This window comes from Petromyzon marinus, chromosome 53 (genome assembly GCF_048934315.1).
Source record: "Petromyzon marinus isolate PM22_M1 ecotype Great Lakes invasive population chromosome 53, UKy_Petmar_22M1.pri1.0, whole genome shotgun sequence".
Classification (NCBI taxonomy): Eukaryota; Metazoa; Chordata; class Hyperoartia; order Petromyzontiformes; family Petromyzontidae; genus Petromyzon; species Petromyzon marinus.
The window spans coordinates 10,722,200-10,777,482 of record NC_133719.1 but is presented as its reverse complement, the minus strand read 5'-3'; the positions used below and the strand labels follow the sequence as shown (position 1 = coordinate 10,777,482).

At 51.8% G+C, this 55,283-nt stretch overlaps 2 protein-coding genes and 1 long non-coding RNA gene across 6 annotated transcripts; all 3 read right to left on the bottom strand.

The window, feature by feature from the left end:
* Positions 1-2,635: 2,635 nt before the first annotated feature.
* Positions 2,636-28,974, bottom strand: LOC116953863 (uncharacterized). Of its 3 annotated transcripts, XM_032974136.2 has the most exons (5): positions 28,567-28,974; positions 21,882-21,965; positions 20,223-20,409; positions 6,986-7,095; positions 2,636-6,362 (listed from the first exon to the last, which is right to left on the bottom strand). In XM_032974136.2, exons 2-5 carry the CDS (start codon positions 21,957-21,959, stop codon positions 5,634-5,636), a joined length of 1,104 nt encoding a protein of 367 aa, XP_032830027.1. In that variant the 5' UTR covers positions 21,960-21,965; positions 28,567-28,974; the 3' UTR covers positions 2,636-5,633. The 3 variants fall into 3 exon arrangements, with proteins under 3 accessions (XP_032830027.1, XP_032830029.1, XP_032830028.1); XM_032974138.2 differs by lacking the exon at positions 20,223-20,409 and having other exon boundaries at positions 28,567-28,971; XM_032974137.2 differs by lacking the exons at positions 20,223-20,409; positions 21,882-21,965 and having other exon boundaries at positions 28,567-28,965.
* Positions 28,975-32,617: 3,643 nt separating this feature from the next.
* On the bottom strand, positions 32,618-41,422 carry BLVRB (biliverdin reductase B). Its single transcript, XM_032974202.2, has 5 exons — positions 41,163-41,422; positions 38,434-38,592; positions 34,978-35,067; positions 34,616-34,747; positions 32,618-32,925 (listed from the first exon to the last, which is right to left on the bottom strand). The coding sequence occupies exons 1-5, from the start codon at positions 41,245-41,247 to the stop codon at positions 32,765-32,767; spliced, it is 627 nt and encodes a 208-aa protein (XP_032830093.1). The 5' UTR covers positions 41,248-41,422; the 3' UTR covers positions 32,618-32,764.
* A 3,913-nt stretch (positions 41,423-45,335) lies between these two features.
* On the bottom strand, positions 45,336-52,945 carry LOC116953881 (uncharacterized). Of its 2 annotated transcripts, XR_004404627.2 has the most exons (4): positions 52,931-52,945; positions 52,465-52,686; positions 49,154-49,215; positions 45,336-47,239 (listed from the first exon to the last, which is right to left on the bottom strand). It is a non-coding gene; the product is annotated as an uncharacterized LOC116953881 (long non-coding RNA). The 2 variants fall into 2 exon arrangements; XR_004404626.2 differs by lacking the exon at positions 52,931-52,945 and having other exon boundaries at positions 52,465-52,831.
* Positions 52,946-55,283: the final 2,338 nt, after the last annotated feature.

Genomic DNA, 55,283 nt, shown 5'->3' with positions numbered 1-55,283 from the left:
GGGTCGACTCAGCCACTGGGGATGACAAAGGCGGCCGTGCGTGATTTTTGGCCACACCCACCGCCTAGCGTGCCGTTTGCCGGCCTTCATAGACGCTCGCCAGCAGCAACTTGCTCCAACAGTCTGTCAAGGCTACACGGGGGTGGGAGGCCTTTGTATTTTGTAAGAAAATAAAAACGAGAGAGCTGCCGTGGATTTCTACCCCCGGTGCATTGTTTAAAACCCCCCAAGCCGAGCCAGGCCTGCGGGCCCTCACACGGGGTGGGGGGGGGGGATGCAGGATTTCCTCTGCCCACCGGCAGGACGTGGAGACATCCGTGGCAACGGCAGCGATTCATGGGGCGCGTCGCCGCCTCTCGATTCCGCCCGCGTCTGTTGCTGCTGCTGGGTGCAGTCCTCGCGGAGTCGTTTCGGTGCCAACAATCGCACTCCACCGCCCCCCCTGGTCATTGAGCCTCGAGATATTGGCGAGGGGTTTTAAACAATGCACCGGGAGGATTTGGGCAATACAATTATTTAGTTTAACACGTAATACAATTATTCTTCGTCTTCTGCCGCTTCGCCGCCGCGTCGCCGTACGGCTGCTGCCGATGGAGATGCGGAGCCAACGACGACTGCAGCGTTGTCACATTGAGGTGGTCGAGTCCAGACAACCGCGGCAGGAGTGGCGGATCATCATCGCCGTGATGTTTCCTTCGTATTGGTGGATAGGGCATTGCGTCGTTGCATTGGTCTGTGCTAAGTCTATGGAGTGCAGTGCTGAGTCTATGGGCAGTGTTGAGTCTATGGGCAGTGTTGAGTCTATGGTGCAGTGCTGAGTCTATGGGCAGTGTTGAGTCTATGGGTAGTGTTGAGTCTATGGGCAGTGCTAAGTCTATGGGCAGTGTTGAGTCTATGGGCAGTGTTGAGTCTATGGTGCAGTGTTGAGTCTATGGGCAGTGTTGAGTCTATGGGCAGTGTTGAGTCTATGGTGCAGTGTTGAGTCTATGGGTAGTGTTGAGTCTATGGGCAGTGCTAAGTCTGTAGGCAGTGCTGAGTCTATGGGTAGTGTTGAGTTCATGGGCAGTGTTGAGTCTATGGGCAGTGCTGAGTCTATGGGTAGTGTTGAGTTCATGGGCAGTGTTGAGTCTATGGGCAGTGTTGAGTCTATGGGCAGTGTTGAGTTCATGGGCAGTGTGGAGTCTATGGACTTCAGTGCGGAGTCTATCTTCTTCTTTCATACGGCTGATGTAGATGCAGGGCAACAGCTACAATTTCACATTCAGGTGCTCAAGCCACAGGACAACTTCATCAGTAGTAGCGGAGTAGTGTATCATCATCGCCATGATGTGACTCCTTTGTATTTGTGGATCGGGGCAACACGTCGTAATACACTGTTACGATCTCCGTTCTGGATGATTACAGTCGCACACGACTGGAGGGAGCCTTCAAATGATCATTTGCGCATCAGGTAATCCGCTTCTACTGCTGCCATGCTTTTTGCGGTGAATGCCAAATGTCATCGACCCTCGACCAGTGCCGGATTAAGCTAGTGCGTGGCCTGTACCTTAAACACCCAGTCGTTCGTAAAAGTTGAAGGCGGTATAGTACTATGGTAATAGTGCAGAATCACTGAACCGGAATTGATAGCTTTAAAGCATTTAGTGCGGGGCCCTTGAAAGTGCGGGGCCCCGTAGCATTTGTAGCTACTTGTGCGACGAGGATAATCCGGCACTGCCCTCGACACAGTGGCAAGAATTCCGGCATTAAAACCACCACCACTCTGCGGCCGAACCCAAACTAAAAAAAACGAGCGGCATCGCGGTGTTGGCTACGAACAGCCTCCGTGGTCGGTTCGCGGGATGCGCGATTGGAATATCGACACCGGCCAGGATGAGTCTCATTCGCACGAGTCATTTGGGGTGGCATCGTGAAGCCTGCCGCCAGGCGGGGATGGCGACGCCACCAAACAGCGGTGCGCGCGGCGTTCCCAAGCGGCGAGTCATTTGCGGTGTCATTTTCGAATCTTGGCAAATTCGTACCATGGTGCCACGGGCACAACCGTGGCCCCACTCTCGCGAATGTTTGTATGCATGTATGTTGAACTTCTTTCTCACCCTACGTAGCCAACAGTGCTAATCTATGTATGGTGAACTTCTTTCGTGCCGTACATAGATTACCGTGCTAATCTATGTATGGTGAACATCTTTCGCACTGTACGTAGCCAACCGTGCAAATCTATGTATAGTGAACTTCTTTCGTGCCGTACGTAGATAACCGTGCTAATCTATGTATGGTGAACTTCTTTCGTGCCGTACATAGATAACCGTGCTAATCTATGTATGGTGAACTTCTTTCGCACTGTACGTAGCCAACCGTGCTAATCGGAGATGCGGAGGGAAGGACAAACGAAACATAACAAGCAGTTCTTAAAGGAATGAGTTTTCAATCTAGAGGATAAAAAAATGACATCGGCAGGGATCTTTAAGGTCCACGGCGAGCGAAGCGGACGGTGCGTAGCCGTGTCTGTGAATTGATTACGCTCGCAGTATTAACCGGAGCGGCCGCTCGATTTGAAACGGCTGGGACGCGACGCGACGTGCGCTTGGGAACATTCCGCAAAAAAAAATGACATCCTTTGACTGGCAATGCCTCGTTCGTTCATTCAAAATGTTTATTAATTAGTTACATTGCTCAATTGCCATCATCATCATCATGTGTGGGTACTCCTCTTCCCACCACTTCCAAGACGGTCTGGCCAACGTGGAAGAGTAGGCCAAAACACTACCCCCCCACACCCCGCCCACCTCCTCCAGCAGTGAGTGGCGTTGACCAAGAAATCGCAGGGCCGCTGCAACTTTACTTTGACCTTGCTGAAGAGAGAACAGAGTTTACCGGGCGACACGAAACTCTGACTCTTTCACAAACATCCCGCAACAAGATCGCTCCCCTTCTTGCGTTTAGCTCGTTGTCCTTCCGCCCGCACCACCGATTCGCACGATTGGCTACGTACAGCGCAAAGGACGTACAACGCACGTACGTACGCGGATTGAGTTTTTGATTTTTTTTTTTAATTCTACATCATCGTCGTCATCCACGCAAACTGCGTCTCTCGCAATCGTCCAGAAGCCACAGACGAGTGGGAGGGCGGCGGCAGCCCGGCGGTGAGGAGCCGGCTTTACCAACAATTCCCCGAGCTCTGCAGTCCTCTATATATGCCGAGATGCTTTTCATTCAACTCACGAGCATTCATTCGTACATTTTACCCGTGGGCCGACAGTTCTCGCGGCCGCTTGCAATCCGAGCGCGGTTTCCCGGGTTGCGCTGCGGGTCCGAGCGTCTCTTTACTTCGACCGTTGCACTCGACCCACGAACGAACGTGCCCCTCCCCGTTCCCCCCCCCCTCGCAGTAGTGCGTGCAAAAGCTTGGGGCCGCGCGTGGAGCATTTTCTTACTTCCACCGTTGCATTCAACTCGTGGACATGCCACCCCCGCCCCCCCCGGACCCGTCCCCACCTCCGCGTGCCCGCAGTGGCGCGTGGGTAAAATCTCGTGGGTGCAAAACCGTGCTCAAAGGCGCGGTCCCAATCCGGGAGGGCCGCGTTCATGCGTTCTAGCGAGTTTCGCATTTTGCCCGTGGAACTACCGGGGAGCAAACAACCCGGACAGAGGATTCACGGCGGAGGGGGGGCTGCTAGAGTCGTACGTTGGGGGGGGGGAGGGTGGGTGGGGAAGCGTCGGGATATTTTTTGTGACCGCCAAAACATAACGGCAGCGTGGAGTTACAACCAAAGCGGCTGACGGAGGAAGAGCCATCGTCGGGTAAGCGGGCCTTACCTAGCAAAATATAAAAAAAAATTAGTTTAAATGCACCGCGCGCGTGCCCGTGGCTTTGGTGGCCCGACGCACCCAAACCTGCACGGGTTGCGCCACGGGTTTGACGATTCTTTGAAAGTCAAAAAAGAAAAAACACATAACTGGGGACTTGCGCCTGCGTCCCCTCTAGAGGGGGCGGCTCTCTCAAGTGCTCCCTCCAGTGGCGGCGAAGGAATTTAGCGGAATAATTCGGAAGACCGGTCGTTTTGGCCGTTTGGCGGTTCACATCGGAGCCGCTGGCTTTCCGTCGGTTGGTTGCAGTGGTCCATTTTCCGGCTGAAATTAAACAAGTTATTTCGCGAAGCCGCTGCTGCCGTTGCCGCTGCGTTGGCGTCAACAGCAAACTAACAAAACACCCCTCACATTCGTCAACAGCACAGCGGCCTGATGATGAACAAAAAAAATAGATTTTCATAGAGGCGACGTTTCAGGAAATGCCCTTTCTTCATCGCACGTAAATGATCTTCACGTAAGTGACCTTTAACGCGCCGGCACCGTGAGCGTAAGAGACACATTATATATTTATTTTACCGTTTAAGGGCCGCAGTGCAATTGACGATCGCGCTGAGCCTCGCGTGTTACCGTCTTCCCCCCCCACCACCCGCTTGGTATGGTCCACGCGGCTGGCTCCACGGGAGGAACTCGCACGGCACGGCTCACCGCCTCACTTCCAGGCACTTTGCTCAGTCACACAATCCGCAACACTGCACCCCGTCTACAAAAATACCGCTCCTTGTCCCCTCTTGCCACCTCTCTTCCACCGACACAACCGAGCCGTGCGCCGTGCCGGGGAACCGTGTCGGGCCTGGCCCGGTACGGTTCATGGAGGGAATGGGGGGGGGGGAGTGGTGGTTGGAGTGGGCGGCACTAGCTTTGATTTTCCACCACTCACGTCGCACGGAGAGCGTACAAGTGGAGACGCGGTGACACCGCGGTTCCCGCGGTGTGCCGACGTCCACGCGACGACGGCGAACGCGTCACCGGCCTCGCCCGTTGCCCTGCCGTGGGCCGCCGGGGATAGATTTGGGCGTCTCGTTGTTTGTTGCGAGGCCACAGCCCTGACCGCGGGTTTTTTTCTGGTACGGAACGGCGTGGGGCGGTCAGTAGTGAAAAAACCCACGACTGTATTCCGTGCCGGCTTACCTCGGCTCGGATGTGCCAGTGGAAAACGCTTGTTTGTTCTCGACTTGTTTTAATGTTACATATATATGTATTTGAAAAGTAAAGATGTGGATTTGTTCTCCACGGCACCCGGGACGTGATCCACGCCATCTCGTCCGCAACTTATGTACAATTTTTTTTCTTTCAATTCATTCGTCCTAAGACGATAATACAAAAAAACTTAATTCACCTCAAATTTAAATTAAACTAGAGAGGAAAAAACTAACTCATAAATAGGCGTCTGCGTACGCGTAAACGCCACCGGTCCTCACGCTGCCGTCGCGACGATATAAATACTTTAAATTAATGGTTGCTCGAATGATGATTTTGTCTTTGTTCATTGTCTCCGCACACACAAGCGCACATTTTCGCCGGCAGCACTCGGTCAACCCCCGGCTGTCCAGAGCCCCAGCAAAGTTGAGCTCACTGGGCCGAGTCGACCCCTCCGGAGTTGTCCGCTCGCGCCGGTGCCCGATCCACCGCGACGCGACGGCGCCACCCGGGGCGGACGCAGTCCCAAAAAATCCACCAAGGTAACCGCGAAGGCGACGCACCGGTTACAATCGCGCAGGGCGGCCGTCCCGCTCTCACGTCGGCCGATCGACGCTGCATCACACCTACGACCGCACCATGACCTCCAAGCTCAGATCGCCGATGTCGGTGGCGTCGACGCGGCACGGCTGCGGCGACAGCGGCGACGGCACCGCCGCCGCCGCCGTCGCGGCGCCGCCCGCGAACGGCCGCGAGCCGCCGCCGTCGTCGAGCGCCGCCACCGAGAACGGCGACGCCGCCGCGGCGGCCGCCACCGCGGCGGCGCCCCTCGCCAGGCCCCACACGTCTACGATGGCGTCGGGCTCCCAGAAGATGTCCTCCAGCGCCAGCTCTGTCAGGAAACCCGTGGCGGTGCCGCCGCCGCCGCCGCCGGCCGCCGCCACCGCCGCCACGCCAAACAGCGCGTCCATGCGCTGCTGCTGGTGCTGCCGCTGCTGCTGCTGGTGCTGCTGCAGCTGGTGCTGCAGGGAAGGGGGCGGCACCAGCACGGCGGCGTCACACGGCTGTCCCGCTGCGTCTTCCACGAACTCGAGGTCTTTGAGGACGGCGGCGATGGCGGCCGAGAGCGATTCCAGTTTCTCGTCGTCACCGTCGGGCGTCCGCGAGACGTGGGAGGGGGGGGCGGCGGCGGCGGCCGCCGCATCGCGCCGGCCCTCGTCGTGGACGTGCCGCAGCGTGTTGGCGATGAGCAACGCGCGGCGCAGGCACGGCTCGGAGCGGCGGCGCAGCGGCGTGTGCAGCTTGCGCAGGGACAGGTCCAGCATGGCCTGGCGGCTCACCGGGTGGGCGGGGGCCTGGGGGCGGGGAGGGAGATGCAAGGGCAATGTGACGACCCTGTCGTTGGTTTGTCGCTGTTGTCGTTGTCGTCATTCCCCCGACCGGTTTGATCCTGATTGGGCTGCTGGCGTGATCCATTGGGAAAACCTTCGCAGAGCAGCGTGTGTGCGGTAGTGTAGCGATTAGCGTGCTGCACTGTGAACCCCAGCGACCCGAGTTTGATTCCCGCTCATGGCAAAACACCAGTCACGATTATTTGAACCGGTCCCGGGCCTCCCCTAGGTCGACTCAGCCTCAAATGAGTACCTGCAGCGGTGTGTAAACATCGCCACTGGGGAGACAAGGGCAGTCGGGCGTGGTGCTGGCCACCCACCCCCTCGTGTGCCGTTGCGGCCTTCATAGGTGCTACTCGCTAACAGTCTGTTAAGGCTATACGGGGGATCTTTGTTGTTTGTTGAGCTTCTTTCGCAGCACACGTAGCCAACCATGCTATAATCGGAGCAGTGCGACCCCCCCCCCCCACCTCTGTGTCGGAGAACGGCCCAGAGAAGCGGATACAGCGGAGCTACCTTTCTCTAGCCCAAGTCCCCTGTGCAAGCGTCGAGTAGCGTTGTGTGGACACGCGCCCGGCCCCACTCACCTGCAGCCCGGCATGCAGTCCGCACCACCGACTCGCCTCCTCCTCGTCGTCCACCTCATCTTCGTCGTCTCTCGGAGCCTTCCTCTTCACCCCGCGGCCGAGCATGGTTGCTGCAACGCGGCGACAAGTTGGCGTTGTGTGAAAACCACGGCGAGAACTCCGGAGGCCAGAGTCTCACCTCGCAAGGAGCGGCAACAGTGGCAGTGCAATGTGTTGTAAGGCAGCAATGAAGCAAATATAGATCAGAGCAGAGACAGCCAGCGAGAGATCAGAGACAGCCAGATAGAGATCAGAGCAGAGACAACCAAATAGAGATCAGAGACAGCCAGATAGAGATCAGATCAGAGACAGCCAGATAGAGATCAGAGTAGAGACAGCCAGATAGAGATCAGATCAGAGACAGCCAGATAGAGATCAGAGACAGCCAGATAGAGATCAGAGCAGAGACAGCCAGACAGAGATCAGAGCAGAGACAGACAGAGATCAGAGCAGAGACAGCCAGATATAGATCAGAGTAGAGACAGACAGATAGAGATCAGAGTAGAGACATACAGAGATCAGAGCAGAGACAGCCAGATAGAGATCAGAGCAGAGACAGACAGAGATCAGAGCAGAGACAGACAGATATAGATCAGGGCAGAGACAGCCAGATAGAGATCAGAGTAGAGACAGACAGATAGAGATCAGAGTAGAGACAGACAGAGATCAGAGCAGAGACAGACAGATAGAGATCAGAGCAGAGACAGACAGAGATCAGAGCAGAGACAGACAGATAGTGATCAGGGCAGAGACAGCCAGATAGAGATCAGAGACGGAGACAGCCAGATAGAGATCAGAGCAGAGACAGACAGAGATCAGAGCAGAGACAGCCAGATAGAGATCAGAGCAGAGACAGACAGAGATCAGAGCAGAGACAGCCAGATAGAGATCAGGGCAGAGACAGCCAGATAGAGATCAGAGACAGAGACATCCAGATAGAGATCAGAGCAGAGACAGACAGAGATCAGACAGAGATCAGACACAGCCAGATAGAGATCAGAGCAGAGACAGCCAGATAGAGATCAGAGCAGAGACAGACAGAGATCAGAGCAGAGACAGACAGAGATCAGAGCAGAGACAGCCAGATAGAGATCAGAGCAGAGACAGACAGAGATCAGAGCAGAGACACACAGATAGAGATCAGAGCAGAGACAGCCAGATAGAGATCAGAGCAGAGACAGCCAGATAGAGATCAGAGACAGCCAGATAGAGATCAGATCAGAGACAGCCAGATAGAGATCAGAGCAGAGACAACCAAATAGAGATCAGAGACAGAGACAGCCAGATAGAGATCAGATCAGAGACAGCCAGCGAGAGATCAGAGCAGACAGCCAGACAGAGATCAGAGACAACCAGACAGAGATCAAAGACAGTCAGAGATCAGAGCGATCTAACCCCAAAAAACCTGTATTATAGATATTGGTCGCGAAAGCCAACGTGTTAAACTGATTAAAAGTTCATATTCTTGGTTCTTTCGGTAAAGTCACTTTACCGAAAGAACCAAGAATATGAATCCCTGCAGTCACGAAAGCTTTAAATCAAAATTTGATTAAAGGTTGGTGCTGCACAATGGACCCCTCTCACGGAATCTCTCGGGCTCCTGCCAAGTTTTCGCTGTAGGGGGCGATGTTGCTGCTGTTGCCGCTGTGCGTGGTGATCCCAATGGAGGAGGCTCGTGGAGAACGCTGCTGCTACTGGGCAAGTTGGAGGCAGTCGCCCCTCTAACGACAACTGGGGGCAGAGGAGCGACGCTCACTACGACGAGCGGAGCGCCGGGCGGCTAAAGTGCAGCGAGTTGGCACAGTAGGAGGGGCACAGCTGGTGCATCTGCCGGTCATCTCAGTCAAACCATGGCACCTGGGTCTGTCCAGTGTCCTTCCTGTCAGCGAGCCTTTGACATTTGACGCGGTCTCAAAGTGCACCTGGCCTGGTACAGGCACCGTGGTGACGTCACCATCACTTATTGGCAATTGGCCGGGTGTTGGTATTGGTGATCCCAATGGAGAGACGACCAAAGATCCGAGTGGGGAGCGTGGTACAGCGTCGCGGTTAACGCTACGCTGTGCTATGAACTCGGCGATCTGAGTTCGATTCCCGCTCACGGCCAACACCAGTGACCATTATCTGAACCGGTCCTGGGCCTCCTTCCCTAGGTAGAATCGGCCTCAAATGAGTACCTGGTGCGGTGTGTAGTAAACATCGCCACTTGGGAGATAAAGGCAGCTGGGCATCGTGCTGGCCACCCACCCCCCCGTGTGCCGTGCCGGCTTTCATAGGTTCTACTCGCGAACAGCACTTGTCCCAACAGTCTGTTAAGGCTACACGGGGGATCTTTATCTATGATCATAATGGAGTGTTTGGCAGTGGAACTTTTCAGCATTGCGATAATGTTTTGAGCTCAATACCACCGGTCACATTGTGTGTGTGCGTGTGGGATGTTTTTTCATCAATGCGAGGAAACCGGAGAAGCGCCGCCTGGGAACTCACGCACACCCGGGAGAGAACGCACCAAACTCCGCACGAGTACCGGAATCGAACCAAGGTCCAACCCTTAGCGCGAGTCACGTGTGCGAGCCAGAGATGCAAGTCACGTGTGCGAGTCACGTGTGCGAGTCACAGGCGCTTCTCACTGCAGTGCCAGCCGGCTGACGCAGCGGCGTCACCAAATAACGCTTCGTGTGGCCCGTGCCAGGAACAAGCTGATGTAGTAAAAAAAAATAAAGATAAGTCCCGTGGATGGCGGCATTGACAAAGAGGCAATAAACTAAATCGCAATTCACCTCAGCTCTTCACTTCATTATTGACATCGTTCGGTTGGACTGCCAAGCGCTGAACACTTCTACAGCAGGGCACGTGGGCGTGTGCCTCCGAGTGTGTGGAGCAAGGAGTTTACTTAACTATGAAACAATTTTTTGTTATTTTACCAGGTAAGGCCCATTGAGCTATGTCGCTATTCTTCATCAGCAACCTGGCCACGAATGATAGCTCAACGAAGTGGCTTATCGTTTGGCAGCCAAGAACTCTGAACGCATGCTGATTCTCAATGTGGAGGGAAAAACCCAGAGGACCTGGAGAAAAATCCACGCGACCACGGTGAGAACACGCAAACTCCAAACATACAGCAGGCGTCAGGGTCGGGATTGAACCCACGACCTCCTGTATACCAGGCGAGGGAGTTAACATCTCACCACCGCGGCGAATGGTTCACTGTCGTTGTACCTGCAGGGACTCGTTACATCTCGTGGAGGATTGCTCCACTGAACAGAATAGTTACACGGTTCAGCCCGTAAGTACGACAAGTCGGATGGTTAAAAATAATGACATCTAAATGGCAGTGCATAAGCGCGGGCTGCGTTCGTAAACAAGGGCGCTTGTAAGCGCGGACAGCGTTCGTAAGCGTCGGCGGGCATTTGTAAGCGCAGGCGGCGTTCGTAAGCACGGGCGGCGTTCTTAAGTGTTGGCAGGCATTCGTAAGCACGGGCTGCATTCGTAAGCGTCGGCGGGCATTCGTAAGCGCGGGCTGCGTTCGTAAGCATCGGCGGGCATTCGTAAGCGGAGACAGCGTTCGTAAGCGCGGGCTGCGTTAGTAAGCATGGCCTGCGTTAGTAAGCGCGGACGTTCGTATCTCGGGGACTGCCTGTACCCCTTTTTGAACGCCACGGGAGGTTTCACGTCCCACTGTGAAGCCGTTGACGGCCCCCAACTGCAAACTCAAAATTGCCAAGACCCTTCTAAATCCTGGGACTCAGCGAAGCTCTCAGCGGTAAACAAGTATAATAATAACAAAGTATACTCTATGGTAAGGGCAGCCATCTTACTGGGAGACGTCATCGCCCTCCTGCTGCTACTCCCTGCCCTGCCCCCTGCTGGCCTCAGTGGGGAGTGAGGGATGTGGGGGGATAAGAAGTGAGGAGCGAGTGAGAAGTGAGGGATGAGAAGTGAGTGAGGGATGAGTGAGCAAGGGATGCGAAGTGAGGGGTGAGGAGTGATTGATGAGGAATGAAGGATGAGAAAGTGAGGGAAGAGGAATGAGTGAGGGATGATAAGTGAATGAATCAGGGATGACAAGTGAGTGAATTGAGGAGTGAGGTATGATGAGGGAGTGAGGAATGACGAATGAATGAGCGAGTGAGGGATGAGGAGCGAGTGAGGGATGAGAAATGAATGAGTGAGAGGGATGAGGAATGAATGAGGAGCGATTGAGGGATGAGGAATGAGGAGCGAGTGAGGGATGATAAATGTATGAGGAGCGAGTGAGGGATGAGGAATGAATGAGGGATGAGGAATGAATGAGCGAGTGAGGGATGATAAATGTATGAGGAGCGAGAGAGGGATCAGGAATGAATGAGTGAGGGATGAGGAATGAATGAGTGAGGGATGAGGAATGAATGAGCGAGTGAGGGATGAGGAATGAATAAGGAGCGAGTGAGGGATGAGGAATGAATGAGTGAGGGATGAGGAATGAATGAGGAGCGAGTGAGGGATGAGGAATGAATGAGCGAGTGAGGGATGAGGAATGAATAAGGAGCGAGTGAGGGATGAGAAATGAATGAGTGAGGGATGAGGAATGAATGAGGAGCGAGTGAGGGATGAGGAATGAATGAGGAACGAGTGAGGGATGAGGAATGAATGAGGAGCGAGTGAGGGATGAGGAATGAATGAGGAGCGAGAGAGGGATCAGGAATGAATGAGCGAGTGAGGGATGAGGAATGAGTGAGGAGCGAGTGAAAAAGTAATGAGCGAGTGAGAAATAAGCTATGAATGAGCGAGAAATGAATGAGCGTGGAGTCACCCTGAGGCCACTCTCCCCCCCACCGCCCCCCCCCGTTGCCATGGAAACCAGACGGCGGCGGCTGCCGTGGATGCCGGCTGCCGCCGCGGCTGTTGCCGTTCCGCTTTATTATTTTATTTTTTATTTCCCCTCTCTCCAAACTAAAAACTCTCCTCCTCTTGGCGCCCCCGCGGGGGCTAAGAGAGCGAGAGAGAGGGAACAAAAACACACAAGCCACAGTCTCACCAATGACGAGCTTCATTCTAACAATAGTTCACGGGGTGGTTAAAGTTGGGCCCCATCATCCCTCTCGAGGGTTGATAAAGTGAAGTACTACTTTGTGCGGAAAGTCAACAGGGGTTGCCCTGTTGATTATAGACTCACCCCCCGAACTCCCGCCCCTACCCTCGCCATACGAATGTGGAATTTCCACCGCTGCCCCAAGGCTGTAAAGACGCCAATGACCGCGATGCTCATGTGAGCAACATCTCTCCCTGACACTCTGTGACTTTGTGACCGTGGGTGTGTCATTGAATATCGCTTTAATATTGTATCGGTTTTCGTTGCTTTCCAGTACCCGGTAAATATGGAACCGTCGGGCTAACGTCGGTAAAACGTCGGGTGAACGTCGGTCAAACGTCGGGTGAACGTCGGTCAAACGTCGGGTGAACGTCGGTCAGACGTCGGGTGAACGTCGGTCGAACGTTGGGTAAAATGTCAGGTCAACGTCGGTCCAACAGCTCCGGTCACACGCCACCGTCGGCCCAACGTTCGCATGCTTAGTGGCGTATTCACAGTCGGAATGGTAAGGTCTTCTTGAAGTGGCTTCAAGTTCCTTCAAAACCCGAGTTGGCTCCAACACTGAACCATCGGTCTACGAGCAGCAGCGGTGGCGACGCGCGAGGGCTACTATCAGCTGCACCGCGAGGGTCGAGGAAGACTTAACAGCGCCGCGAAATCCTGACGTACGTCTCGCAGTCGCCCTGCCGCCGTCACTTACTCCGGGAAGACGTTTCGCAAAAAGGCGCCCCCAACTGAATGGGTCGTGGCTATTAAATTCGCTAAGGTTCGCGACGCTGCTTGTTAATCCTCGCATATCGTGTCGGTGGATGTAAAACGTGTGAAGAAAATGAACACGGGTAAACGCTAATCGCGATGCCACGCTATTTCTGTTCCTCAATGGACGTAATTATTCTCGATGTGATATATCGTACGATATGTCACGGGAATCGCAGTGGCCGTGCCAAACACTGCATGCCCCCAAGCAGGTTCTGTTTGGCCGGATAGAGGGGGCTAAACGGGCGTGGCACGGGCTGGAGAAGAGATGGAGCTGATGCGTTACGGAAGGATGTGGAGCCGAGTGGACTTGCCAAAGATCGGTACCAGAAGTGTCAAGATCCACGTATTGTGGAGGAGGCTCGTGAAGGATGTTACTGGACCGTTGGAGGCAGTCGCCCTCCAGCAACAACTGAGGGCGGAGGAGCGACACTCACAACAAAGAGCGGAGCGCCGTGCGAATAAAACGCTGCAAGTTGGCACAGTAGGGGGCACAGCTGGTCATCTACCGGTCATCTCAGTCAGTCAACCAATGGCACCTGGGCCTGTTCCATGACCTCCTTTCATCGAGCATGCAACACTTCACACAGCCTCAAATTGCACCTAGCCTGGCACAAGCGCCATTCGCCACTGAGTGGCGAATGGCAGCTGCTGTACAGCTAGCCAAATAATCTCAGCGGCATATACCGTATTTATATCCAAAGCAATTGGAAGAACTGTAATACAGAAGCTTATATGAAAGGGCCATTGCCAAAAATATCACCACTTAAATACAGGATGTTTAAAATGTTTTTAACTATCGTTTTTAATGGAAAAAGAACAGATGATACTACACTGTAACGTGAAAACAAATGTAATGTTAAAAGCTTCAAAAAGTCAAAGAGTCTCCACTTGTTCGCCATCACTGTCAACGCGTGCCTGGAATCCTCTCCAGGTGGTCTCCAGAGCCCGGAGGCAGCAGCACATTTCTTGTGGTATTGTTGCAAATTCTCAGAAGTGTTAAAACATTTTTTATATTGTTTTTTTTAAGGCCACAGGCTTATTGATGCACCCGTTGACCGTTTTTGTTAATTGTCCTCATAGCATATTATTGCGAATGGCCAGTGGGCGAGTCTTCTTGTTTGCTGGGTGGGTCACATGCTCGCGACAGAGAACCGACTTCTGGACGGCTATTCCCGAACGACGAGAATTAAAACGCCTCTTTTCCGGAAGGCCGCGTGAATTCCCCCGGATGATCGTTAGGAGGCACAACCACAACTCCACCGCTTTTGAATGACACGGAGAATATGGGAATGTTTCCTCGGCGACGACATTATTCATCCCCCCGGCTTCCGTGAAAACAGGACGGGGCGAGACATTTGAGAGGAAGGCCCCCTCGTTAATATCCGGTTATGTCGGTCAAAGAGAACTTGCCTGAATAAAAGAGGTGGCGAGACAATGGCGACGGCCGTGCAGCAAATCTATGAAAATAAATATATATATTTCACCAGGTAAGGCTCACTGAGCTACGTAGCTCTTTTTCAGAAGAGACCTGGCCACAAATGATAGCCCAACAAAGTGGCTTATCATCATCACGTGGAAATTTATAGCAGAAACCAAATTCTACAAATGCACGTCGATTCTAAATGTGGAGGGGAAAACCGGACGACCCGGAGAAAAATCCATGCGACCACAGACACAGAGAGAGACACCGCAAACTCATAGTATACAGCAGCAGGCATCAGGGTCGAGATCGAACCCACGACTTCCCGCGTACCAGGCGAGGGAGATAACATCGCGCCAGCGCGGCACCACTCATGCCACCGCCTCTAGAATCCACAGACTTCCGGAATCGACAATCCGTTGCCCGAAAACGATTACCGATAATTAAAAACAAAACAAGAATCGTTTAACAATCCACCACCACAACGTGTGCTCAACCGAGCTCATTGTTGTGACCTGGCCACCGTGACCCATTCAGACACCCAGAGCCCGGGTCCCGTGAGATCCCAGCTACACAATGATGCACACATGTTCGGTAGGCAGACGGAGGGGGGGCAGGCGGGAGGAGTGGGGGTTGGGGGTGGGAGAGGGGGGGGTCGTAGGGTGGGGTGCGGGTAGCGAACGGGGCCACAAAGGGGGCGGCTGTGTGGTCGCTATTTCGTGGGGCAGTGGCTGGCTCCAGCGAGGTCCCTTCAAGGTCCTCTCAACGCGCACAATCATTTATTAATAATATTAATTAATACCGGAACGCATCGTTTTTGTAAGCGCAGGGCAATGACGAATGAACGAGGACGTCCATTTCGAAAGGAGCAGAACAAGCGGCTGCAAGTCCAGATTAAACGCCCCCCCCCCCGCATTCGAGTACCCCCCAAACGTCGCACCTCCTCGCTTTGACATTCCTACTCCACCTCCTCCTCGTCGAAGACACTGGCGGGTGGCGTTACCATCGGCCACGTCAGAACACCAGCAGGCCGATGCGCAACATATCTCCTTCACGAATGGGAAATTAAAGACACAGAGGCCGCAGTCACGCCACTGTGGCCATGCAACCCAAACTAAGTACCTACGTTGAACTTCTTCCGCACCGCACGTAGCCAACTGAGCTAATGGGAGGTGCGGAGAGGTGCGGAGAGGGGCAGTAACAACTATGGTCCAAATATGACCACCTTTAAAAGGAGTTACCATGTTCCGTCTGTTGCAGACACACAAGACGGGCAGGGCGGCCAAGTGGTAACGCTCGTGCCGCGCAGCAAGAAGGGCCTGGGTTCGATCCCCAACTCGGTTGCTGCCTTTCCGTGCAGAGTTTGTGTGTTCTTCCCTTCAGCTTTCACAACCAATATAATCCATAATGCAGGTTTTTGGGGTTAGATCGTGTAAATATATAAATGTCGTTAAACCCGCCACCATCCGACACAGCCAATTCGTAAGGTTTGTCACGTAAACAGAACATGCAAATTCATTACAAATCTTACTAATTGGCTGTCCGGTGGTGGCGGGTTATCGACACATTTATATATTTATGCGCTCTAACCCAAAAAACCTGTATTATTGATGTTCTTCCCCTGTTCAGCACGGGTTTTCTCTGCGTTTCTCCTGTCCTCCCATATAAAAAAAAAACATGCAATGTATAACTGGTATTGGTGATAGAAAAAAATGTACCAGAAAATTACTCAATTGGGAATGACACACAAAGCAGCAGCGGCAACATCGCCCACTGCTGAAAAAATCTAACGGGACCCCTTCCTGCGAGCGAGTCTTGAGACTCTGCGAGGCTTTCTTAGGTATAGGAAGCGTCTTAGAAGTAACGCCACTTCAACTTCAGTTGGAAAGGGTTGACAACAAACGGTTCTCAACTTCACTCGGAAACAGGGTCAGCGGCGGCACAGCCACGGGTATGTATGTACATTGAACTTCTTTCACGCCGTACGTAGCCAACTGTGCTAAATCGGAGGTGCCGGGGTTGGACAACAAACTAAACACAACAAGAAGTTCAAAAAAAAAGTTTTTAATCTATATGATGATTTAAAAGTGCATAGCTCCAGTGGCTTCCTAATATTGTAAGGAAGAGCGTTGCAGACGGCCGCAGAAGCGCATCTGAACACGCGCAATGCGGTGACCGTCTTTGTTCGATGGCCAGCCAAAAGCCACTGCGATGATAACCAGAGTTCGCGTGATGATGGTTTATTGCTCCTTGATGAGATCAGCGAGGTATTGCGGTTAATTTGTGGCAAGCACTTCGTGTGCAATGAGTGCGACCCTATAACGTATCGAGAGTCTGTGGGGAGACTGCGTGGAGGGGTAAGAGAGGGGTAAGGGAGGGGACAGACAGGGGTAAGAGAGGGGGACAAGACAACAACCTAAACATCGCGCATCTCAAAGCGGGCGATGCAGCGGCCGTCTTTGCCCGATGGTGAGGAGCGGCCGGCTCTGTGCCCACTAGCGACGCCACCACGACCGCCACCGCCACGACCGCCACCGCGAGTCAAATTTATCTCGCCGACCGCTTCCTCAACTCGACGTCGCCGCACTCGAGTAGCAGCGCTGGCTCAGCGAATGAGCAGCCGAGCGCGACGCCGCAGCCGAGCGCGGTGGTGGCGTTGCTTTGCCAGCCGCCGTCGCCATGGTCTATACACTGCTGGACACGAGGTCTCCACCACGCCTATCGCCATTTCTCGTGAGGAGTTTTATTTCGACGCATCAACCGTTTCTTGTTTAGCTCGGGGCGGTCGCGACGTCATCGTTCACGACATCGACTTTGACGGTATGATAACTACTGCCATGATCAGTTTCCCATTGCTCTGCGATTGTATCAATTGCATTCTCTGGATTGTGCTTGCTCAATCCTGTACCATCCACTGTAAACACCCAAACAAGGTGTGTGACATCACCGACTCGGCCGAAAAGGTTTTTTCCATTTTCGCATTGGGGATTGTTTTTTGCCATTTGAAATCGCCAAGATTTGAGGGATTTTGACCCTTCCGAAAAGCACCTTTTGGCGTTCTCTGGTCTAGCACCATTTGAGATGAGGCTCAAAAGAAAGCTGTCTCTGGTGTGGACCAATCAGTTTCAAGGACAATGCATATATTATCAGACACGATTCCTTATAAAAAGGTTTCAGTTTTGTTGCCAGAAAAAAGTCGAAAAACCCTATTCTCATATTTTTCTACTGGCAAAGGTCTAATGATGAAATTGAGAACCCGTTTAACACGTAGGCCTTTTCGAGACCAATATTTTCCGTAATAAAGCTTGTTGGCTTCGCTGTGTAAATATGTAGTGTCGTTAAACCCGCCACCACCCGACAGCCAAATTAGTAAAGGTTTGTTACATAAACAAAACGTGACTAATTAGTTACCATTTCAGCACACGCCTGTGCGTTGGGAGAGTTAAACCCACGAAATTTGCACTTCGAGTACCGGGACGTTACGCTGGCGACTGCACCCAGCCTCATCAGCCGAGCAGTCAGAATATGCGAAAGAGGTCTTCTCGTTTCGTCCTTAAAATAGAAGATGGAAGCGGACGGAGAGCCTGCTTCAAATCTCGCAGAGAGAGAGAAAGAGAAGGCTGTGACTTCTCTCGATCAGCGGTGGCGGGGGGGTTTCCAGCCTTCGAGATACAGGATGTGGTGGACTGACATTTTTTAAAGCAACCGGGTTAAATCGATCGCTTTTACAATCCCAAGTCGTTAAAATCGACTCGAACGGCCGATCGGCCCCGGCTCCACCTCACGACGACGCCGAGGACAAGACGAGCCTCGGGGGCAGCGGGCTCGGTGAAAAACATCGCGGACGCGCAAGCCTCCAGGGGTCGCAGCGGGGAGGTCACGACCTGCAGCGAGGGTCAGGGGGCAGGGCGAGTGGGCGCAAGGATCCAGAATAATCCCTCCTTTGTGGCTCCGCGAGGAATTCCTGTGTTGTGTTGTTTGCCGAGGGTTAGGGTGGCGCTGGCAGGGGCACACGTGCGAGGTTAGGGCGCCGCGCTACGAACCCGGCGGTCCGGGTTCGATTCCCGTTCACGGACAACACCGGTGACGATTATTTGAGCCGGTCTTTGGCCTCCCCTAGGTCGACTCGGCCTCAAATTAGTACCTAGTATGGGGTGTAAACATCGTCACGGGGGAGACAAAGGCGGCCAGGCATGGTGTTGGCCGCCCACCCCCTCGTGCGCTGTGCCAGCCTTCAAAAGGTGCTCGGTAACAGCACTTGCCCCCAGAGTTTCTTAAGGGTACATAGTGGACCTTTGTCTTTTTTGTCTTTGGTCATGGCAGAGTGCGGTGATCTTTAGTCCATCTACTGCCGGACAAAGGAATCAACCCAACGCCGCGTTGGTAGGCGGGTTTTTTTTGTATGTACTGGCTGATGCACTGAGCTACGAACCGGGAGTCCTCAGTTCGATTCCCGCCCGTGGGTGACCAATGCCCGAACGGGTGCCTGGGCCTCCGCCAGATTGACTCGGCTACAAATGAGCACACGACGCGGTGTGAAAACCATCAGCGTGGGGGAGGAAAAGGCAGCCCGGGCATGGAGATGGCCACCCACCCTCCTCGTGCGCCGTGCCAAACTTTGCAGGTGCTCACTGAGCAGCACTTGCCCCAAGACCCCGCGTGGGCTGCACGGGGATCTTTGTATTTGGTAGTTGCGGGTGTTGTGGTGTGGGGGCAGGGCAAGCGTGTAGCAGCTTCCAGCTGATTCATCAGCCGTGGCCTGAACTGTCACTACTCACTGGCATGGGCCGACATATCTTGCAGCCGAGGAAGAGTGACCCCTGAAGGATCATAATCATAATAGGGTGTCGCGGTGGCGAGATGTTAACTACCTCCCCTGGTATGCAGGGGGTCGTGGGTTCGCTCCCGACCCTGACGCCTGCTGCTGTATATTTGGAGTTTGCGGTGTCTCTCTCCCCCTGGTCGCGTGGATTTTTCTCCGGGTCCTCCGTTTTTTCTCCCTCCACATTTAGAAATGCGCGTTGAGTATTTGGCTGCTATAAAATTCCACACGATGAGCCACTTCGTTGAGCTATTAATTGTGACAGGCAGGTCGCTTCTGAAAAAAAGCTACAGAGCTCAATGGGCCTTACCTGGTAAAAAAAAAAGCTCAGAATCAGGCCCCTAGCAAGCGTATGTTCTCTCATCCACGTGTTTCCAATCCAGTCTCAGCGTAATCGCGAAGGGTGCATCTCCCCACGCTTCTCTGCGCACTCTTCAGCTTCCGTTCTGTAACTTTCGTTGGGGGGGGGGGGGGAGCGATGTTTGCTGAACCGCGTCATGGCAGGTGGCCGCCAACGACGCACTCAGTAAACACGCCTCCTCCCTTTTGCAACAAAGTTGGAAAACTAAATGTGGCCACCTTTTCAGAAATGTTCCACTCGTCACACACGAAGCTCTCGCCACAAGCGAAGAGCATAAACCGTCATCACGCAAACTCCGCCGGTCATCCCCGCAGCTTTTGGCTGGCCAGCGCAGAATGACGGTCACCGCATCGCGCTCTTCCGGATGCGCTTCTGTGGCCGTCTGGAACGCTCTTCCTTCTGGTATTAGCAAGCCACTGGAGCTATGCACTTTTAAATCATCTAGATTGAAAACTCAATAAAACTGCTTGTGTTTAGTTAATTGCCCTTCGCCCCGCACCTCCGATTATAGTATGGTTGCCTACGTACGGTGCGAAATAAGTTCAACTTACATACGTACATATATACACAGCTGGTTGCCTCCGCTAGTTTAGAAAGGGCCACCCACCGGAGGAGGCTAAGGGGCCACTCCAATAACGAGCCGAGGAACAACACCACCACCACTACTTTGACTCGGAATAATAATGCGGGCAGCTCAAACAAAACCCTGGCTAGACAGGGGGGGGGGGGGAGGTATAGGGCACACAAAGACAAAGATTTCCCAACCTCCCCCTCTTGTGCAGCCAACAAAGGCTGCAGGGCAAGTGCTGTTGGGCGAGCACCGACGAGGGATGGCACAGGCGGCACGAGCAGTGGTGTGGCCAGATCCCACGCCCGGCCATCTTTGTCTCCCCCAGCGGTGATGTTCACAGACTGCATGCGCGGTTGGCACCCATTTGAGGGCCGAGTCGACCTAGGCGAGACCCAGGACCGGTTTCAGACAATCGTCACCGGTCTTGGTGGCCGACAGCGGGGAAACTGAACTAGGGTCGACAGGTTTCGTGGCGCCAACCACTGCGCCACCGCTCCCCGCGAAGAGCATCGCGTGAAAACACTCGCATACATACACTCATACGCGCACACTTGTGCACCAAGACAAAGATCCCGACATAGCCTTAACAGACTGTTTGGGCAAGTGCTGTTTGCGAGTAGCACCTATGAAGGCTGGTGTGGCACACGAAGGGGTGGGTGGGTGGCCAACACCACGCCACCTTTTTCTCCCCAGTGGCAATGTTTACACATCACACCGGGGACTCATTTGAGGCCGAGTCGACCTAGGGGAGGCCTAGGACCGGTTCAGATAATTGTCAGTGGTGTTGGCCGCGAGCGGGAATTGAACTCGGGTGGCCGGGTTCATCGCGCAACGCGCTAACCACTACACTACCGCTCCCCACTCACGCGCACACACACGCCCACACACACACAGGATTCCTCGCATTCCTCACGCAGCAAGGACGCTCAGAGTCTAATACTTATTCTTCTCGTGTACGGCTGATAGGCATCGTCGCGATGTATTTCTTAACGATTCCATCTCAAATTTCGTCACCATGTGACGATCACCACAATGTACATTTTTCCACAACCTAAAGTTGGAATTTCATATTTTTATTTTTTCACCGTACTCATATTGTGCTTTGCCGTTTTCTGTCAGTACAAAACAAAGTTGTTTAAACTCCATCGGGGGGGGGGGGGGGGGGGCAGGGGTGATGCGGCGCAGCGGTAGCGCGTTCGCCGCTTGCCATTGGCTCGCGGTTCGAATCCAGACGGCCGCCCCTGGTCATCGCCGTGGTGTCGATCGCAGCAGCAGCAACAACAAAAAAACAACTTGCCGTCCGCTCGTCAGCGGACATGAAAAGATTGCGCGTGACGACGTTTGACAAAAGTGGCCCGTTGTGTGCCGGCATCACGGTCCAGAGCTGAAAAGGGTTACACCGCGAATTACGCAATTTGGATTAGACGCTGCGTCCCGACCCTGACGATGCCTGTAACATTAAGAGTTTGTGTGTCTCTCTCCTAGTGGTCCCTCCTTATTTAGAATCAACATCATGCGTTCAGAGCATTTGGCTGCTATAAAATTTCACGTGATAAGCCACTTCGTTGAGCTATAATTTGTGCTAGCCAGATCGCTTCTGAAAAAGAGCTACGTAGCTCAGAAGTGGGCCTTACCTGGTAAAATAAAAAAATATATAGTTTAGAACATCGCCCGCTACATTGAAACTACTGCAGAGCATGTCTCTGGTAGGCAGCGCGCCAGCGTGGATAGCCTTGCACTTTGTTGGAATGGCGCGAATATCAAAACGTAATAGAATCTCTCGTCATTATCATTACAGAGACTCCTCTACTTACGAAGATTCGACTTACGAACGTTCAGAGATACGACCGTACCTGTCCGTGCGTCCAGTTGTCTGTTCGGACCCAGAGTTGTAAGTTTAACCGCCACGCAATAGATGGCGGTGGTAGCATCTACATCTGCAGAACAAGAAGAACCAGTGGCATCTACATCTGTAGAACAAGAAGAACCAGTGGCATCTACATCGGCAGAACATGAAGAATTACTGGCATCTACATCTGCAGAATGTGAAGAACTGGTGGCATCTACATCTGTAGGAGATAACACAACTTTTAAAGCCATCCCCCATGTTTAGTGAACACGCCGTACAACACGTTTGGAATCGACAAGCGTAAAGTGGGACTTACGAACAAATCACTTACGAAGAGACCTCTGGAACCTAACTCGTTCGTAAGTAGAGGAGTCCCCTGTACTACTATTGTGGTCGATCCGCTGCCGTAGTTCGCAGCGCGCCAACCTTGTGCGGCGGAGCGGCCAGATCGGCTGTCGGTGCCTCTGGCGTCCGGAGAGCCGGAGCCAGTGACCGGCGGCCTTCAGGAGCCATCATCGAGTCCGAACCAGTTTCGCGACAGAGTTGAAACAGAGTTGTTGTTGTTGGCTTAGCAAGTGTGCGATCGGCGCGAAGCGTTGGTGATGGACTGGGCTCGTGAGAGTGCGCGAGCGATAAGGAGCGTTCTGTCCTTATTTGCTCAAGCAAGCAGAATCAGTATTTTATACTTGAAGAGTCCAATGAGCTATGAAGCTCTTTTTCACAGATATCCAGTCGGGGGGCCACGGGGTCAGAACGTTACGACAAACGAAATACGAAAACGTGACAAGAAGTGCAAGTATAGGAGAGGTAAACAAATCACTTCAGAAGTATACTGTGGGGTGGATTTTGAGCCCCCCACCCCCCGTGGATTAATCTCCTTAAAAATTAAACTGCGGGGGGGGGGGGGTGGACGTCAACGAGCGGAGTTGACGGTGGTCCTGAAGATCCCCCTAGGGGGAGACCACTCAAGCGCCCCCCCTCCACCCCCCAGATCGCTCAAGCGGGCCCCCTCCTGAGGCTGCTGAAGCAACCCGTACCACACCCCCCCCCCCCCCCCCCAAGACGCCGTCTCCAGCCCGCCGCCAAAATTCCGCTCACGACAGCGAGCGGACGGACGGGCGGCGTCAGAGAGAGAAATAAGATTTACGAAATCGACTGGCGAGGCGAGCGACACAAGCGAATGGGAGCGCAAGCAAGAAAATAAATAAATAACCAGACCTAAAGATAGCGGCCATCCATTTAGTACGTACGCATGGAGGGGGGGGGGGGGTTACTCCAAATGCGCACGCTTGCGTATGGGGGGCCTACTGACAATTTACGCATAGGAAACGGGGGGGGGGGGGGGGGGTGAGGCCTCGATAATAATTTGTCTACATTGGCTTTCAAATGAGTTAGATAGTCCGGCGGTGGACTGTTTGCTTAAACATGTTAATGTTATTAATCCTGGATTGTTTCTGCGTGGATTAAATATCGGCCGTTCTCTAAGATTCGGGTGGGGGGGGGGTGTATAAAAAGTACGCGTTCGTACAGGAAGGGGGGGGGGTCAAGCTTTGACAGATTTTTGCGTACCTACTAAATGGATGGCCCCATAACAAACAAATAAAATAACTGGAAATAAAATAAATAAACGCTGGCAAATAAATAAAACGGCGCACGAGGCTGTCCCGCACGCCGCCGCCGTCGTCACCTGCCAGACAAGGCAGACATTGTTTAGGCAGCCAGAGCTGGCCCAGAGCCATGCGACCCATACAAAGACAAAGGTCCCCCGTGTAGCCTCAACAGACTGTTGTGGCCAAGCGCTGTTCGCGAGCAGCAGGCTATGATGGCTGGCGCGGGGGGCGCACGAGGGGGTGGTGGGTGGCCAGCACCACGACCCCGGGCCGCTTTTGTCTCCCCGGCGGCGATGTTTACACGTCGCACCAGCTACTCATTTGAGGCCGAGTCGACCTAGGGGAGAGGCCGAGGGAACCGGTTCAGATGTTCCGTCACCGGGCGTTGGTGGCAGCGAGCGGGAATCGAACTCGGGAGGGAGGGCGGGCTTCGTAGGGCGACTCGCTAACCCGCTACACTTCCGCTCTTTGTCCGCTCGCACACGCGCTCCGTCGGGCACACGCGCACGCTCGTCCACACCAATATCTCGTGAACGCGCCCATTCGCTACGCACTGCTGCAATCCTTGCATTTACCCTCCTGTTCCGTTTGCGGGGCTGCCGCTCCTACCCGCTGTTAACAACCCCCGGCCGTGGCTCAATCGTGCCGAAAACCAAACCAAAACGTTCCCAAAATAAAAAATCTCGGCACACGGCAGCTTCAGCTGACGAGGCCACGGCTTGCCGATGATGCCCAATGAAGTTGAAACCGAGGCGAAGGTGCCACGAGCGCCAGTGTAGACGGTGGTTTTTTTGTATTAAGAGCCTGGGTCTTGCCGATGATGCCCAATCAAGTTGAAACCAAGGCGAAGGTGTCGCTGGCGCCTGGGTAAACAGTGGCTTTGGCTCACGAGGCCAGGTCTTGCTGATGATCCTCTGTCAAGTCGAACCCCTGTTTCGTGTTTTCCCGGTTTAACAAACGGCTACTGTACTATCAAGCCGCGCTAAAGGCCGTGGGTGACTAATTGTAAAAAAAAATCCCCACACATTGACAGAGGCCCTCCTCCAGCAGTGAATTGACAGCCAGCCCAGTAAACAAGCCAACACTGGGCCACAAGTTTGCGAGGTTGGATTCGTTGGGCCATGTTTACTGGGGAAGTACAGTATATGTGAGAAAGAAGAATGATGTAAAGAAAACCGTACAAATTAAGACAAAAATAAACTAGAAACGGCAACAATGAGTTGGTAAAAACGAGGCGAAAATATTCGCGAAAGCAATTTATCACATCGCTGGCTGTGTGGGTGACTCATTACCTTCCTGCATTTTTACTGCGGTAGATTATAAACTCACCTAACCTGTGATCCAATCACACGGAATGCGCCACCCATCTCGTCAGACCTCGCAAGTCAAGCAGGTGGCGATATGTTAACTCCATCGCCTGGTATGCAGGCGGTCGTGGGTTCGAGCCCGACCCTGACGCCTGCTAATGTATAGTTGGAGTTTGCGATGTTTCTCTCTCTGCTCGGTCGCAGAAATTTTTCTCCGGGTCCTCCGATTTTCCCCTCCACATTTATAATTAACATCACGCGTTTAGAGTATTTGGCTGCGATAAATTTCCACGCGATAAGCCACCACTTCGTTGGGCTATAATTTGTGATAGGCAGGTCGCTTCTGAAAAAGAGCTACATAGCTCAGTGGGCCTTACCTGGTAAAACAAAAATAGTTTAGTTTTAGGTCTGAGCCCGCATAGTCCTGGGATGGGCAACCAGCGTGCACAGAGGTTGCAATAGAGTGCTGCAGGGGTTACGTTTGGATGGCAGCAGCAGCAGAGGGCAGTGCAGTTAAAACCCAATGTTGCACTGTACTTCTACGCTCCCAAGTTTTACGCTTCCCATTTTTTGGCCAACCGCGCGGTGACGTACAGTCAAATGACCCACAGCGAACCCGCACAGCACGGGGAAGCCTTGACGCAGCAAACAGGGCAACCACTTGCACCAACCTGCATTTACCCGCATGGTGAAGTATGGACAACCAACGTCACCATCCAGTAGTGGCTGTGACAAAGCACTGTGATTTTTATTATTATTACCGCCGCATTATAGGACATTAATCATGGGAAGCGGAGCCCCAACAGAAAGTTCACGAGAGTTCACCTCTGCACAATTCTATTTCACACCGGTGGTTCACCGATCACAGGGCGCAAAAAGGCCCGAATCGCCAAGCGGGCAGCGACAATCAGCGCTGCCTCCATCAATGTAGTTGGAGTGTTCCGGTCGAGCAAAAAAAGTGAAAGTAACATTTTACTTTCTTGCTACGGTCAAAAGTTCACGAGGTCACCGCGGCCAAAGGTGTTGACGCCGCCGCACCAGGCCCATCACTTCCTTCCATCTGCCAGATTTCTCAGAGCGTCGGCACGTGCCCACCAAGGTTCTGTCCTGAGTGTCTCTTCCCGGCAACAGCCTTTTGGGTCTTCACCTATATTTTCTGCAGATGTAGAGAACTCACCAAGGTAAGTACTGTACTCTGTATTGCACATGTTACCACAATTATCCCGATTACAAGACGCACTGAGTTTCCCTGTTTTATTTTGCAATAGTTGGGAGTGCATCTGACAATCTGGAAGCTCTGTGCGTGTGTGAGAGACCAGATTTTTGTAACTTTATTAATCCGGAGAGAACACAGCCCCTCGAGTAAACCAGCTTGCTCCGTCAAGGCCTCCCCATGCTGTGCTGTTTCGCTGTGGTCGTTTGACCGTACTTATTGAGGAAACCCGATCGCTATATCGACCATCGGTTCCAGTCACTCTCTCGACTAATCGGATAACATTGGGGGGAAGAAAAGGTGCCGTGTACACGAATGTTCCTGCGGGTGCCGCTGGACGGGAGGTGGTGGGCGGGGCCTCGGTGGGCGTGGCTTGTAGGGGGTTTGACCCCTTCGGAGGTCCAGGATGTGGGGGCGGACACCGTTTGAAGACCAGCCAATTCCAATTTTTTGTCGATTAATATACTTAAAAGTCGATTAATCAACTTATTGGTTATATATATGGTAACATTTTGTATTAACATACGGAATACACACGCACACACGTGTACTGATTTTCACGTACATTTTAATTGAAATCTCGGCTAGCCACAACCTTTCAGATAGACGGACCTATCAAAGTCTGGCTTGCCGGGCGTTGTACGGGGTGGTACACATGTCTACTGCGTGCGGTTCAGCACGATGAGAGTCCTGTGAGAATGATCGGCTGTGGGTTGTGCAAGGGTCTTGAATTCGCGGGCACACAATGCTTCTGATGCTGCACCTGTGTGATGCAGAGTGCAACTTTTCACACAGTGCTTCACTTAATCGAGAACGTTACGTAACGCTGTTCGTGGAGTTAATTGTCCATATTTTATCCTCATCATACCCAATCCCGTATTTATATGCACCCGTTTACACGACTACAGGAATGCAGGGCACAACAATGTAGGATTGTGATAAGACAGGCCTACCTTGTACTCTAGTGGTAGTGCCTTACGCCGATAACCTCTACTCGAAAAGCCAGCCTAGCAGCATCTTTCCGGGTCACAAATCCTTGGTCAATCCACTGCTGGATGAAGGAATCCCCCACCCACCACCAGTTGATTGCTGGGGGCTTGCGTCGAACATACTTTGCTCCCGCACTGGCCTACGAACCGCGCAAATCCCAAGTTCGATTCCAAGCCGCGGTGCATACCGCAGCCCTGTACAAGGTTAAACCGGTAACCGTGTCCAGCAGTAACGAATACGCTAATTAGCAAAAACGTACAAACGGCACGGCGGATTTATAGGTCACCGCGTAAGGTTGCATTTTTGCCCTCGTTTCTTAAGTTCAAAAAGTCAAGGCGCAGCTCTGCAATTGCTCAATCAGAGCACCTATTACAGCTTACCTCGCCAGGTATACAGGAGGCCGTGGGTTCGATCCTGACCCTGACCCCTGCTGTTGTATATTTGGAGTTTGCGTGTCTCTCTCTCTCTGGTGAGATGTTAACTATCTCGCCAGGTATACAGGAGGGCGTGGGTTCGATCCTGACCCTGACCCCTGCTGCTGTATATTTGTAGTTTGCGTGTCTCTCTGTGGTGAGATGTTAACTACCTCGCCAGGTATACAGGAGGTCGTGGGTTCGATCCTCACCCCTGCTGCTGTATGTTTGGAGTTTTCAGTCTCTCTCCTCGGGTTTTCCCCTCCACATTTAGAATCGCGACATTTCGAGTATTTGGCTCTCTGCTTTACATTTCCAACACGATGGTGGTGACGATGATAAGCCACTTCGTTGAGCTATAATTTGTGATCGGCAGTTCAGTGGGGCCTTACACGTGGTAAAACAAAATTGTTTAAAGTCTAAATAGTTGTCGTGTGCGTTACCCACACTTTACCTCACCACACGCGACACTTTTTTTTAAATCATATAACTCATTGGAAGCGATGGGTGTAGCTGGAAATTTTAACTCAAGAATGGGGATTGTGTCTGTATAACTGGAGGTATCCGATGAGCTATGAAGCTCTTTTTGTTCCAACTCGCGACCTCTCTGAGCCTGCTTATCGGCAAGCACCAACTTGCATGGCAAGTTCCCCTTCGTTTATCTCGTTTAAAACCCAAGCGTCGTTTAAACACGGGCATGTTACATGTGCGGCGGGAAGAACAGAGTTTATGTCTTAAAACCAGGGGGGTCCTTACATGCGATCTAATCTACCGGCATCGTACAGAGGAAGACACAAATCGATTCGTAATTAACGATAATAGATCGTCTCTCGCACGATGAAGCTTCCACAATGATGTAAAGCTCGCGACTTTGACGAGTGAGAGGCGTGACATCCGCAGGCTTTATTGTGCAACGAAAAAGTTAACCCAAGCCAGTGAACATGCCAACAGCGTTGGGTCGACGTTTGTACGTGGTCGAAAGTTCGTGCCCAACGTTGACTCAACGTTGGGCCAACAACGTTCCGCGAAGACTTGCGCCCCGGGTTTAACAAAGTAGTATGACTGTGGTACACACACTGAGCGTGTACTTCACCTCAACAAACCACGCTCAACAGCAGCATCAGCATCATCATCAGATCACTCACTCACAACTCACCGAGCCGCAGAGCCAAGGGTGAAAGTTCTACCGAGTTCGACTCCGGGTAAGAAGAAGAACTTGATGCGGTCTCTCCTCAAATCTCAACTTCTTCTCCTCCTCGTCTCGGCCCAACGACGGCGGCCCGCTCCGAGCCGGCCTGCTGCCCGCCTTCCTCTGTCCTCAGCGGTTGTGACCTTTAATCCGCGATTGCCTTTAAATGTTTATCTTTCTCGTCTCTCTCTCGCTCTCCTCGTTCCTTATCGCGCGCTCGCCATCGTCTCCCGCCTTTTATCTCCCTCAGCGTCTCGCGCTCCCAACGCGAAGCGGCCGACGCGGGGCTGTGGGGGGGGCGCGGCTTAGTGGGGGTAGGCGGGGCTAAGTGGGTTGATGGGATGGTGGGCGGGGCTGGCTGGTGGAGGGCGGGGCTGGTGGGATGGGGGGGGGCTAGTGGGAGCTAGAGGGGGCTGGTGGGATGGGGGGGGCTAGTGGGAGCTAGGGGGGGCTAGTGGGAGTTGGGGGGGGTAGTGGGAGTTGGGGAGGGGGCTAGTGGGAGTTGGGGAGGGGGCTAGTGGGACTTGGGGAGGGGGCTAGTGGGAGTTGGAGGGGGGGGCTAGTGGGAGTTGGGGGGGCTAGTGGGAGTTGGGGGGGGCTAGTGGGAGTTGGGGGGGCTAGTGGGAGTTGGGGGGCTAGTGGGAGTTGGGGGGGCTAGTGGGAGTTGGGGGGGGCTAGTGGGAGCTAGGGGGGGCTAGTGGGAGTTGGGGAGGGGGCTAGTGGGAGTTGGGGGAGGGGGCTAGTGGGAGTTGGGGGGGGCTAGTGGGAGTTGGGGAGGGGGCTAGTGGGAGTTGGGGGGGGCTAGTGGGAGTTGGGGAGGGGGCTAGTGGGAGTTGGGGAGGGGGCTAGTGGGAGTTGGGGGGGCTAGTGGGAGTTGGGGGGGGCTAGTGGGAGTTGGGGAGGGGGCTAGTGGGAGTTGGGGGGGGCTAGTGGGAGTTGGGGGGGGCTAGTAACATAAAAGTTACAAAGATATAAGTGACGTTTTGTCAATAGCACGTAAGGGAGGTCAGAGAGAGAGATAAGAGAAGTTTAAGAAACAGTTTGGTGATTAAACCCTCTGAACCACTCCATACAATCTGACCCAATTTCCCTACGAAGACGGGGCCACTGCCCCGAAACGTCGTCTATAATGTGTAGACCGGGAGAAAAGGGGTGTGAAGTAGGCGGGACTCACGGCGGCAAGCGGGAGGGGCTTGCGTGGCTGGGCGGGGCTACCGATGCCCTCGCGGGCTTCCCATTGGTCGAGGCGCGTTGCCAGGCGCGCTCAATTGGACGCGAGGCCAACGGGGCTCCAACCAATGAGGAGGCGGTGGCGGATATTTGTATAAATTAATATTCATGAGCTATGAATATCCATGATTAATGAATATTTATGAGCTATCCAGCCTTCAAAAAAATGAATGGGGAGCGGTGGGAGCGGTGCGCAGTGGTTAGCACACCGAATTCGATTCCGGCGACGGCTAACATCAGTGGCGACGGATACCCGAAACAGGTCGCCAACCACCATGGCATGGGGAGGCCTTCATCCAGCAGTGGAGGCAATGGGGATCCAAGAGAGCGGTGGGGGGGGGGGACGAAATCGCTTCCCCCCGGCCCAATGGATCTGTGAGAGATGATCGATCCACTGCTGGATGAAGGCCTCCCCAGGCCGTCGTCATCTCTTAGGGTCCTGCGATGTCCCCTTACTTGACGTCCATAAATGACGTCACGCGATTTTGGACGGCGTCACAAAAAATCAGACCCCCCTCAAATATGACATCACAAAGCTCTGCCCCCCCCCCAAAATAAAACATGCTTCAAATCGCTTTAAACTATTGTCATTGTAGTGCGTATTTAATGTGCCGCTGCACTCTGATGTTGTAGGAGAAAACATTTATTAAAAAGTATATTTAAATAAGTAGAACGTGTTGTCTATATCTATTTAAAGTTGCGCATTTTGATGTGACGTCACATTTCTCAAACCCCCCCCCTCGTCACACATCGTCACAAACGTCTTACCCCCTCCCCCCTAGGCGCATGACGTCATTTATGGGCGGCCCCTTAACTCTCCAACACACCGGTGTGCAGAGCGAGGAACGAATTGTCACGTTCCGTTCAAGTGACAAACCTTACTAATTGGCTGTGTCGGGTGGTGGCGGGCTTAACGACACATTATATATTTAGGGGCCGTCCATAAATGACGTCACGCACCTGGGGGGGTGGTTCAGACATTTGTGACGATGTGTAACGAGGGGGGGGTTTGAGAAATGTGACGTCACATCAAAATGCGCAACTTTAAATATAGACCAACACGTTCTACTTAATTAAATATACTTTTAAATATTTTTTTTCTCCTACAACATCAGAGTGCAGAGCCACATTAAACACGCACTACAATAACGATAGTTTAAAGCGATTTGAAGCATGTTTTATTTTGGGGGGGGGGGGGGGGCAGAGCTTTGTGACGTCATATATGAGGGGGGGGTCTGACTTTTTGTGACGCCGTGTGACGAAGGGGGGGGGGGGGTCAAAAATCGTCCAAATTCGCGTGACGTCATTTATGGACGGCCCCTGACGGGATCTAAACCAAACAAAAACTCTATTATGAATCCTCCAGTCTAAATCGCGATTCTGATTCCGATGTGTAAATCCCCCGCTTGTGCCTGCTCGCGAGTCGATTTTGTCACCCCATCTCCGCAGTTGTCATCTTCCTCTTGGGTGCGTTCCACACCTTTGACTGCCACTACATCATTAGTCTCACTCCCCGGTCATCATCCCTTATAGCCATCGTGTGTCCTACCCAGGCCTATTTATGTTTCTTAAAAGTTCAAATGACTGTTTTAGTTTTTACCAGGCAAGTAAGGCCCGCTGAGCTTTTTAGCTCTTTTCATTAGCGACCTGGCTATCACAAATAATAGCTCAACGAAGTGGCTTATCATCGCGTGGGAAATTTATAGCAGCCCAAATAAAGCGCACGTCGATTCTGAATGTTTAGGGAAAACCAGAGGACCCGGAGAAAAATCCACGCCACCACAGGGAGAAACACGCAAACTCCAAATATACAGCAGCAGGCGTCAGGCTCGGGATGGAATCCACGACCTCCTGCATACCTGGCGAGACAGATAACATCTCACCACCGTATCTCCTCTCATCCAAGTGTTCCTCTTCCTGTCCGCATGTAATTCTGGGAGTGCATCTCTCCATGCTTCCATCGTGCACTTTTCAGTTTTCGCTCAATTTTCTTTGTCACTGTTCACGGTTCCCGATCCGCGTCACAGCAAAGATAACCTGACACGCATTTTCTTTTCACAATGTGCACTTTCTTAGCGGCACCGATGGAAAACACCGCCGACGCATCTCCCCTCGCGATAAAGGGGCAACGCTGAGACGAGGCGAGGGCGAGGAGACTGTGCACGAAGATTTATTGGCAATCGCTGGAGACGCCGTGGGGGCGAGCAACACGGGGAGAGGAAGGGCCCAAGCACCCAAAACACTGCGTCTACGGAGAGTGAGCTCTCTCCGTCTCAAGAGAGGGGAAAGGCGATTGAATAGACCTTGGCATGAATTTGATGAGAGGAACAAGATAAATGATTTTACTCATAAGCGCGTACAGAATAAGCACGTACAGAATACGGCTTCTGTGAAAATTGTAGCAGTAATAATACGAAATTGAAATGCTCGTCCAAGAGAGTAATTTCCATTTGTTTCACCAATCTACATACGATAAAGCTGCAGCCCTGCAATGACACGTTCGCACCACCGTTGGCGGTACAGCCTCCATCAAGGGGAGCTCGAGTGAGCCCCCTATATGGGGTATTTGGTCTTCTCTTCCACGCTGGTTAGACGCTGGCCAGCCTGAGAGTGATGCCGCGAGGTGTGCTAGGTGGGCTTGTTCGGGATGTGGTGGCCTGCATCAGCTTGTACAGCCGATGAGGCTATTTGAACTCCTGGGTAGGCTGAGGCAGTGGCAGGGGGTGGGGAATTTAACTGGACCATGTGTGTTGGGTGGGCAAGGCAGCCTGAGCTGGCTTGTAAAGATGACCAGGCCAGCTGGGCTGCGTCGTGGCTCTGTTGGCTGGACTGCGTTGAGCCGGGGTGCCTTCCGCAGAGTCGGCCGGTCTGGGCTGCCCGAGCCGATTCGGATGGGAACCCGGGCCGGAGCTGATCCGGGGCTGGAGGGCGGCTCTTACGCGGGAGCATAGGTGTGAGACAGGCTCACGGCCTTGCCCACGTACTCGTCGGACGAGAGGCAGCGCACAAAGAAGTGAGCCAGGTCGTGCTTGGAGATGACGCGGCCGCCCATGGCGCCCACCGTCACCGTGTACTCCGACGTCAGAGGGAGGTTGCCTGGTGGGAGAAGGGGAGCCAAAGCAATCGCGTGTGTTAGGGGTGGGACAGGGTGTGTGGTAGGGGGTAGGACAGGGTGTGTGTTAGGGGGTAGGACAGGGTGTGTGTTAGGGGTGGGACAGGGTGTGTGTTAGGGGGTAGGATAGGGTGTGTGTTAGGGGTGGGACAGGGTGTGTGTTAGGGGTAGGACAGGGTCTGTGGTAGGGGGTAGGACAGGGTCTGTGGTAGGGGGTAGGACAGGGTGTGTGTTAGGGGGTAGGGCAGGGTGTGTATTAGGGGGTAGGGAAAGGTGTGTGTTAGGGGGCAGGCAATGGAATGCATTAATGGGGTCTTCTTTTTTCTAGTGTCTCGCGCACTACAGTCATATGTTTATCCAGCATCAGGCACATGGGTAGGTGGTAGTTTGCGTTAGGGCATAGGGTAAGAGTTAAACATTAGGCTTAAGCTGTTAAGGGGTGGACGATAGTTTATGTAAAGTTCAGGGATAAGAATACTTTTGTTGTTTGGGGTATGTGATGGCTGATGTAAGGGTTAGAGAGTAGGCGTTCGGGTTAGGTTTGAGAGGTAGACGATAGTTCATGTTTGGGTTTGGGGATAGTCCTCAGAGTTAGGTTTAAGAGGCAAGTCATGGCTTAAGTCAGGACTAGAGTTAAGAGATAAGAGACACTTTAATTCAGGGCCAGAGTTTAGGGTAGGCATTGGGCTTATGTCAGGGTTAGGGCGTGTGTGTCTGCACACAGTGGGGAGCGGTCGTGTAGCGGTTAGTGCGACCCGCTACGAACCCGGCGACCCGAGTTCGATTGCCGCTCAAGGCTAACACCAGTTACAATTATCTGAACCGGTCCTAGGCCTCTCCTAGGTTGACTCATCGTCAAATGAGTACCTGGTGCGTTGTGTAAACATCGGCACTGGGGAAACAAAGGCAGCCGAGCGTGGTGCTGGCCACTCCACCCCCTCGTGAGCTGTGCCAACCTTCATATGTGCTCACTAACAGCACTTGCCCCAAAAGTCTCTTTAGGCTATAGGGGTGGGATCTTTGTCTTTGTGTGTGAGCGAGAGTGAATGTGTAAGGGCGACCGTGTATGTATGTTGAACTTGGCACCATACGTAGCGGAGGTGTGGGGTAAGGATAACAAAACTAAAGGCAACAAGCAGTTCTAAAGAAATTATTTTTCAATCTGTATTTAAAATTGCAAAGCTCCAGCATCTTCCTAATATCGGAAGAGCATTTCAGACGGTGGCAGAAGCGCATCTGAAAGTGCGCGATGCGGTGACCGTCTTTGTTCGATGGCCAGCCAAAAGCCCCTGCGAAGGTGACCGGAGTTCGAGTGATGGTTTATTACTCCTTGACGAGATCAGCAGGGTGGTATTGTAGCTCATTTGTGGCAAGCACTTTGTGTGTAACGAGCGCGACCTTACAATGTATTCGTTCGGCAACCGGAAGCCAATGCAGCTCAGCAAGCACTGGACAGACACGGTCACATCTTGCAGTACTCGTCACGACACGTGTGTGAGTTTGAGCAAGCGCGAGTGATCGAGTGCGTGAGTGAGCGAGTCAGCGAGTGGGCGTGTGCAAGTGGGCGTGTGCGAGTGAGCGAGTGGGCGTGTGCGAGTGAGCATGCGTGTGAGTGGGCGTGTGCGAGTAAGCGAGAGAGCATGCGAGTGTGTGCGGAGCGGCGGCAGCAGGTACCATCGATGTGCGGTGGCATGACGGCGATCCAGTCGAGGGCCGACTCGCGCAGCACGCTGAACATGCGGTCGTGGTCTTCGGTGACGGGCAGCATGCGCGCCGGCACGCGAGGTCGCTCCCACAGCAAGAACGCTGCAACATCACCACCACCACCATCATCATCAACTTCACTGGCATAAAGCGTAACGGCACACGGGCTCACTCTCATAGCAAGAACACTGCAATATCACCACCATCGTCAACATCACTAGCAGCATCAGCAACATCACTGACATCACCACCATCACCACCACCGTCACCAGTCACCACCACGATCCGAGTCACCAAAGCGAACCCCCGTCACCACCACCACAGGGACTTACTGGACATGCAGCCGACCACCCTGCGCACCCCGTGCTGCTTCATGGCCGCCACGATGTTGCGCGTGCCCTCCGACATCATGGTGGTGGCGCCTGCTCACTCGCAACCACACGGAACGTTTCACCCCGGCGGCAGCGACATCACCCGCAAGGCGCAGGATCATAATGGCCGTGTCAGAGACACCGGGCCGGCACTGCTGACAGCGTGGATTTGAGCCCTGGGTTTGGGGGTGTGTGTGTGTGTATATCTCTCTCTCTCGCAGGGTTCATAATGGCCATTTCAGAGACACTGTGGTCATTTGTATACGACTATCATGAATTGTAAATACAATGTAATTGATTCTCATACGTATTGCAAGGGATCACGGGCATGGAAATCGATTAATATCCATGAATTGATGCATCTTTACATTCTAAGTACTGCTGGGGTTCTGCAAGTATTATGTTTTGTCCCATGCACGACATTCACTGCTCCTGCCCATAGTGAGTGTGAGCAAGCGCTCCAGCCACTCACTCACCAGCGATCAGCCACTTCCTTATCATGCTTCCATCACAACTGCCACGGTCACTGCTCCCGTGAACTTCACACGTTGATTCCTCCTCCTCTTCCCACATCGAGGGCTCGGCCTACCAGAACTGACTGTCTCATGTCATCCACCACAATGCAGGTTCACCTCACTTCCCTTTCATCATCATCATCATCTCTCTTCTCAAGTGCTTGTAATAATCTCGCTCAATTCAAGAAACGTATCAACACTTTTAGATATCACAACTTCAATCGTGCCATTGGTTGCTGGCCAACCTGGAATTTTTGACCTGAGCCCTGTGTTCAGCAGCAACCATGATGACCAAAGAAAATCACACGCCCCTAAGTACACGTGCAGCACCGTGTTGTCAATCCACTGCTGGACGAGGGCTTCCCCACGCCGTGCTGGTCCGTGGGGGTCATTTGGCCACGAGTGTTGTTTATTCCGGTTGTCGCTTTGGTGCATGTCAGCATGGCTTAATTCTACATTTTTAAATTCGGAAGGCAATTTCCCATCCACCCATCCCCACGATATTCCACTCTTCGAGTTCGACTCTTTTTCAATGAATCTGCTTAGCAGATTAAAAAAACGGGAAGTCGCCGTGAAGACACTCACGATGACATTGCTTTTTTAATATTTGTATTGACGCTGCACGTTTTTTGGAATAAACATCATCCAAATTGCTCGAGTCACGGGGTGGCCGGGTGACTCAATTCTGGCTGTCACCTGATGATGCTGCTTGTTATAATTACCAGCAAAATGTCACGCAATTCGAATTGTAAATGCTGTCGGTTTACTCTCCCAACACACCGGTGCGCTGAACTACCAACTAAGTGGCACGTTTTGTTTACGTGACAAATCTTACTAATTGACTGTGTCAGGTGGTGGCAGGGTCCCACGGTGGCTAGGAGATGTTAACTACCTCGCCTGGTATACAGGAGGTCGTGGGTTCGATCCTGACCCTGACGCCTGCTGTGTATTTGCAGTTTGCGTGTTTCGCTTCCTGTGGTCGGGTGGATTTTTCTCTGGGTCCTCGGGTTTTTCCCTCCACATTTAGAATCAACATCACGAGTTCAGAGTATTTACAGTGAGGGAAAAAAGTATTTGATCCCCTGCTGATTTTGTACGTTTGCCCACTGACAAAGAAATGATCGGTCTATAATTTTTATGGTAGGTTTATTTGAACAGTGAGAGACAAAAAAAATCCAGAAAAACGCATGTCAAAAATTTATTTGCATTTTAATGAGGGAAATAAGTATTTGACCCCTTTGCAAAATATGACTAAGTACTTGGTGGCAAGACCCTTGTTGGCAATCACAGAGGTCAGACGTTTTTTGTAGTTGGCCACCAGGTTTGCACACATCTCAGGAGGGATTTTGTCCCACTCCTCTTTGCAGATCTTCTCCAAGTCATTAAGGTTTCGAGGCTGACGTTTGGCAATTCGATCCTTCAGCTCCCTCCACAGATTTTCTATGGGATTAAGGTCTGGAGACTGGCTAGGCCACTCCAGGACCTTAATGTGCTTCTTCTTTGAGCCACTCCTTTGTTGCCTTGGGTCATTTTCATGCTGTGCTTCTTCTTGAGCCACTCCTTTGTTGCCTTGGGTCATTGTCATGCTGGAATACCCATCCACGACCCATTTTCAATGCCCTGGCTGAAGGAAGGAGGTTCTCACCCAAGATTTGACGGTACATGGCCCCGTCCATCGTCCCTTTGATGCGGTGAAGTTGTCCTGTCCCCTTAGCAGAAAAACACCCCCAAAGCATAATGTTTCCACCTCCATGTTTGATGGTGTGGATGGTGTTCTTGGGGTCATAGGCAGCATTCCTCCTTCTCCAAACACGGCGAGTTGAGTTGATGCCAAAGAGCTCCATTTTGGTCTCATCTGACCACAACACTTTCAACCAGTTGTCCTCTGAATCATTCAGATGTTTATTGGCAAACTTCAGACGGGCATGTATATGTGCTTTCTTGAGCAGGGGGACCTTGCGGGCGCTGCAGGATTTCAGTTCTTCACGGCATAGTGTGTTACCAATTGTTTTCTTGGTGACTATGGTCCCAGCTGCATTGAGATCATTGACAAGATCCTCCCGTGTAGTTCTGGGCTGATTCCTCACTGTTCTCATGATCATTGCAACTCCACGAGGTGAGATCTTGCATGGCGCCCCAGGCCGAGGGAGATTGACAGTTCTTTTGTGTTTCTTCCATTTGCGAATAATCGCACCAACTGTTGTCACCTTCTCACCAAGCTGCTTGGCAATGGTCTTGTAGCCCATTCCAGCCTTGTGTAGGTCTACAATCTTGTCCCTGACATCCTTGGAGAGCTCTTTGGTCTTGGCCATGGTGAAGAGTTTGGAATCTGATTGATTGCTTCTGTGGACAGGTGCCTTTTATACAGGTAACGAGCTGAGATTAGGAGCACACTCTTAAAGGGAGTGCTCCTAATCTCAGCTTGTTACCTGTATAAAATACACTTGGGAGCCAGAAATCTTTCTGATTGAGAGGGGCTCCAAAACTTATTTCCCTCATTAAAATGCAAATCAATTTATAACATTTTTGACATGCGTTTTTCTGGATTTGTTGTTGTTATTCTGTCTCTCACTGTTCAAATAAACTTACCGTAAAAATTATAGACTGATCATCTCTTTGTCAGTGGGCAAACGTACAAAATTAGCAGGGGATCAAATACTTTTTTCCCTCACTGTAGCTGTTGCTATACATTTCCACGTGATGATGAAACCCACTTTGTTGTGCTATCATTTATGATAGCCAGGTCGCTTCTTAAAAAGAGCTATACAGCTAAGTGGGGCCTTATCTGGTCAAATAAAAAAAATTATACTTATATAGAGCCGCTCACTCGTACGTCTTTGGAAAGCGAACCGAGCGCCTCAAACCGTGGAGAGGGCGGCCAGGTCCGGGGGCAATGTCTCACCGAGCTCGTTCCTCGTGCCCAGAACAATGACGACGGCGTCCTGCCCGGCCACGGCGCGGCTCACATCCTCCGGGTTCAGCACGTCGCCCGTCACCACCTCCAGCGCCAATCCGGCCGGCAGCAGCGCCGCGTTGCGCACGAATGCCGTTACCGTGTAGCCTGCAAGGTGGGGAGTGGAGGGTGGCATGGTGGCGAGATGTGAACTACCTCGCATGGTATACAGGAGGTTACGGGTTCGGTCCCAACCCCGATGCCTGTATATTAGTTTGCATGTTCTCCCCGTGGTCACGAGGATTTTTCTCCGTGTCCTCGTTTTGCCTCCACATTTAACAACATGCATTTAGAGTATTTGGCTGCTATAAATTGCTACGTGATAAGCCACTTCATTGGGCTATTATTTGTGGCCAGGTCGCTTCTGAAAAGAGCTATATATCTCAGTGGACGTCACCTGGTAAAATAAAAATCGTTTGGTTTAGAATTAATTTTGCATGCACAAAGGCAGTGTCATCAGCACCCGCTGTGACATGCGGATCGGAAACAAGGTCGAAGAAGATAAAACAAAAAAGCTGACAAGGACACAAACCAGACCCAATCGGACAACCGTGCCAGCACGATCAGAGAAACGTACTGACTTATGCCCATCCCTGGTTGATAATTGGCTACGGTAACGTGAGGGGTAACTCTTTGTACTGTGGGTGTCAAGGCTGGAATTATTAATGAATGTGGACTCTGTCCCCGACAAGGAACGGTACGGCTGCGAAAAGCCTAAACATTTTTTTTATAATTGCAACCGTTAAGGAAAGTCAGCGGGGCTTGAGGACACTTAGCTAAGCGGAATTACGGCTGATGGGCAAGTGTCAGCCGATAGACGGAGCAGGACCGAGAGGATGGCCCACCATGGAGATGGCATGATGAGATAAGTGCATGTGCAGCAAAGGGATTGTGTAATCTCGGGCCCGCGAGAGATGGCAATGCCAGGAGGGGCGGTACTTCATCCAGCAGGGGACAGAACATGGCTGACGATATGTATGAAGCCTTAAAAGTATATTTTTTAAAATATATATTTTACCAAAAAGGGCGCCTTGAGCTATGTATTATCTCTTTTTCAGAAGCGACCTGGCTATCACAAATGATTGCTCAACGGAGTGGCTTACCATCACGCGGAAATGTACGACAGTCAAATAGTCTTAAACGCATGTTTCTAAATGTGGAGGGAAAAAAAACGGAGGACCCGGAGAAAAATCCACGCGACCACGGGGAGAGAGACACGCAAACTCCACATATACAGCAGCAGCAGCAGGCGTCAGGGTCGGGATCGAACTCACGACCTCCTGTACACCAGGCGAGGTCGTTAACATCTCATAGCCACTGTAATGATGATGAGAGGGAGAGACAGACTTCAAATATACAGCAGGCGTCAGGGTTGGGATCGAACCCACGTCCTCCTGCATACCGGGCGAGGTAGTTAACATCTCATAGCCACCGTGGTGATGATGATGATAAGATAGAGAGACGCAGACCACAAATATACAGCTGCAGGCGTCGTCAGGGTAGTTAACATCTCCTAGCCACCGTGGCGCCCAGCACATGGCAACGTTGACCCAACGTTCGCCTGTGCCTGGAACCGTCGGGCCAACGTTGGACCAACGTTAGGCCAACGTTCCACGTCCCCTGGGACTGCAATATGACCATGCCGAAGCCTGATTGCCACACGTCTGTTGGGACACGGCGTGGAGATAGGAAATAGAGCACGCACGCCGTGTTGGGTAAGACTTATAATGAATGCAGGGTTTTGGCTTGGATCGCGTAAGTATAAATGTGTCGTAACCCTCCACCACCCGACACAGCCAATTAGTAAACAAAACGCGCCAATAAGTTACTGCTTCAGCCCACCGGTGTGTTGGAGAATTGTAAATGTTGTGGATTTGCTCTCCAACACACCGGTGGGCTGAAGTGGTAACTTATTGGCGCGTTTTGTTTACGAATTGGCTGTGTCGGGTGGTGGAGGGTTACGACACATTTATACTTACGCGATTTAACCACAAAAAACTTTTATTATTAATAATATTGGTCGCGAAAGTCTTCTACGTGTTGAACTTAGAAAATAAGTCGCGCGTACACACAAGTTAGCAGCAGCCCTTGGTCAATAGCACCGCTGGGAATGATGGGGGGACTCCCCTCCCCCCTATCATGCCGTGGGGGGGGAGTGGTGTGATTGTTTGACCATACTTCACCACTCTGGTCCAGGCGAGTTAGTTGATGAAGGGATGGAAGTTGTGACTAAAGGCACGGCCAGTAAGAGTTAAAAGCTGTTAAGTCTGCACTGGTGCAATTGTAAGCATGGCAGGTTTTGTAATGCACGGAGGGCACATCACACAAACATGTTTCCCGCGAATAATGTTGGACATTGCTAATGCTACATTAAAGGAAAAAAAACGCGCGAATTATACTTCCAAAGTTTAAAGTTGTCACGAAAAAAACACCCCACTCACAGCAAAAAAACATGATTGTTAACATCAGGCTTGACACACGATACGTTAAAATATCAGGATGAACAGCTTCGGCAGCATGCACGACATCGTAAAAGCAACGTTTACGGTATTTTATAACTACAGAACACAACTTTGTATCACTGCCATAGCTTTAAGCACGGCACGTTATTTGCACGAGGAGAGAAAGTGAGGCCTAACCCCGTGGCGAAGCCTACGGTCTCGCCTGGCGCGCCTTACCGGCTTTGACCGCCTGCGGCAGCACCTCCAAGCCGGTCATGCCCGTGGCACCGAACACCACGACCTTCTTCACCGCAGAAGCCATCGTGTCTTTGCCCACCCCCCCTTTTAAACTTTGTATTTGAACGCTTAAAAGCGGGACGACGACGACGAAGAGAGAGAGAGACAGGGGACTAATTTGATGGCTACGAGTGGTTGTTTAACGATACGTGGGGTTGGTGCCGTACGGGTTGAGTAGCTGCGCGCCTGTTACTGCTTCTTCTTCTTGTTGTTGTTTATATACCAGAACCCGACTTGCACATCATTCTTATTTTATTTAATACGCGCTACGATTTCGCAATCGGCGACCTCGCGCGATGAGAAGGCTTTTTTTGTGTGTGTGTGATTAACTTGCGAATCTCGCGCGGGTTTTTATTGCATGGTGTTCGTGTTTATTGTGGTTGTTTGCAAGTCGAGGGTAAGTTGTGTGCGTGATGTATTGATAACTGCGGGAGGAATCCGATGAGCTACGAAACTCTTTTTGTTCGCAAATGTCCGGTAAAGTTTGGAAAGGGTTCTTTATTCTCAATGATCCGGCCCAGAGGCAACTGGGTGGCTGAGATGTTAACTACCTCGCCCGGTGTACAGGAGGTCGTGGGTTCGTTCACGACCCTGACGATGCCTGCTGCTGCTGTATATTTGGAGTTTGCGATGTCTCTCTCATCATCATCACGGTGGCTATGAGATGTTAACTACCTCGCCTGGTGTACAGGAGGTCGTGGGTTCGTTCACGACCCTGACGATGCCTGCTGCTGCTGTATATTTGGAGTTTGCGATGTCTCTCTCATCATCATCACGGTGGCTATGAGATGTTAACTACCTCGCCCGGTGTACAGGAGGTCGTGGGTTCGTTCACGACCCTGACGATGCCTGCTGCTGTATATTTGGAGCTTGCGGTGTCTCTCTCATCATCATCACGGTGGCTAGATGTTAACTACCTCGCCTGGTGTACAGGAGGTCGTGGGTTTGTTCACGACTATGACAATGCCTGCTGCTGCTGTATATTTGGAGCTTGCGGTGTCTCTCTCTCTCCCCGTAGTCGCGAGGATTTTTCTCTGGGTCCCTCCGGATCTTTCCCTCCACATTTAGAATCAACATCACGCGTTTAGGGTATTTGGCTGCTATACATTTGTAGCGGGTAGAATGGAGAGCGAGATTTCTTTAGAGGTAACACTTTATTATAACAAGGTTGACCTTAACACGAAGGGGTAACGACCCCTTCCACCCGATACTCTACGGAGGTAAATCCTCCGGGCTAACGCGCCCTAACACTGGGGAGGCTGACTTCGACCTGACCCTGGCTGGGGTCCGGGTCCCGTCTTCGTGATCCTCTTCAGGCTGACGGCTTCGGGTCTTCAAGCACACAGCGGCAGTCGAACCCATTCAGGGGTCCGGCTTCTATAGTCTCTCCGCCCCTCGCCACGCCCTTCTTCTCGAACCTCCGAGAAGTACCTGGGCTGTCGACATGTCATCCCCAAAGCCCCCTATTGGGAGTCCTGGGGTCCGTACGAGCCCCCCTAGCTGAGTGCCACGGCCCAACTCGATCCGGGGGAATTATTCCGCCCCCTGTTATCCCGGGTCTGGCACTACATCTAAAGAGCAGTGGCATTCGTGTATCACACCCAGTAATGCCACTGCACATTTACACATTTTAAGCCACTTCGTTGGGCTATAATTTGTGATAGCACAAGAGAAAAATCTACACATCTCAGTGGCGCCTGACCTGGTAAAATAAAAAAAGTTTATAGTTTTATGGAGGCGCTCACTCGTTAATCGATAAACGCAAATTCGTCACATTTTGCTTGCGCAGGCAAAATGCCCCTTGATAATGTTGGCCCGGAAAAGCCACTAAAAAGGCTGATGGAATAAAACAACGGTGGTGACTCCACCAAGCACTGTGTGATCCATTCCGCGTTGGCGCTCCACGTTTAAACAATTTTAAAACCACTTTTTATTTTAGCGGGTAAGGCCCCACTGAGCTGGAAAGTTATTTTTCAGAAGCGACCTGGCTACCCACAAATGATGGCCCAACGCAGTGGCTGATATCTCACTGACCGACTCCTCTTCGCTCCATGTGGAGCACACGGCCGCAACAAGCCCACGCCATGCCAGACGGTCTTGAGCAGCTTTCTCCACTTCACCCCAAGACTGTTACATTGCTTTTATGGCTTTATTTTGGTGATTTCGAAAACGATTTTTGGTTTGGCCATGTTTGTTTGTTGTGGTACGGAGTTATACTGATGGCCTTAATCTTAATTGTCTTGTGGTTGTTGTTGTTGTTTGACTTGCATCCCACTGGGATTTTTGTACACAGCGTTGGTGTACGGTGCTTTTTTCAGGAATATTTTGATGTTTTTCCCTGGATTTTCTGTTTGCACATGCACAAAGTCACTTTAAGATGTTTTCTTGTTCGTGTTTTTGTTTTGTGTTTGTTGCGGTTGCACCCGATTCAAGAGCCGAATGGCTCACAAGGCTATACCAACATAAATGACACTGAAAGACGGGCCCCTCTGTGGTGCCGTCTCTATGTGATCTTCTTCCTGCCCCGTGGCCTCTTCCCGTGCGGTGTCCACCGCGGGGCGGTCTTCGCTATGGACTCGGGTTCCATTCTCAGCACGTGTCCCAGCCACCCGAGTCTTCTCTCCGTTGTGTCCCCCCGCGTTGTGCGTCTTGAATTGGTCCTGATGTACAGGGTGCCGGTTCGAAATCTTGTTTGGCCAGAAGATGCAACAGATTTGCCTCAGGCAGTTGTTGTGGAAGGTTGATAGGAAGTTCACGTCTAATAATAGGGGTTTTTCCCCTTTTTTTGGCAACAAAACTGAAACCTTTTTACAAGGATTCATGTCTGCATTAATCACAATACCTGCAGTCAAAATGCAAACAAAAAACATACTATGATAATATATGCATTGTCCTTGAAACTGATTGGTCCATCACGTCTATCTTGGTGGTTCTCCAACTTTCACTATTGTACAGAAGCACTGATTTTTACATGGCTGGCGCCTGGGGGCCTATGAGCAACTACAATGACTCCTCTACTTACGAACGAGTTTAGGTTACAGAGGTCTGTTCACAAGTCGATTTGTTCGTAAATCCAACTTTACTCGATTCCAAACACGTTGTACAGCGTGTACACTAAACACGGGGAATGGCTTTAAAAGTTGTATAATTTCCTGTAGATGTAGATGTCACTGGTTCTTCATGTTCTGCAGATGTAGATGACACCACCGCCATCTATTGTACGGCGGATGAATTTTACAACTTTCGGGCCGAACAGGCAATTGAACATACGGACCAGATTTTGTTGTGTCTCTGAACGTTCGTAAGTCGAATGTTCGTAAGTAGAGGAGTCTCTGGAGGCAGGACTCACATCAATGAGCGAATGAGGGCACTCACCGTTATGGGCGGGGATAGCGACTGAGCGGTGGGCGTGGCCATGTACAAGTAGACGAGGACTATACTCTTTGGTTCTATTCGGTAAAGTCACGTAGGTAAAAAATAAAACAACAAAAATCACGACGTTTCGGCCACAACACAAGCGGCCTTCATCAGGTGAAGGGAGCAGACTGTCTCGAGGATAGCGCTGGAGGGAAACGCAGCCACGCTCAGACCGCGACCTTTAAGCTGTGTGCGAGGAAAACAGAGCGCCTTGACAAAGGAATTAGCATAAAATTAGCATTTGATTGGCCGACTTAGCATGATGAACGGTGTAGAGGTGGTGTACATGCGGGTGAACATGCCAATTCCTTTGTCAAGGCGCTCTGTTTCCTCGCACACAGCTTAAAGGTCGCGGTCTGAGCGTGGCTGTGTTTCACTCCAGTGCTGTCCTCGGGACAGTCTGCTCCCTTCACCTGATGAAGGCCGCTTGTGTTGTGGCCGAAACGTCGTGATTTTTGTTGTTTTATTTTTTACCTACGTGACTTTACCGAATAGAACCAAAGAGTATGGATCCTTGCAGTCACGAAAGCTTCAAATCTAGAATAGATAAGGACTGTCAGAGGCGTGGCAGAGGCTGCCAGCTCGCCATGTGTTCGGGTTGAGCCTCCCGGAAATGTGGTGGCTTTTGAAATTTAAACTTAATTTAAATCAAAATTAATTAAGCAAGAGGCAGAGAAGAGACGAAACAAGAGGGCATAGAATACACTTCCATTTATTGGTCCACAGTGGACTTGGGTTAAGTGAGTGTTCGTAGCTACGACAATTTACAATATTTTACGGTGTGTTAAATGCGTGTGTAACTATTTGAGTGGGTTTACTGCTCAGACACTGAGGTCAACCTCTGACTTAACAGCTGGGCTATCTGTCACGTGAGAATGCACACAGGAAGTATGCCGGGATGCCTCGTGTCAACTTCACTTTTTTATCATTATTTTCTGCGCAATGATAAAATAGAGCAAGAGCAATTTTGGCCGAATGCTTGGCGGTGGACATTGGCTGTGTGGGGATGTCTCTCCCCCAGCGTGCGATACTGGAGGGCACACATGGGCCACTGGATTGTGAGGCTACAGCTTGCTGATGAGACCCAATGAAAATGAATAGCAGTTCTCCTGTCTGTGACAATTGGAGCATCAGTTTATCAGGCCACAGCTACCTGATGAGACTGATACATTAAATGTTCATATATATACTTTTTACGTAATTGTTTAAAATAGGGGTTTAATTGAGTGATGGATTGTTGCGATTCAGAGTCCTGATTAGATAAAAAAAATCAATTAATTTTTTACATTGCACCCATGGTGGCTGCAGGGGTCACATTAAACCTATCAGCAACAAGATAATCAGTACTGCACTGTACACAAATTGTGAAACATCAGTTCTTACAGCCGCGATTCATTATTGCGCGTATCGTGTGCTTAAGAACTGATATTGCTATTAATTGATGCATCATTATACCTTTACTTTTGGTCTGTTACCTATTCTTACATGGACCCTTTGATGCATGGATCATGATTTTAACAATAAACATTGATCCATTAATCGATTAATTGTCAAGGGGCTTTACTCAGATCCAACACCCTCTGTAAATGAAGAAAAACCCCCACGACAGAGCATGTTAGTGCGTGCAGGCGCACAGGCAGCAATGCGGCCAAACGTTCAGCCCTTGAGTTGGTGGTCTGGACAAGGCTGAGAACGTCGTACACGCGACTTGGCGATCGTATGCCGTGGTCTCTCGCCTGAGCGACACCAACTTTGGCTCCGTGCCACCGAATCACGGTCAAATATATTACTTCAATTGTGCGTGTTACGAATTACATTTTCACTACGGTGATGATGCCTGTTCAACGCGCAGTAGGCGTTCGTGACCAATATTTTCCATGATAAAAGGTTTTTTTGGGGGGTTAGATCGCATAAATATAAATGTGTCATTAAACCCGAAACAGCAGGAGGATATCTGCACAATTCTGGCTGTCGCCTGATGAGGCTGCTTGTTGTTGTAATTACCGGCGGCGAAACGTCACGCTACTCGAATTGTAAACGTTGTCGTGGGTTTACTCTCCAACACACAACCGGTGTGCTGAACTAGTAACGAATTGCCATGTTTGTTTTACGTGACAAACCTTACTAATTGGCTGTGTTGGGTGGTGGCGGGTTTCACGACACATTTATATATTTACGCGATCTAACCCAACACAAAAAACCCCTATATTATAGACGAAGCCCGTCGTGCCTGCGTGTGAGCCGCACGCACACACACACACATTCCGTGTAAACCCATTACCACTCGCACCGGCCGAGGCACTCCAATAACGATCGGTGGAGGGCAACGCTGCCGCAGCTACTCCGCTAAGTGTTGACAACTGGGGCGACGACGGCTGACGACGACGCGCGGCCGTCTCGTGCGTGCGTGGCGAGGGTCTCCTCGTCTCCGGACGATTGCATCTCGGTCGGGAGGTCGGTGTGGGAGGGAGGGAGGGGGTGGGAGCGGCAGGATCGGCTTGGTCTCAGTCGCGCCGCTTGACGTACACGGCGAGTCCAACGACCGCCAGGAGCCCCAGGGCCACCAGGCCCCACTCCTTCGTTGAGAGGCCGAAAAACTTCTGCGGGAGGGGAGCGGGCAAAGACGCGCGCCACCGTCGATTCAGCGGCTCGGGGAGAGGGGGACAATTTCGCGTTTGGCCACGGATGGATACTGAGCGAGCGATCGTGATGGAATGACGTTTTTTTTCAGGGTTATATCGCGTGAACGTGAAGGTGTTGTAAACCCCCACCAGACGCAGACAATTGGCTGTCTGCCTGATGATGCCGGTTGTAATTACTGGCGAAACGTCGTACTCAGATTGTAAATGTGGATTTGCTCTCCAACGCACCGCGGCGTGCTGTGCTAGTAACGAATTGGCACGCTTTGTCTACGTGACACAACTTACTAATTGGCTGTGTCGGGTGGTGGCGGGTTTAACGACACATTTATATAAAGAGCCACGTTCAGATACGGCCTTTAAGCCACGTTCAGATACGGCCTTTAAGCCGTATCTGAACGTGACTCTTTCACTCCAGCGCTGTCCTACCAGACAGTCTCGCCCCCTTCACCTGATGAAGGCCGCTTGTGTTGTGGCCGAAACGTCGTGAGAATATTATTGTGTTATTTTATTTTATCAATTTATTATTTTATTATCATTCTACGTGACTTTACCGAAAGAACCAAAGAAGATGAATCATTGCAGTCACGAAAGCTTTACTCGATCTAACCCAACAGCAAAAAAACCCCTCTGTTTTGGATGATATTGGTCGCGAAAGCCTACCACGTGGTAAACTGGTAGGGTTTGTCACGCGAACAAAAGGTGTCAATGTGTTACCACTTCACCACCACCGGTCGTGTTGGAGTGTAAACCCACAACATTTACCATTTGAAGTACGACGTTTCGCCGCCGATTACCACAACCAGCTTCATCGGGCGACAAGCCAGAACCTGTCGACGACGCCTTTATATTCACGCGATCTGAACTCAGCAAAAACTTAATTTTGAATAACGTTGGTGGCGAAAGCATACGCGCTAAATCGGCGATCGAGCTCGCTCCAGGCGCGCTACAACCAGGGTACGACGAATCGGGGCGAGTGCCCAGGGCCCCGCGCCTTGGGGGGGGGGGGCGCGCTTCAACGTCACGGTGTCAGATGTAATTTTTCCGCTTTAAATTTCGATTCAAAGCTTTCGTGACTGCAATGATTCATCTTCTTTGGTTCTTTCGGTAAAGTCACCACGTAGAATGAGAATAAAATAATAAAATAAAACAATAAAATTATCACGACGTTTCGGCCACAACACAAGTGGCCTTCTTCAGGTGAAAGGGACAGACCTGTTGGGACGACAGAGCTTATTGAAGCTCTGTCGTCCCAACAGGTCTGTCTCTTCCGCTTTAGTTTGAAGGCGCGGTGTGGTGGTGTGCCCGGGCCCTGCTACACCCCCCCCCCTCTCCCACTATGGACAGTCCTGGTTACGAGCAGCACGATTCGTATTCTGACCCTAGCTGGGGGGGGGGGGGTCTTGACTGCGGGCTGCATCACCACTTTGTCGACCACCTTCCACCGAGGTCTCTACCGTCAAACCCCTCGGGGGTCAATCGACGACCTCGCGAGTGGTCGATGGAGACGGGGCGACAGCTGGCGATGTGGTCACAATGCGCAGTCGCACGAGAGTCGAGTTTTTGTTTAGTTTTTTCTTCTTCTCTATGAATCGTCGAATCGTAGCCAAGACTCGCGGAAGGAAACCTCCACTCTAAGCTAACGAGCCGTACCGGACGTCCCGAAGCCCACGAGAGAGGAAAGAAAACGTGGCTTGCTGATGAGGGCAACGAACGAACCCTTGGGTCGTTAATTCGGCCGAATCTCTGAAGGGTAAACTAAAAAAAAATCACGAAAATTTTACGCTTAAAGTTTTTCATACGCGTGGCTGCGCGTCCACAGACTACCCCCCCCCCCCCGCCCCGTGGCCGCGCGTCCACAACGCAGTTCTTTACCTCGGGGCCCCCGTTAGCAGCGGGCTCCCCGTCCATGTGCTCCACCTCCACTCCGTCGTGTCCTAGAGGGCGACAACAACATAGACGATGACAACTCACATTTGTAAAACTATAAAAGAAATATATATATAAACTATGCTTTATATTCTTGGTTCTTTCGGTAAAGTCACGTAGAAGGGAAACAATAAAATAATAAAATATATATAAAACAATAAAATTCTCACGACGTTTCGACTGCAACACAAGCAGTCATCATCATTGCCGTTGGTTGTCACACCTGATGATGACTGCTTGTGTTGCAGTCGAAACGTCGTGAGAATTTTATTGTTTCCCTTCAACGTGACTTTACCGAAAGAACCAAGAATATAATATAAGTAGAACGTGTTGCCTATAATTATTTAAAGTTGCGCATTTTGACGTCACATTTCTCAAACCCCCCCCCCCCCCCCTCGTTACACATCGTCACAAATGTCTGAACCCCCCCCACATAGGTGCGTGACGTAATTTATGGACGGCCCCTTACTGGACATCTGTGAAAAAAGAGCTTAGTAGCTCATCGGATTCCTCCTGCAGTTGCAATACCCATTGCGATTAGCTCACCACTAGGTGGGGCTAAGCGCAATTTCAGCACCAAGGACAGCGCCCGTGTCGGGAGTGGCACGACGCCGGTCACGGCCCACTCTGTAAAACTACAAACCTCGCCTCCGCGGTCACCTAAAAGGCTTGGGGACTCGTTTGCAACACAGTAACGATGTGTTGTGTGAAGGTTGTTTGTTGTTGCTTCAATTTACGACGCAAGCAATTCGTTGTTGTTGGTGGTTAAATGTCACTATTGTCTTTAGTATACACTCGGCGCGGTTAACATAAACAGCAGCAGAAGCAGCATCAACAACAGCCACCATTCGTCACTAATTATCGACGGTGACGCCGCCACAGCCCCTGTGCCAGGCTAGGTGCACTTGAAGGGGACAGGAATTGTCGCAAGCTCGCTGGCAGGAGGTCAAAAAGCATACGCAGTGGCCATGATGGAATAATGTATCCACCTTACTGGTCATTTATACGGGGAGTTATTAAACAATTGCCATTATTTGCGTAGTGTGGCTATTACAGACTCTCGTGTGGATATTACAGACTCTAGTGTGGATATTACAGATTCTAGTGTGGATATTACAGACTCTAGTGTGGATATTACAGACTCTAGTGTGGATATTACAGACTCTAGTGTGGATATTACAGACTCTAGTGTGGATATTACAGACTCGCGTGTGGATGGATATTACAGACTCTGTACTCAATGCTGGTCCCGATACGCAGCGAGTATCCTGTAGGCCGCACATTGCAAACGAGCATCTAAATGCTGGCGTGTGTGTTTAAGAACATGCATTGGCTTCGTAATATGTAATGAGCAAATGTCGTAATCATCCTTACGTACATACTTGGGTTTCACGTCACGTCCGAATACGAACGCATCTCTAGAGATAGATCTTTTATTGTTTTAAAAATATTTGACGATCACGATGGGAGGGACTGGCGCAGTGAGTGGTCGAGATAACGCACTGCGCTAAAACTGGCCACCCGAGTTAGATTCCGAGTCACGGCTGACATCGCTGGGGGGCGGGGGGGGGTGACCTTCACCGATAGGCATTGATCAGCGTGGTGAAGTATGGCTATGGAACGAAACTCCCACGACCGACGCGATTTACGACGACGCGATCGCCTCTCGGGGAATGCAACGCGTTCGAGAGCGAGGCCACCAACCATGAGAGATGGAGCGGTATCAAAATCAGTGCCGGTGCAGGCGCGAGGTGGATCATCAACATCGCAGGATCGTGTTTAATGGTGGTGATGGCGGCTTCCGGGAAGCCTTCATCCAGCAGTGGATTGACAAAGTCTGATGGCGATGCCGATGGCAGTGATCGTTATCTCGTTCGCGCATCCTCCAGGAGAGCCTCGGTGCGTTTCGGTATTTTTGGTCAATGGAACGGAGCAGGATCGCACCGCGCACTCTCTAAATTGGTTAAATAAAGGATATTCATCCATCCGCCCATCATGATGAGGATCGACACACACACCGCGCAGCAATGCGCGTACAGTGAGAGCAAAGGATGTGGAGGGACCCTATCGGTCATTTTCTGCGCGCTGTGACCAAAAAAAAACCCACAACAGCCGCCATTCGCCAGTAAGTGGCGTTGACGTCACCACAGCGCTCGTGCCAGGCTACGTTCACTCTGAGGCCACGTTAAGTGCGGTATTCCCGCTGGCAGGAGGTCGTGGGATAGACCCGGGTCCCACGGGCTGACTGAGAGGACTAGTACATGACTGGTAGATGACTGGTACATGACTGGTAGATGACTGGTACATGACTGGTACCAGTCATCTACCAGTCTGGGGGGGAGCGGTGGCAGGAGGTCGCGGGATAGACCCGGGTCCCACGGGCTGACTGAGAGGACTGGTACATGACTGGTAGATGACTGGTACATGACTAGTAGATGACTGGTACATGACTGGTACATGACTGGTACATGACTGGTAGATGACTGGTAGATGACTGGTAGATGCACCAGCTGTGCTTCCCCACTGCGCCAACTCGCTGCGTTTTATCTTCCCGGCGCTCCGCTCGTTGTCGTGAGCGTTGCTCCTCCGCCGCCCTCCGTTGTTGGCTGGAGGGCGACTGCCTCCAACTGCCCAACAGCAGCAGCAGCAGCGTCCTTCACGTGCCCTCCCTCCTCCGCAGAGGTCGATCTCGACACCGCTGGGTTAGCGGTCATCTCCAAGTCCAACTCGGGCTCAACGTCCTCCCGTACCGCATCAGCTCCCGTCCCTTCTCTAGGACTAAACAGAAGCCGCTTCGGTTGGCATGCGGTTTCCACACGACGCAGGCAACACAAAGACAAAGAGCCCCCGTATAGCCTTAACATACTGTAGGGGCAAGTGCTGTTAGCGAGCATCTATAAAGGCCGGCACGGCACACGAGGGGGTGGGTGGCCAGCACCACGCCCGGTCGCCTTTGTCTCCCTAGCGGCGATGTTTACACACCGCACCAGGCACTCATTTGAGGCTGAGTCGACCTAGGGGAGGCCCGGGTACCGTTTCGATAATCGTCACCGGTGTTGGCCATGAGCGGGAATCGAACTCGGGTCGCCAGGTTCGTAGCGCAGCGTAGCGCTAACCACGACACTACCGCTCCCCCCCAGGCAACACACACAGACACACACAGACACAGACACACACAGACACCTCCCAACGTCCACCTGCATAGGTCGCGTTGTGCGTGGCACAGAGAAAGCTCATGGCCGTCGCCCGCCACTCACCGGCGCTCTTGGTCTCTTTGGCGTCGGCCCCGACGCCGGAGGAAGCGCTCTTGCTGGGATTCATCTTGTGCCCTCCGTGTGTTATGTCTCCACCGTCGCTTGCTGGAGGTCGCGGCCGCGATGCAATACTCGCAGAGGCCAGGCTGCGTCGCTCCTTCTTCTAAATGGGCGTGTGTGACTTCTGTGTGTGACTTCTGTGTGTGACCGTGTGCGGCTGTGTGTCTGTGTATATATGTGGATGACGGGGGAGCGGTGGTGCAGCGGTTAGCACACTGCTAGGAAACCCGGCGAGCCAAATTCGACGAAATTTCTAAATCGGTCGTGGGCCCTCCCCTAAGTCGACTCAGCCTTAAACGAGTATCTCGTGCGCTGTGTAAAAAAAACACGTCGGTACTGGGGAGACAAAGGCGGCCGGGCGTATTTTTTCGTCACTGTTCCCGAGGTTACGCCTGGGTGCAATACTCACCGAGGCCAGGCTGCGTCGCTCCGTCCCACGGGCGGGTGTAGCCAGGTGTGATTGTGCATTTACCGTACACAGTACTGTACTTAAACAACAAAAAAACACACACATGGGGGAGCGGTGGCGTGGTGGTTAGCGCACTACGCCGCGAAGGAATACCGCTCGTAATTACACGGAGGGGCAGAAGGAGGAACACGGTGGGTTTGGGAACAAACGCGGACATCGATTTGACGGTTAATAAAGGCGAATGACATTGGGCAAACCTTTCATCCAGCAGCACATCGATTATGGCCGGTGATTAAAATTATGATATCCAGCAGTGGATTTATGATGGCTTGATCGATTCAATGTTCTTGACGGACGTGTTGCATAGGGGGGAGGGAGGGTGAGCAGTGGCGCAGTGATTGGCACACTCTGCGATGATCTGCTGAGAATTACAGAGGGACCAATGGGACCAAGTGAGTAAGAGAGAATAGGCAGACGCAATGTATACACTTTATAAACGTGGGCTTGGGAATAAATAAAGCCACGCTCATACAACCCAGCAGTGGATTGACCATGGCTGATGACGATGGCAAATGAAACCGCGCCACGGATTGTTTGCGGCTGGTTGGGGCCCCGTGCGAGTCGGCACCAGGAGGTGGCGCTGCTGTCGTCGCAAGGGCGCTGGGTGCCTCAGCACCTTGGACAGCGACGGCTCGAGGGCGAACGCCGCGGTCGCCGAACGAGAAGCGTGGGGGCAGTCGGGGGGGGGGGGGGGGGGAGGGGGGTTGGCCCATCCCGCCACCCCACCCCCTGGTGGCCAAAGCTACGAGTTGGGGAGGGGTGGGGGGCCTTTGACAACCACCATGAGATTTGTTTTCAACAACAGTATCAAAAGAACAACAACACTTATTTAAACACGCGGTTTAAATTAGTTTTTTTTTACGAAAACGATTTCATTTTCTTTCCACGTCTTAATTTAAAGTGCGAAGAGGGGAGCGCCACGACAGCGTTCCGTGTTCGCGACCGCGAGCGTAACGACGATGGGAGTAGGGCCAGAGGAGCCGCGACACACAACAGCCTCGAGCGTGCGAACGTGCAAAGAGACAAATAAAATATTGGGGGTCCCACCTGACCGATTGCTGCACCACCCCCCCCCCCCCTGAGCTGATAACAATGTCGTCACTACGCCACTGGCTATACCCGAGCCCCAGAACGCAACTAATTCTCAAGAACTTCTCACATCGCCAGCCCCACTAATTCCTGCCACCACCCAAGGCCTACAGTATAATAATATTAATTATAACAAAATAGACGGGCAGAATATACGTCTCCTTCCTATATCTGGCTCGCCACGCAGTGTCTCATCAGTAGAGTCAGGCTCGCTGGAATCAATGCTGATGAACTGCCAGATGTTATCGGTAAGGTCCCTCTCTTTAAGATATGGGTCTCTCAGTTCGACGTCAGGGTATACAAATTATTATTTAAATCATACTAATGATTACGGGTTATGTGATTTATGATGATATTATTTTTTTATAGCCTGTCCATGCCGTGTCAGTCTTGAGAGTTATTTGGCCATACTTCACCACGCGGGTCTGTGCGGGTTGGTGAAGAGAGAGAGAGAGGTCCCAGGACCTATTTATCGCTCGTCACTGATGTGAGTCGTCGCTGGGAACCGAACTCAGGTAGTCGAGTTTACAGTGCAGTGTACACCATTAAAGCCTTAGTGAGTCTCAAGACTTGCTTTCAGGAGGATCCTGCATTGGGATGTTTGGCCAATTCCATTTATGAACATTTTGCTTATGTGAGAAAACGGGAGCCCGTGGAGGACATCGACCATGCGCACCAGGGGTTAAAACTCAAAAGTCCCGCAAAGCGGGATTAAAATCAGCAATGGCTTTGCTGCCGACTGCTCCTCGACGCCTCGCACCTCGAGCCTATAACACCTGGTACCGCCAGGTAGATTCCCACAAGGTACTAACCCGGTTCAACCCGATTTAGCTTTGGATATCTTATGGGATCAGGAAACTCGCAGCCACCGCTCTATCTCCAGCCACGACCAGCGGGAACCGAGTCCCATCCCCTACCGCAGTGGTTCCCCTACCGGGGGTACGCGAATCCCTTGGGGTACGTGACAGTGTCCCAGGGAGTACGTGAGCTGATTTATAAATGTGTGAAGTTACGTCATACATGAGTCATTACACACATACTATACACTACACTGTACAATACACTACACTATACACTGCTATACACTACCCTATACACTACACTATGCACTACTATAAGCGACACTATACACTACACTATGCTACTCTACACTACACTATACACTGCTATACACTACACTACTATACACTACACCAGTGGTTCT

What these genes read in the sequence shown, in the direction of transcription:
- BLVRB (XM_032974202.2), bottom strand. Translation starts at nt 41,247, where the DNA reads ATGGCTTCTGCGGTGAAGAAGGTCGTGGTGTTCGGTGCCACGGGCATG. An exon ending in GGGCACGAGGAACGAGCTCG is followed by an intron (nt 35,068 to 38,433) that starts GTGAGACATTGC and finishes GCGAGTGAGCAG; the next exon opens with GCGCCACCACCATGATGTCG. An exon ending in CATGCCACCGCACATCGATG is followed by an intron (nt 32,926 to 34,615) that starts GTACCTGCTGCC and finishes TTCTCCCACCAG; the next exon opens with GCAACCTCCCTCTGACGTCG.
- LOC116953863 (XM_032974136.2), bottom strand. Translation starts at nt 21,959, where the DNA reads ATGCTACCACCGCCATCTATTGCGTGGCGGTTAAACTTACAACTCTGG. An exon ending in TGGCTGCACAAGAGGGGGAG is followed by an intron (nt 7,096 to 20,222) that starts GTTGGGAAATCT and finishes GCCGCGTTGCAG; the next exon opens with CAACCATGCTCGGCCGCGGG. An exon ending in GACTGCATGCCGGGCTGCAG is followed by an intron (nt 6,363 to 6,985) that starts GTGAGTGGGGCC and finishes CCCCGCCCCCAG; the next exon opens with GCCCCCGCCCACCCGGTGAG.